This window comes from Astatotilapia calliptera, chromosome 9 (genome assembly GCF_964374335.1).
Source record: "Astatotilapia calliptera chromosome 9, fAstCal68.1, whole genome shotgun sequence".
NCBI classification, from domain to species: Eukaryota; Metazoa; Chordata; class Actinopteri; order Cichliformes; family Cichlidae; genus Astatotilapia; species Astatotilapia calliptera.
This window is the reverse complement of record NC_137430.1, coordinates 17,102,858-17,174,946: the sequence shown is the minus strand read 5'-3', so window position 1 is coordinate 17,174,946 and position 72,089 is coordinate 17,102,858. Positions and strand designations below refer to the sequence as shown.

General features: G+C 40.7%; 2 protein-coding genes across 5 annotated transcripts; one reads left to right on the top strand and one right to left on the bottom strand.

Annotated features, from left to right (window-relative positions):
* Positions 1-48,432: 48,432 nt before the first annotated feature.
* cbln2b (cerebellin 2b precursor) lies at positions 48,433-51,579 on the bottom strand. The gene is made up of 4 exons (XM_026180792.2): positions 51,240-51,579; positions 50,323-50,865; positions 49,588-49,707; positions 48,433-49,499 (listed from the first exon to the last, which is right to left on the bottom strand). The coding sequence occupies exons 2-4, from the start codon at positions 50,608-50,610 to the stop codon at positions 49,302-49,304; spliced, it is 606 nt and encodes a 201-aa protein (XP_026036577.1). The 5' UTR covers positions 50,611-50,865; positions 51,240-51,579; the 3' UTR covers positions 48,433-49,301.
* A 5,698-nt stretch (positions 51,580-57,277) lies between these two features.
* fbxo15 (F-box protein 15) lies at positions 57,278-68,838 on the top strand. Of its 4 annotated transcripts, XM_026180789.2 has the most exons (10): positions 57,278-57,430; positions 57,518-57,636; positions 59,282-59,386; positions 60,648-60,875; positions 62,280-62,477; positions 62,563-62,692; positions 62,815-62,897; positions 65,656-65,801; positions 66,743-66,867; positions 66,956-68,838. In XM_026180789.2, the coding sequence occupies exons 2-10, from the start codon at positions 57,539-57,541 to the stop codon at positions 67,220-67,222; spliced, it is 1,380 nt and encodes a 459-aa protein (XP_026036574.1). In that variant the 5' UTR covers positions 57,278-57,430; positions 57,518-57,538; the 3' UTR covers positions 67,223-68,838. The 4 variants fall into 4 exon arrangements, with proteins under 4 accessions (XP_026036574.1, XP_026036575.1, XP_026036576.1 ...); XM_026180790.2 differs by having other exon boundaries at positions 57,278-57,636; positions 60,648-60,863; XM_026180791.2 differs by having other exon boundaries at positions 57,278-57,636; positions 67,032-68,838.
* Positions 68,839-72,089: the final 3,251 nt, after the last annotated feature.

Genomic DNA, 72,089 nt, shown 5'->3' with positions numbered 1-72,089 from the left:
AAAACAGTTATTGATGAGTCCACAGAAAAGATCAGTGTGCAAGAGGCCCTGTGTTATTGAAGTTTTAACAAGGATAAATGGCATAGACTCCGGGTCACCCTACTGGGAATCTTCCTGTTCTGCAACAATGGGGCTACAGTGATGTCTTCGTAAATGAACTGGGCTGCAAACTGAGTGCACTTTTACATTTAATAATTCCCCAAATCTTTGCCTGTGCTTAATAGTTACAAAGAGTGGACAATAAAAAAAAAGCCAAACAGTGATGTGGCTTTAGTCACGCACAGCTGGTCTGGTAATGTCACTTGTCAGTGCGTAGAAGTGCTCTGTCTTAGTTAGAAGCTTTGTCACCTCCGGCCTGAGGATATCTCACTAAATTGTTGCTATGTTGCCCTTGAGGTTTCTTGTTTTGTTTTTTTCTCCTCCTTTCAACACTTTGTGGGTTTGTCTCCAGATCCCATGAGATAAAACAATCATGAGAAAACAGTGCAAGCACACATCTGTCTAAAGAGCAGACAGGTAGTACTGAAACCACAAAGAAAAAGCTGATGTCACATGTTAATACCTGCACAACAAAAGCAAACAAAGAGCAGTATTTCTCAAGCTTAGGTACTACTTTTCTTCGCCTCCTCGTTTAATGTCACTTATTGGTACGAGGGCCAAACCCGATTTTTGATGCCGAGTGTGCAATACCGCCACAAATTCCCAAACTTTGCAGCTCTCCTGGTAAATTATCAGCTCCTCTTTCATAAATACGAATGAACAAAAACACATTTGCGGTGTATAATAAGATGCAGTAATTAATGTCATCGATTCACATCTGTAAGGATACTGACTGGGAGAAATGTGATTACTTTTATCACATTTCAAAACTTGGAGTTAGTTTCGGAGCCCTGTAACTCAGTTAGCGTGTGACTGTGGAGAGAGCGAGAGGGCTGCTCCTGCTCTGTGATTGATGAGCGCACACCGGGGTAGGCTATTAAAAAAAGCTGCAGCGTATTCCATAGACAATAGCAATAAACATATTCAGGGTGCTGAATTCAAAATGACTTATTTAGGGAAAGAAAATGCAATTTTTGCACCAACCATAACCATAAACCTTGGATTAATGGGAACGCCATGTGTGCATTTAAATGCACAACCACATAGACACACAAACACACAGAGGTGAATGCCTTTGTATTTACTCTATGAGAGATTATTATTGCTATTAAAATCAGCAAGACCACAAAATAATAATAATTTTTTGCATTAGGCACATTTTACTGAGGAACACTGTTAAAGGTTTGAGTCCTTGGTAATTATATTCCTTTTCAAGACAAAAAAATAAATAAAAAAGGAACAAAAAATAGAGAATTTGAAGGCCATACAGTTGCCCTCACTTAGCTTAGCATTAAGAAGTGGCAACCTTCTGGTCTGAAAAATTTGTTCAAAGCAGAAGTGCCAAAAACTGGAGTTGCATGAAGGGCCACTTAAAGCTGGCTAAAAAAATGAACTAAAATATCCAGCTTTAGAGATAATAACAAGCTTAGGCCTTTTTTATTTTCATTATTGATTTTAACTCCATTTAAAGTATATTCAGGGTTGAAATTATACATTATAATACCAGTAGGCACTGTTTTCCTGTTTAGCTAACAGTTGTATCTCTAAGGCTGACATGAATTCCCACTCTGCACTTCCACAGAGTCCACAGTGAATGGGTCTTATGTAGCTGAAGTGCTGCAAAAATAACTCATCAGAATTAATCCAGTGAATTTTCATGATGTTTTGAATTAATCGTTACATTTTGATGGGGTTTCTAGTGGATTACATTGGTTTCTTGTGACTGTGAGGTATTTCGGTAGGCTACAACCATGTGAATCATATTGATTTAACTCATCTAATGAGTAGAGAACAGTTTTTTTCAGCTACAGCTATAAAATATAGGCATTTGTGTTCACAATACTCAATGTAGCCCTGTGAAAAAGCTACAGGCTTACTGCTTCCATAGGTATTAAGACGGTATGCCATGTGCCGACGATTAAATTCAGTTGATTAACTAGTCATCTTCTCTATAAAAGAAGATGTTTTGGCAGCTTCCTGGGCTGGAGAGTTCAGGTGTGTCTTAACACAATATCACAATCCTCGTCTCAGCAAATTAACACCAAGGTCAGATTGTGCAATGATCAGAGAAATTGCAAAAAGACTCCATCCCTCCGCGTGCCTGTCGAGTTAGCCCGTCAAATGTTAAAGTTCATGACAACAAAATTAAAAAAGGCTGAATAAGTGTGACTTGTTTTGAAAGGTTCCCAGGAGAGAGCCATGTCTCTGAAAAGGACATGGCACAGCTCAGGTTTGAAAAGCTGCATGTGAACTAACTAAAAGGCTTCTGGAACAAAGTACTTTGGACAGATGAGACCAAAGTGGAAATGTTAGGCTTTAATGCTGTGATTGGTGAAAACTAAGCACAGCATATCAGCAAGTGATGATCTGGGAGCCACTGAGTCCATCACGAACTCTGTATACCAAAGTATTCAAGACTCAAATGTGAGGTCATCTGTTTAACAGGTAAAGTTTGGCCAATATTGGGCCATGCAACAGGACAATGATCTCAAGCACCGCAGATACAGTATTCACTGTACAACCGAATGCTGAAAACCAAAGAGTTGCAGTGACCCAGACAACGTCTAGACCTCAACCTGATTGAAATGGTGTGGTGGAACTTTAAAAGAGCTGTGCATAAATGAAGGCCCACAAACCTCAATGAACTGAAGCAACACTGTATAGAAGAGTAGGCCAAAATTCCTCCATGACAATATGGGATGATCTGATATCCTCGTGTTGGTGTTGTTCCCAGACCATCATGAAAATGTTGTTCCAGGTTCAACATTGCAAGTGACCAATCACATTGTTGTGACGTTATTCTTTTGCGCGCCAAGCCATTCGTGCATTTATGAAATTCCAATGTTGCAAGGACAATATCAATTCTGCTTACTGTTTATTAAAGGGTTAGGGTTAGGGTCAGGGTCTGTTGATCGGCAGACAGAGGCGGTTTCACGCAGCTTTAGTACAGTTTTTTGTTTTACGCCGGTTTTTCCCGAAGTCGCAAAAGTATGACGTCACAACATTCTGATTGGTCACTTGCAATGTTGATCCTGGAACAACATTTAGTATGATGATCTGGGAACAACACCAACACGAGGATATCAGATCAACCGACAATATGACAGATTGATAAAGTCGTAGAGAAAATGACAACTTAATATTCTAGCTGCTAATAGCGGTTCAAAAAGGTTTTGAAACATGGGGTGCACCTTTTCATATGCATGTAACTCTGCTCATAATGATTGTTCATTTCTTTTTTAGACATTTACCCCACCCTCCCAAAAAAGTAGGATATAGGCTTTTTTTTCTGGAAGAAAAAAGTTTCATTTACTGATATTGTTCAGGACAATCTTGCAAATACCTTCTAGATGAATTGCAGCTATTTTTGGCACAATGAGAATAGTAGAAACTGAAAAGAATCAGAGATCAACTCTGGTGTTACTGAAAGATACGTTATCGGCTCTTTACTTTCACCAATAGGTATATTTTTTCAAACCTGTTTTTCATTGGCCAATGTTAGAATCATATTTTATATTATATTAATAATGTAATTTGCTAACCATGCTCAATAGCTAGCGCTAATGTTAGCTGACTCCAAAGGACTATTAAAATTAATTAACTAAATAATTAATAAAATCAAATATATTGAAGGAATGATGAATGATAGCACAATAACATCACTTAAAAGCAAATGTTTTTTGGCTGTTGGTGATGTTAGTTTTTGTTGATGTCTGTGCTACGCTAAGCTAATCTTCCCAGCTAGCTATAACTTGTGAACTTTATATCTAGGCTACGTTCAGACACAGAAGAAAGGGAATATAGCTTTTTCACATTAGTAAAGAAAAAAAATCACTTTGCAGTCCTTGCTGTATATTTAAAAAAATGGCTACATTTAAAAAACACAAAATTACAGTCATCCAAAATCTCGCTGCCATTCAGACTGCAGGCTTCGATTCAGTGTTGAACAGAGGAAGATTTAATAGCCTCTTACTGAAAAAGAAATATCTTTGGGTCGACATAGCAGAGCAGGTGATTAGCAATAATGTAGAAGCTATCCAAAATGAGGCCGCTGCTGGGTGGGGAAGGAAAGAGACAGAGAGAAATCAACACTGTTAGAAATGGATAATTCATAAATGCACTGTTCATGGTGATATCTCCAGAGATGACAGAGTACATACATCTGCAAATTGTAGTAGATGAGAATTTAATAGCAAAGTAATGAGTCTTTTGGATCTACATATAATATGCAGCTCAAACACAGTCAGAAACCTTCAATAAACATCTCATTTTATAAAATTATTTGTGCTTTTGGTCTTTTCCCGAGGTCATATTACTTAACCAAACACACAAGTGCACTTACTGTACACATGCCCATGTATGATGGGAAGTGTGCTTGCACATGCACAGATAGTGGGTACAGGTGCTGCAGTATTCAAAGTATCTCCTTGGGCTTTAAAGCTCTGACAGGGAACCAGACAAGGCTTCTTTCTTCACACTCCCCCTCCCTGCAACACCCCTCCCAGCCGCAAAAATATTACCAGAGCTTCCCCAGGGAGAAGCAGAGGGGAAACGTGATCTGGAAGAGAGGGGCGAATCCACCACAACAACAGCTGTTTCCAAATCACAACAACCTGGGGAAGGGTTGTGGGTTATATTTTATGGGTGGAGAGGGACCACGGATGTTCATTTATTTATCTCCACAGTCAGCATTGAGGTGTGTGTGTTCTTGTGTGTGTTTGTGACAAGTTATCTCATAGCTCACTTTCTACTTTCACAGGAACACGCCTAAGGTCATTGGTTACTCCGCAGAGTTCTGAGACCTCTGCCACAGCGGGTCACGTTTGCAGATGATGAGTATGTAAAAATAATCAATTTCATGCGTCAAAATATTATAATGAATGTATGAAACATAGAAAATCTTATTGAGTTGGTCTGATGCCATTTACTTTCCTCTTCACTCGCTTTCATAGATGCCACTTCTCCACGGGTACAATTATGTTGAGAGCAATTTCATATTTCAAGTATGTAAATATCAACGCTGGGCAGCCACAAACAGTCCATGTACAGAAAATATGTAGGCTGTCGCACGATAACCCTTGCCTGTGCCATGCTAACTCACTATTTAAAATCTAAATTAGCTTGCATGTGCATTCCAACACATTCCTGCTCGAACACACGTACGCTCAAGGAGTGAGATTAGTCTGATGGTTCTCAGTAGACCCAACTCCAAACACACATGCCTCTGCTGGGGTAAATGAGAGGGCATGTACTGGAGCTGAATACAAACATAACCATTAGAAGGTTGAACAGGCCAGTCTGTTGCGATGACCTTGGACATGTGCTGGTGTCGACTCTCCTTTGCTACATGCTGTTATTATTTAGGTTATCTTCTATTCTACAAGCAGAACAATAACACATCTGGTATCATTCACACTCGGTGGACCAAACTAGTCCATATGGAAACAGTATAGACATTTTATATCTGAAACTTGAAAATGTATGGTTTATTGCTAACAACATCCTCTGTAGCACATGCTGAGCTTCAGTGTAGGTCCGTCTGTCTGCTGCTCCAAACTGGGGTATGCCAATTGCCATTTACAGTACTGCAGGTAATATAGTGACCATAAATAATTCCTTCATAACAGAAAAACGCTAATACTTCCTCCTGTACAAGTGCAGCTAACAGCAGAACAGGTGCTGAGGTAATGTAGAGTGAGCCTCATGAGAAAGCTACTTAAAAAAAAAAATTACATAACTAAAGCAGTAAGGTGCATGTTTTTAATTTAAGCACATGTTACTTATCCAGTTTCGATGTACAGCAGATAAAATTCTTACTGGCTAGTCAAGCTAGGAGGCCATGTTGTTATGGGTGAGTGCAAGAGAAATGAAAGTAGACACTTTGCTTTCACAGCTTCAATTTTATATCTCTAAGTTTACAAAAGGCACAAAACCCTGAAGTTTGTCAACTTTCAGGAACTGTCCTAACTCTTTTAAAATAATTGTCCTTGAAATTAAATAGGAGTATGGTCCCTGTGTTAGACACTGAGTTCTAGTGATACCTCTGGTAAAAGGTGAAAATCTGTGTTAAAAGTATCGGAGGCATTTAAAAAGGATTGACAACGGCAAGAACACAAAATTTAATTGTTTAACGCAGGGGTGTCAAACTCAAATACACAGTGGGCCAAAATTCAAAACTGGAACAAAGTCGCGGGCTAACATTAATATTTATTGAAAAAAAAAATCTTCCTCCAGATATAACAAGGAACCTTTTTTTTACAGACTCAAATAAGTTTTGCTGGAAAACTGAATATGGAACAAGCAAAGCTTAATACTAAACAATATATATATTAGCTGTATAATACCAGTAGGCCAGCTCTAATAGTAATTTGGTATGGCTTCGCGGGCCAAATGTAATTAGGCTGCGGGCCAAATTTGGCCCGTGGGCCAGAGTTTGACACCTATGGTTTAACGTCTAATTTGTTACACTTACACATTTCAAGCTTCATATCAGTTTTGCTCCATGCAAGCTTCTGATGAACTCCACACTTTTACAGCAATGGCTCTGTATATAGTGGCTCGCTGTTCTTTTATCACTACTACTCAAGAAGATTCAATTCAATTTTATTTATATAGCAGCAAATCACAACAGCAGCCTCAAGGCAGTCTATAATGGAAGGTAAAGACCCTACAATAATACAGAGAAAACCCTAACAATCAAGTGACCCCCTAGGAGCAACCACTGGGAAGGAAAAATTCCTTTTTACCAGGAAGAAACCTCCAGCAGAACCAGGCTCACGGAGGAGCAGCCATCTGCTGTAACTGGTTGGGGCGGGAATGGGAGGAAGACAGGCCAAAGACACACTGTGGAAGAAAGCCAGACATTAATAGTAAATAATGATTAATTGGTGTTGAAGTATATACTGTATTTGTATACTGTATACTGTACAGATTATAAGGCGCGCTGTCGGTGAACGGGTCTGTTTTCATACATAAGGCGCTAGGGATGGGTACCGGTATCCAGTGCCATGATGGCACCGGTTCTGACATAAACGGTAGTAACCAGACCGAAAAGCGGCGCACATTTCGGTGCTTTATTTCAGTGCTTTTTTTTCCTGGGATGTCATACACTTTGAATTCTAACCAATCATTGTACGTTTCCGAGGATAGTAGGCAGGTCCAGGTATGTACGTTCTTTTAGAGCAGAGCTACAGATTAAAAATGCCCAAGGCGAAGCGGTCAAAGGTCTGGCTGTACTTCACAGCAAAATATGCAAACTCAGCAGCCTGCAACAAGTGCTTTAAGCTGATACTGTGATACTGTCAAAGGAGGTAACACCTCAAGTCCGATGAAACACCTGGCGAGGCATAGCGTTTTTTTTAAAAGCCGAAAAATACGCCGTATTTGATAGCTTGCTGCGAGACCTCACACCGAGCGCATCTACTGCGGGTGTGGTGCCTGTTATCGGACCCGGAGTTAGCAACATCCCCCAAAAACCCGAAGAGGAGAGTCCTGGCCCCTAGCCCTGCCAGTGTAGCAGAAATGATGATGGATGATGATGGCACCAGCAGCCGTTCTTCTCTGCGTGAGTAGCTTAATGTTGTTCGTGTGTAATTTATGTTGAGTAGGCTAACCACGTTATTAAATTAATGCATATAAGGTGAACTAGCAAACAGCGTCGTAGTTACATGCTGCTGTCTTCTTGTTTGATGGCAGATACTCCCTTCACCCTGGCCAAAAAGGCTAAAATGACCAAAGAAAAAGTGGAAAACAGTTAAACATGAGAGGATTTTGGACAAAGTTTGTGTTTTTTCCATTGTTTAAGCACTGCTTCCAGCCAAGAGTGATACCATATATGCCCCATAGCTGCAGAAAAGGCTAACATTGTTATCTTTTTACAAAAAAACAGCTGAACATGAGAGGTTTTTGTTCTCCATTCTTTAAGCACCGGTTTGAGGACTGTTTAAGCACCGGCACCGTTTCAAAAGTACCGGTTTGGCACCGGTATCGGATAAAACCTAAACGATACCCATCCCTATAAGGCGCACTGGATTATAAGGCACATTAAGCGAAACAAAACAGTCAGATAAGTCAAACTTTACTCAACTCATTCTTCTTTCTTCCTCCACTTCCTTACCATTGATTTATTAATGCTGAATTCTCTCGCAGCTGCTCTATTCCCATGTTGTTGCAGTATATTAATGACTAACTATTAACCAACTATTGTAGATGGATTATCTCAGTTGTTCTCCTGACTGAAGTTTGATCCATGTACAGGATCCTGCCATGCGATTGCATTTGTCCCTAACCATCGGGAACCCTCACGTTAACTTTCATAGAGTGGAAAAAGTTAGCATTTACCCTCCAGCTTCACTGTGTTTATGTTATGCTAACATAGCTGTGTCGCTAGCGATCACGGAGCAGCACATTATTATATACCAGCTAGTCCAACTTCAGTAACCCTATAAATGTCACTGCTGTTTAGATTTCTGTCTTCATTTATGTTGGAAGTGATAGCAGAGCTGTACGTTTTAATTTTTTCAGAAATCTCTCAGTCAGGACATGCTATATGTATTTAGGTGGAAACTAGCGAGCTAACTTCCTGCTAACTTCTAATTCCGTTAAATTTAATAAATTCTGTTTTCATGGATGCCTGGATGTTAAACTTAATTGTTACACCTGGTAAACGACCAACGGTGATCATTTTATTAATTAAGAATTTAGACAGTTTTTAACTCTCAGTGCCACAGTGTTCGTTTGACTTTGGGAGCTGAAGAGAACTGAGTTTTGGACCCAGATTACTCCGCGAGGCTCCTGACTACGGTAGCCATAATGCTCTGACAATCTATCAAGCGGTGCGGCTGCATAGCTTACCAAAGTCGTACTAAAACATTTTGGGGATATTTTTCAGCGCCGTGTACCACATAAAATTGGTTGGAGGTCAGTAAGCACAACCAGAATTCATATATAAGGCGCACCGGATTATAAGGTGCACTGTCAATTTTTGAGAAAATTAAAGGATTTTATGTGCGCCTTATAGTCCGAAAAATACGGTATATAGCATACATTGTGGCACCTCTGTAGACGTAACTTAAATTCATCCTTCCCCTTAACTTTTGTAGCTTGTAAAGTCCCAGGGTTGCTACAACATGCTATTAAATGCATTAATAAACTTTGCTTTCTAATCATTAGGACTATTTTTCCTTTATCCTGTTATGCATAACTTTTTAACCTCAACCAGGGGCTTGGACTCTGACTTGAGCCAAATGATAAAGTGGCAGCTCTGCATAATGACGGTTTGCAACATTAGGAGACTACCGTTTATTCCTATTCCTGCTATAATTGAAGATGTTTTCTGGATGAGAGATCTAAAAACACTGGTGCACAACAACTTTTCACCAGGGGGATTCTCTGCCATCCCCTCTTTCTCTTTGTGGCCCTTCTCAAGCCCATTACCTTTTTGTTGTCTTTTTCCCCCTGCGTTTTTACTTCGCCACACCATCTGTCTGTCCAGCATTTTCTAAATCAGTTTGCCCATTCGTGGCGCCCTCTGCCTCAACTTCACCCCTGGCACTTTCAATTTAGTCTCCAAAACCTCTGAATGATATGCAAGTCTGAGTCAATTTACCCCGAGTTCTTGGATGTTTGTCAAACAATACTAGAACAACAGCATGATTTGTTCTGTGCACAAATCTCAACAGTCTATACCCTCTTGGCATTGTTAAGGGAAGCCAGAAAAGGCAGAGACAGACATGGAGAAAATATCCTATCAATCTACAGGATATTAGCTGCGAGGCACCAGTTCGTACTGCCAATGATGTAACCCTCTGTGCCAGTATGAGCAAGTGCCACAATAAATTACTTCACATCATCCAATGCTTTTATCTGATGATGATAGCGCTCTGTGTGGGTTGTATGATTTCAAGCTTAAGATTTTGTTGTTGTGGCAGTGGTAGCATGGTGATTAAGAGTGCGTGAGGGGGAGAGTGAATCAGAAAACAAAACTGTGTACAAGGCTGTAATTGTACAGGGTTTATAATTCCTGCAAAGGAGGGTATTTGAACACTTAAAACCTGGAGACCCCAGCCAGCACTCCCCCAACCCCAGTCACATCCTATTGTTAAATGATACACGTATTCATCTGACATCCTTTTTAAACCCGAATGTCTGTGCTAAACCCATTTTGTACTTGGGTAAACCATGTTGCACATTTCTAAGGGGTCAGTTGTGCTCTCAACAAGCAGAGAATGGTTCTGCCATTTAAAGACTGTAACTGTGGTTCCCAAAATCCTGTGCATGCATCAAACAACACTGTATTTTGCAACTTCTAAGCATGATTTCCATTTCCATTTCAAGCTTGTTCTTGCCTCATTACAGAAAGCAGCTTTGTACCTATTTTTTTTTTTTTTTACCTTCCCACCAATACCTCCAGGCCTGTATTAGTGAAATAACAGCAGCTACATTTCATCCAAGCTGAGTTGGCGATGGATAAGAGAAATGTGTGGGTGGTGGGTACCTTGGCGTACCTGTGCAACCCTGAACTAGTTGGGCCAGTGGGTGATGGTGCCAGATTGCAGACCGACTGGCAAAGACATTATCACACTCAGGTTTGTAAGCTAATGCATGACTCTTCAGAAAACAAAAAAAGACAGAGAAAAGAAATGTGGAAATAATAATTCCAACTGAACAGAGGAGCGAGTGAGACAGAGAGACTGAAGGGTTCCGGGGTTACAGCATCTAGTTGCAGTATCACTTATTGCCTGACTGTCAACATCCAGAAACAAGCATTTCCCAAAGACTTGTGAATACCAGACAGAAAAACAGTCTTTGACCTCTAACATAAATCTGCAGTGCAATCCTCCATCCACATTTAAGCATAACTGCTTCTAGACTATCCATTCATTGGCTGCTAAATCTCTGTCATCATCCCCTATTAACCTTAAATGTATCACTAATCTAACATTACAGACCGAAAGTAAACTACAAGTATGCACACATATGCTATGCTAAATAACTTGATGGTTTTCTAGTAATTACTAATTTGCTTACTTCTCATGTAGCAGAAATGAGACAGTGAGGAGTATATGCTTGTGCTAAAGAGGGGATAAAGCATGATTCTGAATCCCTGCTGAAAAAAGACAGAATTTATTATTTGGCATCATCTTATTAAAATAACAGGCCTTATTAAAAGGTCAGTAATTACTTATTTACACGCACAGAGGCTGCAGATGCTTATGGAAAAAATAATTCTCTAACTAGACCTCTCTGACATGCTGCTGTATCAGGAAAGTTACACAAAACCAAAAAATGATAACAACCCTAAATTAAAGAATGGTTCAGTCTAATAAGAACCATCATCATCAGGCATCAGCAGTAATACAAACATGCTAATGAGCGAATAGACTAACAAGCCCTGAATCTACTGCTCAGCCCTGACTTGTATCAAAGCCAGGAAAAATAGCAGTAGAAAACAATTTTCTTTATTTCTTTTGTTTGTTTGTTTGTTTTTTTGGGGGTTTTTTTAGCCAGCACTGATTGAAAAATTATCACCTTTTGAGCTGATGAAACTTGTTCGAGAACAGTTTGTTTTCATCCCACTATTAGGTTATAAAACATATAAATATCATTCATTTCTAAATGAATTCTCATTCTATTTAACTATAACTCGCTATTTAACTGCCAAATTAGCCATCGTGTGCACCAGCCGGTCGCTAACTGCTTCTGTCTGTAATAGCTGAGAGCTTAGAAGCTAAAAATGAGCTATAGTTTGCTATAAAACTCTTAATTAAAATTCATAATTCTCTTTTCTTCTGTTTATAAGCCAATCTCAACTGTGCTGAAACAAATTATTTGACTAAATGAACAAATGTGTTGTCAGAAGAAAATAAATGCTATATATGTAGCTAATCTTAGCTCAACAGATTTCTGTAGTGGTTTAGCTAGGTGTTAGTAGCTAATACCAGAGGTTTGAACAATGTGTTCGGGGTTATTGCTCAGTCACACTACAATAAAACATAGGATGGAAAGCTCAGTGCTTTCCCAATAACCGCAGTGTTTTGGGGTTTGGTTTGTTTGTTTGTTTGTTTTTTGCAATTGCAAGTAGTTGCAGTGACCAAATGGTTGCTCAGAGGCAATACTATAAGTTGCCTGGTGGAAGGCAACTTATAGTATTGCGGCACAACTCAGACTGACTGGAATCACTCTCTGACAGATTTGCAAAGTTTTGCAAATAGTTGCACGAGCATTCATGTTTAAGACATGTATGAAATCATCATTAACTCACAAATCAGATATCCAGAAAATTATTTTTCATATCGTAGAATATCCCTCAGATCTTGGTTTGCAGATAGTAAGAGGGTCTACAGTTTTTTCAGCACTTCTAAACTCTGACATTTGGCTATTTTAAATTTGCAAGCAAGTTGAGCCTATGTCCAAATCATTTATTCTTTACATGCCCTCAGACCACCAGGATACAGCTTTAAAAATTTGGCTGAAATTCTCTCACACACATCTTTCTATCTTTTTAATTTTAATTTAAAATTTTCTTTCTTTGTAATTCTTTTACGCCATTATAATTCAGTTCTCCCATGTTTAATGAAAGAGCTCTAATACTTCTACGTCTTTCCTTTCTGGTTTCAAACATGTTAGACTTTATTAATATACTTTTGCCTTTCCAGTCTACTGACTGGAGTGCTTAAAGCAGACGACACTTTAAATACTATACGTTTCCTCTCATACACACTCTGCTTCTTTGTCTGGTGCCACCGTGCTGCTTTCAGCCTATATTATGTATTTAGCCTCTTCATATTTTTCAAACATTACAGTTTATCTTCCATTGTAAGCCAGCAGTCCTGCTTTCAGCACATAATCCATCTTTCTGACTGGTCATATACTGCCAGTGCCACCTTCTTCATGTGAACACGTTCATAGATAACTGGGAAACCTTGGATTGGCTTATCGAGTTGACCCCTTTTCCTGATTGCTGTCAGATAAAGAAAATATATCAGCTATATATTGAGCTTGGCCTCAGAGCTTGTCATTAAAAACTTTAAATAATGCTGGTGTTGAATTCAAATGCTTGCCTAAAGACTCATCATTTACATACAAGGATAGCACATTAGTTCAGGTAGCTGAAGTTAATGCACTGCTTACATCTTTGCATAAATAAATAGAGAATATATTAAATAAATAAAAATATAAAATGCTTAATTATTATGTCAATTCCTAACTCTGTTTTTTAATACAAAAAACAACATAATTTTGCTTCATTATGTAAAAATATTCTACAAATCTGAAGTGGAGAGTGTGTTGACATGTCTGACATGCTTTCACAGGGTTAAAAACTGATTAATTATACTGGTATTTTAATTTGAGAGCAGGTGCATGAATAAAAAGCCATGAGCCAGGAATCCAAGCTATTAGCAACAAAACATTTACTAAAATTATAAAATAAAAGCATTTGTCACCATGAGTTTTCCATACATACTGTATATATGTAATAATCAGCATGCCAATCGGCAACCAGACCTCATGCAATCTTTCCACCAAAACACCAAAAGAAATCAAAGTGTACATCAAATCGCCAGTGTGTTTTCTACTCGCTGCTGTTGCCAGCAACACCATGTTTACTGACCTGGCAACATGTCATGTTGTGTCAAGTCCTCAGTCCTAAGAAGAGTTGCTGAACAGAAAGGTCAGAATAGCATGCTCGTAAAGGGATGTGGACAGCTTTTAGCCTATGGCATTGCTTTAATCAAAGCCAAATGCAGTTGCAGTCAGAAAACACTTCTGATTTACTCAAGCAACAGTGAACACTGGCTCTGAGTAAGACCTGTAGGATTTGTGGCAGTGAGGGCATTGACTAAGAAATCCTAACATTTCCTCAGAGGTATGAGGTGTGCACTTCTGCATGCGTGTCCGCGAATGTGTGCGGGTGCACGGACTGTCCTTGTGGCGAATCCGTGCCTTGGGCTGTTTTTTCCAGACTTTGTCGGAAACATGTTGCATGAAGCAATACACCTGCAAGTCATGGTGTGAAGTCATTGGTGCTGTGCACTTCACAATCCTCAGGCCAGTCCATGGTTAACCAGATTTATTCCTTATCTTGCAGAGAACAGCTTCATAACAAAAAAATGAGAAAAAAACCTCCAGTAAATTCTAAGGAGCTTTGCAGAAATTTCATTCGATTCAAAATTACTAGAAAAACAACTCAACACGACTCAACTATTCTTCTGGTTAATTACACAGATGAATGCATTTATTTTTTCTGAATTTAAAAAAAAAAACGGATCAGTGATTCTTCAGCAACAAATACATCTTTGTATGTTTTGAAGAACAGCATTGTGGCGCGCGAGCAGCAAGCGGCCCATTTGTGAAAGCTCCTCCATCATGATGAGAGACAGCCCACACAGCTCCAAATTGCTGATGAGCATATTTTTAGTCAAGGGGCTGCCCCAGTGTCTGGCTTACATGTGGGACTGACAGAAAATGTAGAGCAGGTTTTCCAGTTAATACTGGTACAGCAAGCCTTCCTGCTCCGTAATTAACCAATTAACAAGCAACGTGTCCCACCAACACCATACCTGATTCAGTTTGCAATCAGGAATGCTCGTCTGCAAAGTTTTAATTGTGCCCGAGGCAATAACTTACTGTTTGTAATCACATTCTCCCTCTCCCTATATTGCACCATGGTGCGTTAGGGAGGAAGAAATTTACTGGCGCAAGCTAATTCGGCAAACCTCCATGTTGGAGGTGAGCACAGTGCACACTACCAGCAGCGCTTAAGGTTTTGCTGAACAACAGAATGAGAGTTAATATGTTTCCCAAATTATTTACACATTGTGCATTTACAGCCTCAGATGAGATGTGAGAGGCAGACAGGGGAGCTTTCATTCAGCACCACTCGCAGCAAGGTTGTGTTGAGACCACAGAATGCAAACACAAGCAAAGAAGAAACCTCCCTTTCTCCATAATTCAAAATGAGATATTTCATTAACAGTAGTTAATGAAAAAAAACATATTAAAGGAGACAACATTGCAGGTTTTGACTCACGAACCTGCACGCCTGGGTTGTATAGTGGAGTCAAGCCCTGTGCCAGAGCCAATCATCGTTCAGGCGGCAGACATGGTGCGTGGACTAGATGAATCACTAAGCTGTCATGTGTCTGTTTCACATTCTGACTGTCTGAAAGCAAATTATAGGTGACTTAATGTTCCTTTTTTCTCTGTATTCTGGTGTGCTGCCAGGCCATACACTGAGCTAAAAGGCAGAAATATGGTCTGTCAGATGGGAGCTGCCACTAATTGTTCAGCTCAAATCCCTCCATTTTCTTTAGGAGACCACATCCACCCACCACTTTTAAAAATATAAGGGTAACGCTATTGGCTATAATAGACATCAAGCAATTACAAGAGTCATACATTCTAATATGATAGACGCAGGAGAGACTGGGATTAGCTTTGTGCTCTTTATGGAACATGCACACACCCTAACTGCAAAACACAAACAATCTAGGGCACCGATTCCAAATTCAATTGTTGTGAACATGAAGCCAGCTAGTTTCAGGCAGTGGGGTGAGTTTGGCCCACACATACCAATTAGGCCCGTTTCCAAAGCAATACTGCACAATGCTGCCCAGAGGACTGCAGCAGAACAAGACTTTGATTTCCCTCAATGTGATAGTAATTTCATATTCCTCTGAAAAGCAGCATGGCTACTGAGGCTCGAGTCTCGAGATGAGCCATGAAGAGCAATTCACAAGAAGATGCTTGTCTGGTCATTTGCATATCATTTCGGAAACAAATACGCAAATATGTTGCGACCGGTTTGGTGAGGAGGCATTGGAAGACCTGTGCACCTGTGTGAACGGCACGGCCTCTGATGCATCCGAAAACCCTAGAAGTGGGCTTCTTTTATTAGATTCATAGCATCCCTGGGGTAGCTTTGTTAACTGTTGCGTTTGATCAGGTATTGTTTCTTGCTCCCTCCCTCACCCTCCCCACACACACTTCTGAGAGCAATGCTTGCATCTGGGATACAATAAAAAATAAAAAATCAAGGCCATAACTGAGAATCCAGCCTGTGGTCTTCACGCCGACTAAACGCAGTTGAGCTGGAATCCCACCACAGCACATCAGACAGATTGAGGAATAGTGAGGGAGGAGGCATGTAATGAGAGCCGGGAGAATTACTACACTCTATTTATAGGGATCGCGGGATTGTTTACCTTCTTTCTTAGCTACTTGTCTGGATGTGTGGTGAACTGCTAATGAGAGGATGCATCCCTGCCTCGCCACGTTGTTGTGTCACCTTCATGTTTTCGCCATATGTTGAGATTTACCTGTGAGAACCAAATGACTCATCTTTAAGGTCTGCACGCCGTCCTCATTCACATACTTTCATTCTTCTTTTCGTTATAAAATTCTATCATTTATGGGGTGGTGGTGGTGGAGTAGCGGCAGCAGCAGTGAGATAATACTTATTTCTATGTAAGACGGTGTAGGAGAGCCTATTGTTGGAATAAATCTTCAGCCTCTCATTTGACTCGCTGGGAATGCTTGATCATTCGTCACATGGGAGGAGAGAAACCAAAGTACTCCAAAGAGAGCAGAGGTGTGACTGTATGGAGGCGGCCATATTAGCAGAGATATTCTTCAGGATTATGTGCCCCTTCAACCCAGGCCAAGAATTTGTCAGCAGAAGTGCAGATATGGCTCTATCAATAATCCATGGCATTGTGTATTTCCCAACTGATGCCATTATACGGCTGGGGGATGACAGCACTCACCAACTCCATCATCTTATCCACGGGGACCAGGATCTCATAAAGCGCTCTCAACGTAGACATCTCATATAACAGGTAATAACTCCAGCCAGTTAATACAGGGGAATTATCAGGGAGAGGAGCAATGAACCCAGCAGAAACCAGGGCGGCCACCTCTATGTTACTGCTCGAGAGGAAGGTGTAAAAAGAGTGGGAGGGACAAAAATGAGAGATAGGAAACAGAGGTAACGAGACAGCGAGCAAGATAAGAGAGGGAGGGCAGGATAAAAGATAGAGGAGGAAAGAAAAATGCGCAGAAGGAAGCAAGGCAGTTGTGTTAAACAGATGAGCAACGTTAGGAGGCAGAGGGATGAGTAAAGGCTAAAGAAGAAGTAATCAAACAAAATGCGGTGTAAACATAAAGCTTCAGTAGAGTATTTGTCTTTTTTCTTTTAAACTTTATTAACACATTACAAGAACATAGTCACCTTGAGGTCTGCCTTTAACGTTGAATCATGCATGAGAGAAATAGTGGTATATGAGGTACAGAGCACATCACGTCGACCTTCAGTGCTTGTACATCTAAGTTCATAACTGAGGTAGACAGTAATGAATGTGAAAACGTGTGCATTTCAGTTGTAGCTGAACATTCATCTGTTCCATAATGCAAAAGTGGACGGCATTTTTCACCTACTGAAAAACTGTGGTAGGTGATCCAGTTTACAGTAATCCCATGTTTTCTGCATCTATCAGCAAAGCAAGAAATGTCACAGATTAGTAGGTAGAGGACTCACTCGCAGGACTCTGAAGTTTAGAGAGAGGGTGAGGGTTTATTTGAAATGTGACACCAAGTGAGAATATATACATATATACAGTGGAACAGATAACACGGGGCTCCAGGGAGTAGGGCGGGGTCCGAAGGGAAGGTCCAAGACGGGGTACACACACGCTCTTCTTCCACTCGATCCGTAACTCAAAAATGTCCACACTAAGAAGCTCACGCTCACTCACACACATCCACAGAAATCCAGACGGCAGGGAAGACGGGCAGGGAGTCTAGAAGGCCTGTACACAGAGGAAAAAACAAAGTCAGGAGGAAACTCTAGGGGATCAAAGGAACATTTTCATAGGTTACACTACACTGGCACTTGGTAATGTGACAATCCAGCGAGGAAGTAGCCTCTCTTGCCATCTTAAGTAGTCTGCCAGGATCAGTGTGAATGAGCCACAGGTGTGTGTTCAGAGGCGGGGAACCATGGTCCAGTTCCGCCCTGGTGGGAGAGGTTAAGACAAACAATACACACACACACACACACACACACACACACACACACACACACACACACACAACGACCTCTCCAGATCTTGAGAACCATGACAAGAAAGCAGCGATCGATGGTAAAGGTTTAAATAAGGACAGGAGTGTGTCTAAAGTGAAGTTGTTGTCACGAATGCCGTGCGGCAGGCAGGAGTAGGACCCAAAACGCAGGACTCACAGGCACGAGGGAATGAACTCAAAACTCAGCTTTATTCGCTGGCAGAACAAATATACAAACTAAACTAAACTGGGAAACCACAAACTAGAGAGACACAGGGAGATCCACACACGGCATGAGGGACGACGTCACGCTGAACAGAGGGAGACGCAGACAGAAATACACAGGGTTAACGAGGGGAGTGGGAACACACGGGGAACACAGGTGACACTGATAATCATAACGAGACAGGGCGGGGTGAACTGAACACTGACGGGAGAGGTGAAACAGGAAGTACAGGAGGAGAGAGAGCACGAGTAGAACACCAACGTAACAGGCAGGGGAGACATGGAATAAACACGAAAGGGGACGAGGGCTCATAAATACATAGAGGGCACACAGGGGGAAGAGAGAGCACGGGGAGAACTTAGACATAATGGGCAGGGGAAGCATGGAATAAAATACAAACATACAAGGAAACTAAGAACACTGGGCCAACATGGCCCAGGACCATGACAGTACCCCCCCCTCAAGGGCTGGCCCCAGACAGCCCAAACACAGAAAAACAAAACCAAACAGAAAACAACCCAGGGCGGGCGGCGGGGGCCCAGGACGGAGGGCCCGGAACAGAAAACAAAAGAGCACAGCAAACACCGGAGCCCAAGAAAATAACCCAAACACAGAGCAGTTCAGGGGGCCGACCGTGCGCAAGGCAACGGCGGCGACGCGGAAACAGTTCAGGAGGCCGGCCGTGCGCAAGGCAACGGCGGCGGTGAAGGAGACGACGGAGCAGTTCAGGAGGCCGACCGCGCGGGAGGCGGCGGCGACGATGACAGCGCTGGTCCGGGGGCCGACCGTGCGGAAGGCGACGGCGGCCACCCAGGCGAAGACGGTGCAGTTCAGGGGGCCGGCCGCGCGGAAGGCAGCGGCGGCGGCTCTCCAGTGTCAGGCGTACTGGCCGAGGCCCGGTGGGCACAGGACCAGTCGAGACGGGACCAGGCGAAGCACAGGCTGAGGCCGCAGCGGACGAGGACGAAGACGAGGAGGCCGCAGCGGACGAGGACGAAGACGAGGACGAAGAACCAGACGAGGACGAAGACGAGGAGGCCGGACCAGACGAGGACGAAGACTCGGATGCGGCTGGACCAGGCGAGGACGAGGCGGTCGCAGATGGCGGCTGGACAGGCTCCTCGGGCCCTCCAGCCGATGCGGCGTGAGGCTGAACGGGCCCCTCGGACCCTCCAGCGGAGACGGGAGGCTGAACGGGCCCCTCGGACCCTCCAGCGGAGACGGGAGGCTGAACGGGCCCCTCGGACCCTCCAGCGGAGACGGGAGGCTGAACGGGCCCCTCGGACCCCCCAGCGGAGGCCAAAACAACGCCAACAGGCATGAAGTCCTTCGGCCGACATGAGGACAACTGGCGCTGCACTGAGCACTGACTCTGCCCAGGCAATGCGAACATGGTGCAGTTCTTAGGGGGCTGCTTAAACTTCAGGGGTCCAGAATCAGCTGGTGACCGAGACCTAGCCTCTGGGGAAGCCCTGGAGTGGCAAACTGTGCCAACGGCGGCTAAACCATGGAAAGTACCCTGAGTAGAAATCCAGTTACCTCTCTGCATGGAGTGAATGAGCAAAACTGGCGACACAGGAGACTGAGCGGAGAGTGGCTGCTGGGCAGCTAACTGAGTTACTGGAGACACGGGTGAGAGCGGGAGCTGAGCTGCTGGAGACACGGGTGAGAGCGGGAGCTGAGCTGCTGGAGACACGGGTGAGAGCGGGAGCTGAGCTGCTGGAGACACGGGTGAGAGTGGGAGCTGAGCTACTGACGGTGGTGAAGTAGATAACTGCACGGGAGACTGAACTGAGGGCGTCTGCACTGGCACAGGGGACTGAACTGATGTCTGTTGTAACGGAGGTGGTGAGAGTGGAGAAGGCAGGGGAGTTGATGACTTCACAGGAGAATGAACCAGAGGTGAGTGCACAGGAGACTGAGCTAGAGGTGGTAGTGATAGTTGAGGGGAAAGTGGAGCTGGTGATTGAGTGGATGACTGTGCTAAGGGATGCTGCACTGGGGACAGCAGGGCTGCTGGAGACTGCACTGGGGACACTGGAGACTGCACTGGGGACACTGGAGACTGCACTGGGGACACTGGAGACTGCACTGGGGACACTGGAGACTGCACTGGGGACACTGGAGACTGCACTGGGGACACTGGAGACTGCACTGGGGAAAGCAGAGCTGCAGGTGACTGCGCTAGAGACTGCAGTGATGGTTGTAGTGGAGGTGTGACGGGTGGAGGAGTGGCTGAAGTGGCTGCGGGTCGGGCGGCTAGTGGCTCAGCTACAGAGCATATTAACGGCAGGGCTATGGGTTGAATGACTGACTGAGTAGCAGCCTGAGTGGCTGGGTGTAGTGACGGTTGTGGTGGAAGAGAAACAGGTGGTAGTGTGGATGATGGAGCTAAGGGCGACTGAGTGGCAGACCGAACTGATGACTGAAGCGATGGTAGAGGTGAAAATGGAGCTTGTGGTGGAGTTAATGGCTGAGCTAGCGGGGACACAGGAGACTGAGCCGCGGGTGGCGTCGAGGGAGCTAACTGAGCCGCGGGTGGCGGCGAGGGAGCTAACTGAGCCGCGGGTGGCGGCGAGGGAGCTAACTGAGCCGCGGGTGGCGGCGAGGGAGCTAACTGAGCCGCGGGTGGCGGCGAGGGAGCTAACTGAGCCGCGGGTGGCGGCGAGGGAGCTAACTGAGCCGCGGGTGGCGGCGAGGGAGCTAACTGAGCCGCGGGTGGCGGCGAGGGAGCTAACTGAGCTGCGGGTGGCGGCGAGGGAGCCGACGGAGCTTCTGGCAGCACAGAAGGTGAATTAGAAGGCCGAATGTCCGGCTGTGGGGTGGCGCGTCGGCGGCGTGAATGCCGTTTCTTTTTTGATGATGGCTCTGACGGGCCGAGCGGCTCCACATCCGGCCCTTCAGGCAGGTGGGTAGTAGCAGCTGGGGGATGAAGGTGGAGCTCGTTGCGGATTAAATCCTGTTCGAGTGGGTGGAGCGCACTGAGTAGCCAGGGAAGACCAGAGAACAAGCGCTGTAGTTTGGTTTCCACAGCACGGCGAAATTCCTTCCCCTCATGTTCGAGCCACAGATGCAGGAGTCTTTCCACGGAGTAGATTATGTCCAGACGCAGTTCTTCTGGTGGGTTGAGTGCTGCTGGGTCCATATCTGGTGACGTCGTACTGTCACGAATCGCCGTGCGGCAGGCAGGAGTAGGACCCAAAACGCAGGACTCACAGGCACGAGGGAATGAACTCAAAACTCAGCTTTATTCGCTGGCAGAACAAATATACAAACTAAACTAAACTGGGAAACCACAAACTAGAGAGACACAGGGAGATCCACACACGGCATGAGGGACGACGTCACGCTGAACAGAGGGAGACGCAGACAGAAATACACAGAGGGTTAACGAGGGGAGTGGGAACACACGGGGAACACAGGTGACACTGATAATCATAACGAGACAGGGCGGGGTGAACTGAACACTGACGGGAGAGGTGAAACAGGAAGTACAGGAGGAGAGAGAGCACGAGTAGAACACCAACGTAACAGGCAGGGGAGACATGGAATAAACACGAAAGGGGACGAGGGCTCATAAATACATAGAGGGCACACAGGGGGAAGAGAGAGCACGGGGAGAACTTAGACATAATGGGCAGGGGAAGCATGGAATAAAATACAAACATACAAGGAAACTAAGAACACTGGGCCAACATGGCCCAGGACCATGACAGTTGTATAGATTTTCTATTGAATTTTCATATTTTGCTTGATCATTAATAAAAACAAAATACAAAAGTAATATAATGGATGGTGTTCAACCATACACAAATAAGCATGAGTAGTTGTTGTAAACATTTTTGTGTGTAAATCGTGGGTATTTGTAAAGGTTCCTCTTGGATTTAATCACTTTATTGTTTATTGTGTTACTTTTCTCAGCCCATAATTAACAACTGTTATCACAAATGGTTGTGAAGACGGTGTGTTTTGCAGCCCCAAAGCTGGGAAGCAGTTTAAAATGTGTATAAAATCAATAAAATGTGATCAACATTATCAAATTTTGAAACTTTTTTTAAATTTTTTTCTTGGGGTGGGGGGGGGGGAACATCTCAGAACTAATTAGAATAATTGCTAAAATGTTTATGTTAATGTTGTCCAAAAGGCTGAGTCTTTCAGAAGTAATGACTGGTAATGGATAAAAAGCCCCCTAGTCCTCTACACTAACTGAGCACACACATTGATACAGCGCAGTGCTTTATTGTGTACTTTTAAGAGTTTTCTGGCTATCACACGCACACTCACAATGCAATGGATGCACTGGGGTTGTCTCCAACATCATGACCAAGGGCACACTGATGTAAGGACTGGAGGAAGCACCGATCTTTTTCTCTCATTGGAGAAAAGTTCACATTGTGAAATACTGAATGCAAGAATATACAGATTGGAAATATCAGTGTAACTTTGCAATATTGTGGGAATTATGCAACTGATCGTACATAATATCTTTAAAAAAACAGAGAATACGGAGAAAAAGACCAAAAAAAGTATAGATTCACTGTGATCTCCAGTCCTTGAGATGGCAAAGCAGTGAAAAAAAAGGCTGGAAAAAAAAAGTAGTAGTCGAAATTTCTGTAGTGGAAATTTAAAAAAAAAAAGAAAATCGGTTTTGGTAAACAAAAAAATCTAGATTTGGTGTCATCTTCTGTGGGAAATAGCTCCTTTAAAAATGAAATGAAAAGTTATTTTAAATTAAAATTTGAGAATTTGAAATACATTTGGCAAATCACACAACCCATATCTGGCTGAGGAGAATAAAGATCACCTTATTATCACTGCACAGCTCAAAAGCCAGTAATAATTATTTGATCCCTTGCTGAGTTTGTAAATTTGCTCACCTCCAAAAAACCCCCGAACTGTCTCTAATTTTATGGTAGTTTCACTTTTATGAAGAGAGAGAGAGCTTATGAACCAAAAATCCATAAAATAAACCCCACATTACATAAAAGTTTGAAACTGTACTTGGTGGAGGAATCCTTGTTGCACCGCTGTAAGACATTTCTTGTAGTCGGCCGCCAGGTTTGGTGGAGGTTTTGTGGAGAGGTTGGAATGGAAGAAATTGATTTTGTGGATGGGTGCGCTCTATGGACATAACAAGTTGAGATGCGGAGCATCTGTAATTGATTGATTCATTGATTGTAATCTTTGTACTGCATGGGTATAGATGATCAAATAGTTACTTCATTATTTCGTGCAAATCAATATGTAATTTGTGTGTTTTTTTTAAATGATTTTTATTTATTTATTGTATTTTTTTTCCTCTTCTGTCTCTCTAATAAACTAAAAATTAGGGAGTGTTCATTTCTTTATAAGTGAGCAAACAATTTCAGCAGGGGCTCAGATTTTCCTCCACTGTATAAAACATTCTACTTCCAATACTACAGCAACTATTTTCCTCAGTTACAGAGTTTAAAAGAAGAAGAGATGATACAACACCGTGGTAAACTTTTCCCAACATAAAATCAAAGACGAGCATATAGTTTTCAACAAATGTGAAAACTATATGCAACTATATTGCATTGAGATTGAAATGAATTAAACATTGGCTTTAAATAATTTACAAATCACTGGAAACGTGGGTGTATGTTGTATTTTTAACATAACACGACTGAAAAGATCCTCACACTCTGGATTCCCCTTTTGGATTACTGCAGTAAAATGAAGTTATCTTTGCTAAGGACTCTGTAATGAAGAGCTTAAACTTGTAATCCCCATAATCCAAATCAAAGCTGTCTTTAATTGTTTCCATATTACAGTATCATTTAGACTGAGCTGACTTTACTTAAACGCAGGATTACGACACTGTTTACTCTGAGACCTGCCCATGACTGAAAAACAAAATACGTCTTTGTGTTAAGTCTCTGACTTTTTGAAAATATTTGACTATTATAACCTGTTTTTAACCTTTATCAAGCTATTTCCAAACATTTGTCATCGTGTTTTATGATGTCTATAGGGTGTCAGTAAGGAATAGTTATTCTAAATGTCCAACAGAAAACCTGAGGGACGGGCACTCCATTTAACAGTGTAAAAAATGAATTTTCACTGAGACTTTTAACTGTCCTGGAAGAATAATAAAAAGGAAAAAGGCTGGCTCACACCATCCAACCTGAAACTACACTACAAGGGCTCCAGTGTCCTCCAAGCAGACTCAACAGGGACTTGAAAATACTATAAGAACAACTGTTCCTTTATGGTGTCCACAGTTGTGTGTGTGTGTGTGTCTGCATGGGAGTATTATCCTGCCCATCCTCTGGGCTTAGTAAGCTAGTTTGCTTTTTTTTATTAGCAATATGTTTAGCAAGGACAAGAAAGTGTCCCTCATTTTCACCATGAAAGATAATGTTTTTCGCTAACTGCAATGACTGATTTTTTTTAAACCGGGTGCTAAAAAAAGACAACAGACTAAAACCACAACTAGTGTAGTCTTAACTTTGTTAGATATGTCATTCAGCAGATTCGTGTGTTGCAGATTACTATCCAGTCGTTTAGTGATGACGTGACGAATCCTACTTCCGGGCCTAAAGTAGTCTGCGTTTAATATGGCTTTTGTGTTGTTAACATGTTTAATGTTTTGTATTTTCTTCTATTTAATCTCAAAAAGCTCCTAAAACAGTCAGTGATCACCGTTGACCTCCCTCGGCTTTTATTACCGCTAATCATTTATTTAAGCTCAGTTTTTAAAACCTTAGGATGTAACTACAGCCCAGCCCATGCAGCAGTATATGAATGACTAACCTCGTATTGTGGATGGATTATCTCAGTTGTTCTCCTGGCTGAAGTTTGGTCCTTTTACAGCATCCTGCCATGCGATTACATTTGTTCCTGACCACCGAGAACACGCACGTTAACTTTTATCGAGTGGAAAAAAAGTTAGCTTGTTTATATTATGCTAACATAGCTGTATCGCTAGCGGTCACGTAGCACATCATTATATACCAGCTAGCCAAACTTCAGTAACCCTACAAACGTCACTGCTGTTTAGTTTTCTGTCTTCATTTATGTTGGAAGTGATAGCAGAGCTGCGACGTTTTAATTTGTTTCCAAAACGCCGCAGACAGGACATGCTATATTGTATTTAGATAGACGCTAGCGAGCTAACTTCCTGCTAACTTCTAACTCCGTTAAATGTCATAAATTCCGTTTTCATGGATGCCTGGATGTTAAACTCAGTTGTTACACCTGGTAGAGCAGAACGCTGATCATTTTATTAAAAATGGAAGACTTTAGACAGTTTTTCAACTCTCAGTAATGCCATAGTGATCGTTTGATATATGGACCTGCAGCGGAGTTTAGGCCCAGACACGGCTAGTGACGTCAGACTGAACAACCGGATTGGATCCTGTAGAAACTTAGGTCCATAACATATTTCTTTAAGCACTGTAGAGGCTTCTAACAAACATTAGGTGGTGATTTAAACTCATATTTTTCAAAAGTCCAGCGTTATTTTGAAGACACCGATATTTTTGCTGTCCCTCCCTCATTCATAATCCCTACATCTCAACCACCATAATTAACTTACTCTATGGTGACGAGTACATTAAGAATTTTGACATGATGCAGTCCCCACTATTTCTCATAGAGTAAACGGTACATTGCACTAGGTAGTAAGTAGTGAGATATTTTAGACAGAGACGTAGTGTTCTGTGATGCTGTACTGTTGCGTGTTTTGCATACGAATGCCCTGTCTGTTGTGCGCACGTATCCAACTGCTTGGACATTTGTGCCACCCCTTGTCATCTTTGTTCTATGTCACTGCCCATTAAATCTCAAGCAACCAATAATAAGCATCTGGCTCCAACCCTCTATCAGGCCTTTTAGTCTTAATTGTGGGTGGGTGCCAGCCACTAGTGCTATTAGCGGCGAGAGGGACAGGAGGGAGAAAATAAATATATAATGATGCCACCCACCAAGCAAAGATATTCAGTGTTTGCATTTCAGGGGACAATAAAGAAGGCCATCTGTTCCTGTCATTCGTGCTTTATTGTTTTCCTCGGCGGGCCACTCACTTTGGAACGTGGCATCAATGCCCTCCCTACCTCACAATCTCAGTGGTCCAGACCTCCCCGCACGAACTACAGTCAAACTGTCTGTACACATGCGTGACAGGACATAAACACACAGACATATATGTAGTGTACTGCTCACCCTTACCGCTGCACAGCTGTAAGACAAGGAAGGGTCGTGAAAGGTCTATTGGTTTTTGAATCTTCAATAGAAAAATTATGACAAATCAAAAATATGCTAAAAAGATGCTGAGGGGGGCATGGCTTTGAATAAATTCCGTGTCCCTGCTCGTCATGTTGGCTCCGGAGGTAGGATGGCAAACAAAGCCAAATGTTTTCCTTTCATTCATCCTGCAGGATGGAGAAGAGAGGAGAGGAAAGAAGGAGGCAAACCACACTTTTCTCCTCCTGGCTTAGAGTTTACCGAGGGGAGAGTCTTCAATATTGGCTGAAGCAATGAATGGCTCCTTCACGAGGTACGCACTGTGTTCAAACTCGCCGCAGACGTGCCATGAGGAGAAGCTGGGAGCTCAGCAGACACGAAGACGATGCAGGTTGGAGTTTTTGGATTTCTTCAATGACAAAAGGAACGCCATTAGATCCAACATTTCACTGCCAGTTTAAGAACTTTCAGAGACACACACAGTTCAGTCAGCGAGCTCCATCGCTTTCACCCAGCTTCATCCACCCAGCTGTCTTATTTGATTTCGCACATGAGGCTCACCCACAGTCATTTAGGACAAGTCTTTGCCACAGTATCCCCCATTATTCTGAGTATAATTCACGAGTGCTTAGACAATCGAGTCATTCCTTCCTTTTTAACTATACTTTTGTACAGCCACTCCAAAAGAAATGAAAACCTGATGTCCTCAGTAACTACAGGCCCATTCCAAGTTACATTTCCTTGCCAAGATTTAAGAAAAGGTTTTCTCCTCTCGTCACGTCTCCTCTTATTTAAATATTTTTAACATATTCAACAAATGTCTGTCTAATTCTAGAAGCAGGCCCAGCACTTTTAAAGGTTTATAATGACATCCTTTTATTTGCTGATTCTGGTTCCGGTGCCACTATATCACTCCCAAGCTAAGCGCAGTGTTTGACACCATCAGCCAGGACCTTCTTTCAAAACATCACGTGCATGAAATTTGTTCCCAGGATTAAGTTTTACATTGGTTTTCCTCACAAACAGGAATCTGTTCTTCATCCCCAGCTTCTGCTAAATGTGGCGTCCCTCAAGAATCCTTTCTAGGGCCTACTGTTTTCACCGTACATGCTGCCCCTTCCCATATGGAAAAGATATATATAAATCTTATAAAGTTTGTATCTGTCTTGTCTGAAACTTGTACTAAAAGCATATAAGAGTGAAAACAGATATAAGATCCCTTGAAAAATTATATAATGAAACGTGTATCTTTTGAATACTTACTAAAACAATGTATGAAAGTAATAAGAAAGTGGCCACTTTCATGAGTAATCACATATAAGTTTTTACTATTTCTTTTCCATATGGGTTGGCTCTATCTTTCAGAAACAAAATATTAACTATTACTGTTAACCTCTGCTACACCTGGTAGTTACTATTCTGTGTAGATACTCTGGCAGTTTGGATGATTTCAGATCATAGATCAGATCTAAACAAGAGCAAAACTGAAGTTTTTTTTTATTTGCCTCCAGAGCTGTATGACTGTCCTAACAAAGGCACTCATTCTTGTATTCACATATGTTCTAACTGTACTTAAAAATCTTGGTGTTTTTATGAGCAGTTGTTTCACTTTTAACACTTTAACGTTGTGAAGGGCAGCTTTTACCAACTGAGAACCCTCACTAAAACCAAGACAGCTGCACTACTGTAACTCTCTGTATGTGAGATTGTCCCTTTCCACTCTTTCTCCACTGCGATGAGGACAAAGCTCAGCTGCTTGACTTCTGAAGAAAAATACAAATAAAACAACATTTGGTTCAATAAGACATTAAGTCATCCCTGTTTTTAGCTCAGTTGGACTGGCTATCTGTGAAACGTAGAATTAATTTTTAAATGTATTTCTTCTTATATTTTACCTTTAGATCACTAAGGTCATCCTGCCAACACTTTCACTCCGTGCCCTTGTCACGCTTGTCTAAAATCTAAAGGTGACTGTGCCTTTGCTGTTACTGCCTCCAGGCTTTGGAATAGACTGCCAGCCCAATTGACAGTTTTAACTAAAGATCTGCGTATTTTCACTTGCTTTATTCAAGCCTGTCAAGTCCGGTGTGAATGTTTGCTCACTGCGCTTTCTTTTTAAAACTGGTGTTTCTATTGTTAGCTTTATTTTAGGTATTAATTTGTATATATCGCATCATCACATCACATCCTTGTTATTTTTGCTCTGCCTTTCATTTTTTTTCATCACATTATTTGCTCAAGTGAGTTTTATGTTTTGTAATTGAGTTTTTGGAGACCTGAAATGTAAATGTGTCTGCCTGGAAAGTGCTGTGGGTCAACTCCAGTTGATTTAAATGTGCTATGTGAATACAAGTGACTTTGCTTACATGAGAAGTGGACCTTTTTTCTTGTAGTGATGAAAAATCGAGCCACAGAAATGATTTTAAGTTTAAGAAGCAATTGTATATTTTGTTTTTTTTTACTAATGAATAAACAAAGGCTTCTATAGCTCATCTGTCTTCATGTGAACTATCTACCTGGAGTCAGTGACTGCCACAGTTTAGCTTCGATAAACTGACTGGTACTTGCATAGTGCTTTTCTGTTCTAACTAAACACTCAAAGCACTTTTTACTACAAGTTTCATTCACCTAATCATACACACATTCATATAGGACTTTTTATTATGTGTCTAAGTGTCTAACACACCTGTCACACACAGGCAACATGTATCTTGACTGAGGGCACCTTGACATGCAGACTGAAGGAGCCAGGAATCGAAACCACTGATCTTCCAAGTACTGAATTACCCCGTCTGCCTGCTGAGTCTCAGTGATCTGAAATTAAAACAATGGAAGGGAATCCCTCGCCTCTGTCTGGTAAATGTTTCTTGAACAGCACCAGTTAGGTTAAGTATTGTGCTTATAACAAGACACTGATTTTTTATAAACCATGTCAATTTAACTTTTGAAGCCTCAAACTTTCTCTGTAGAGTGAATAAAGTTTCGTGATCCCAGCGCCACCGTGACCCCAACCTCCCGACACTAATTTGTCTCACAGATTCTACTGCTATTAGAAAAATATACATTAAATTAGTTGGTAGTTACTCACTAATGACCACTGCACTGTACTGTGGTTGTTCTATTGTCTTCAATTGTAGCTACCTGGGTATGTTTCTATTTATTTATTTATTTATTTAAATTACAGAATAACAGCAAAAGATGAAAAAAGTAAGAACAGAAAGATCATCCATGTCAAATCCAGCCATAGATGAGGATCCTCACACTGAACATGTATGAGAATACTAAATAATGATGTTAGCTCAATACAAATTTTTAGTGTTTTCAGTGTGCTGCATATTTTATTTTTTTCCGGACAACCGTTCCAACAACACTACACAACGGTCGTAACCTTTGGTTTTTCAAAAGTTACCAAGTGTGACCATGAGAAACAAAAATGTTAACAGCTTCCAGTTTTAATTAACATCAACACCAAAAGATTTCATACTTGAAAAAATGAATACATATCTGTCCATTTGGTCAGAACAAGGTTTGCCTGTTTGTTATGGTCAAATTTGAATTCACCATATTATACCACACAGATACAATGACAGCATGTTATAAAATAAATGTATTTTTGATTTAACAAAAATAAATGTGCATGTATCACAATTCTAAAATAGCTATGTATATACAAAGATCAGCAACTTGTTCTTTAACGCCTTTAAGGATATGGCATTACACATGTATAATAAAATATATATCATATGCTGATGAATATGTGAATGAGTGCTGAGGGTATGGATAATATCACAGAAGGAAGACAGCACACACAAGCAGCGTCTTCTCACCAGTGATCTGACTGAATGCAAGATTTGCAGGTGCTTTTCCATCACAGTCAGCAAGGTTAAACTCCAGAGAAATTAAACAAATTGCTCCTCTAATGCAGAGTAAAACAAATGGAGAACTTTAGTGCACATGTGGAACCCTCTTGGGTTCTAATTATGTAAAACTATAGACATCAGAAGGCACTGAATTCTTTAATGAGCACTTGAGAGAACAAAGGGAATTTAAGTGCATGTTAATAAGAGAGGCGAGACAACAGGAGGAGGCAAAATGCCACCGAAAGAATCACTACACATTAAACGGGGGCATTTCTTGCCAAAACCACCCAGCAGCTTCCGACAAATACGCAGGGTGCCGTGAAATAGTTGAGAACGGGACTGATTTCTTTCTGTGATTCGTGATGGTTAGAACCGGCACACAGCTAATGTGCTAATAGTTTCTCCATGGAAACAGTACAATAAATTGAGATGAATTGAGTGTCAAGGAATTGAGATCTGGCTATTAGTGCAGGAGAGGATGTTCTGGTTGATGATTTCTCTCTACAACCTGCAATCAGCATTCTGACGACTACCCCCTGACCAGTGTGCCGCAAGTAGGTGCAAAATCACAGGTTAAACTGCCCTGTCGGGTCTGTCAGGGCTGCCAGTGGCTTTTCCAGTGTCTGAGGAACAGTAACATTTGGATTTATTCAGTAGCAAACAAGGCGCAATGTGTTCGGGAAGCTGTGTTCCACTTCGCTGGTCGGTATGCCGGCCAATTAACATTGACAAAGACTCCCATGTGTATAAGCAAGCAGAGAACCACCCAGAGAACACGTTTGCGTTCAGAAGCCAAAATAGATCACACTGCTGGTGGTCCTTTAATCCCCACTGTTCCACTGAATAATGTTTTAAATCAAGATTCAGTGGTGTAGTCAGTCACCCTCGTAGTGTAGCTCCTCACTGGTTAGCTACTATCTGTGCAGAGGCTTCAGTGTGCAGTTGTTAGGTGTGATTTGGGATTTTCTGAGACTATGCATGGATAAACAAACATATGCTACCAAGAAAAATAATGGCCATATTAGGAACAAACTACTAATTAAGAAGTATGTTGAAGAAGAGTGTTGATGATGATAATGAGTAATATATGAGAGGTTTTAAAGTAGATAATAAAGCTTCGGCATTTTTCATCCGTGAATCTGGAAACTGAAGATTTTCTTAAAGCTGAAATTCCACTGAAAATATTTTAGGTAGCATTGTTTGATTATTTGAATTAGATAAGGGAAAGAATAGAGCAGATGATTAAAGGCACATGTGACACATGAAACTGCAGTTTGGGTCACATAAGGTTGTAAAGTAATGTAATGTTTTTGCCTTTAACCAACATTGTTTGTCTAGATGGATGTTTTGGACCTAAAAATAGAAAGAGTGATCAGATTAAGCGTCAGGTTGATTGAGTATCTTCTTAATGAATTGTTTCCATAATTTAAAATCACATTTAAATTTGACTGCAGTGGCTTCAGGGCTCCTTTATGAAGCATCGGAGCCAAGAAACTTCTCTCTTTTAAATTGTACTGTAACCTGGAGCAAGATGGCAAGCTGGGAGTTTGAGCCAAATGCTCTCGCTCAGGCACTGCAGGACCTTATAGTGGAGCTTCGCACAGACAGCCTGACCACAGGGAATGAATTCATTGTGATTGTTAAAAAAACAAAAACAAAACAGCAGACACACTCTTGATATTCCTGACCTGAGGATGATTCCTTCTTCAGGCTTGGACACTGCAGACTTGGGTCTCTGGGTCAAAGCCAGTGACACAGCTTTCACCACTAGTAATGATCTTTGACATGAATGTTGGGTCAGTTTGTTGAAGAAGTTGATGTTTGCTCTCAGCGCAAGTTTGAGGTCCATGGTAAGACTGCAGATATCAGAAAGAGACTTCCAGAGAGCGATCCATATGTGGTAAAAAACCTGGAATGCTTGAAGTGCTTCACGAGGACATCGCTTTAAAACTGGTTTGCTTTGTGTCTTTTGGCTGGTGAAACTTTTTGATCACACCTAGTAAAGTAGCGGTGGACATCAAGCCTGTGTTTCAGTCTGTCTTACCATTTGAGACAGCAAAAGAGCAAACAGCAACACAAAGAAGAGAAATCAAAAAAGCGCTATTGAGAACCATGGGACAGGAAATGAATTTGTCAATACATCAGTGTAAAATAAAAAAGAACCCAATAGTGAACAAAAAATAAATCTGCAAAACTCCATGATGACAAATCCTGTGCAACATCAAAATATAACGGTCAAAATATCACCACACATCACTAAAGTTAAAGAATTTAAAGGATACAACGGAAAAGCACCAAGAATCAGGACTAGTTTGGAATTTGAAAGAAGAGACAACAACACAAAAAAAGTTTAATATGGAGATTTACTTTACTTGACATTTTGAATATGTTCATTTAGTTTTTTCTTTTTAAACATACTTTAAGGCATTTGTTATTTGCCCCATTGAAACCCATTTTTATATATTTGACATACTTTTGAGTACAATGATTTTCATCTATGTCGATTATACAGCATGCGTAGCATTCATTTAAATGTTTAATCGCTCAGTAATACATATTGAGTGAGAGATTTTTGATTACACATCTATTCAGAAAAATTTGACATGTATTCAAAATGTTATTTATTTAAACAGTTATAGCCTGTTACAATAGTGTACAGAACAAAGTCACAATAAAACAGAGCGATATTTTGAATCCCCATACGTCATACCCTAAATGTCTGTATGTTGTCAATGCAAACAATGGCAGTAAGAAAGGTAGTTTTAATAAACAGCTCAATATAGCATTATTATCAATCTGACCCTCAAATCAATCTACTGACCTTGAAGGAGAGGTGAGAGGTCAAATGTGACATCATATTTTAAATCTTTATATTGTACTTTCTATATGTTGACAATGCACACTGCAGTTAGAATCAAAGTTTCTAGATTATAAGGCTTTTTGTAAAAAATGACCTTTACGCGAGATTTTAATAGACTGTTATCATGACCCCACTCTACACTTCCAAAAAATTAACCAGAATTCATTCACAGTACTGACAGTATAACACACATGCACAGGCTACCAAAAACATGACCTCCTTGTTGTAAATGTATCAGTGCAAAGGCGAATTAAAGAAGCATGGAGAATTCAGAAGATCGCAGAGAAATGTTGTCTGACGATGACGGCTGGACCTTCGCTGCTACAAAACGATGACCTCAAATATGCTATAAGTTTAAAAAATATATTTATAAAGAATCCCATCTTGTCGTCAGCCTGCAAACGCGATGTTACATTCTCCGTTTTTCTTAACGGTCACCAAAATTTGCATCGAGTCACAACTAAATACAGTGTAGTCCTGCAAATACTGCTAGAAGTTAGCAGGATCAACTGATTTTAGATTTTGTTGTTTCAGTAGAACATAACCTGCCTCGTCTTCCAGCATCACATAACTAAGTTTATTAAACTTAAGTAATACATTATAGCTCGTATTATGACCATCATATCATATTATATTATAAAACTGCAAAGTACCCTGTGAGCTGTAACTGTAAATCCACCATTAGGCCACGTATGACACAGACCAGAGTCAGTAGAAAAACCTTCCCAATGATTTTTAATACCCCAGATCCTTATCTCATGTATTTGCATATGTATTAGTCTCTCTAGTAAGTGCTTTGACTCATTGGAGTGAAAGGAGCAATACAATAGTAAAGTGATTCAAGGTCTGTGATCTGTACTTGCCTTCTGTGTTACTGCTGTTCAGTCAGAATAAGTGTCTTTGTTTGGCATGAATACTAGCAGATCACTACTGTATTGCACAGAAGCTTGATCAAAACTATGACACAATCAGACCAAAGATGCTGAAAGATCCTCAATGGCAGACTCAAACAAAAGGCAAATTCAAAAGATTTGTTCATCTCCAGAAAAGACGTGTCCCGCTGTGACATCATAAAAGCATTTTAAGAGGGTTTATGCGTGGCGTTAAAGGTCCTGCATGTGCATTATCAATAGATTTACTTCTTCATTTACGCCTGAATTACTGCTGACGACACTATTTCCCCATTTACGCTAATTTCCCAAAATTCACACTCACATCAAACGCACACTTTAAGAAGTGGCCCGGCCATCACTCAATGATTAATCATTACCACTTCAAAATGGTCAGGGCTTTTTCCACCTCTCCTCCAACAGTAGAATTAAGTAGGGGGAGTATTTCATCCTATTCTATTCAAATTTCACGGCACCATCTTTGATTTCTGTTGTCCAAAGTAAGGTAAGCCCCACGGCAGTGACGGACTGTCATCCCTCCCCTGGGGGCAGGAACCGCACTCACCAGCTCCCTAATGATGTGCCTGTCTTTTGAACGAAGAAGCCCATGCCACGGCCTATCACTTAGCGAGCTTAACTAAGCAGGGGGTGGTGGGTTAGGCAGAGCGAGAGAGACAAAGACAAAAACAGAGGGAGACAGAGGTGGGAAGGTGTAGGTTTGGCTTCTGGCAGATGAAAGCTGCCCCTTTTGGAATTTCAAGCAGAAATGAGGCAGGTTTAAAGCTGGATTTCAGTGACAAATACTGTATTAAGCCATGACTTGCTGTAGCAATGTGGCATACAGGTCAATTAGTTTGTCATTCAGAGAAAATAAGTCAAACCAAACCGAATACTATAGATGACAACAGTTTTCCTGGAAAAGCTCACAATCTATCAGTTTCAGCAGCGACAGTTTACTGTATTCTGCTCCTTATAAGAATAAGGTAATTGGAGACGCGCTGCAGAGAAATACATATTGCATAAATGACAGGCAGTAATACAGCTGTTGTTGTCCTAGTGTCAGACTGTAAATATGAACATTCTCAATCTGGAGGGCTCGGCATAATCACTGTTTATCCATTATATCCCCCTCTATCCTGCTGAATGGCAGCACACACAGTCGGATTGCCCTCAATCATTCAGTAATTGATACAGTGGCATTTCACACTGTTATTACCCAAAACAGCCTTGGTTAACTCTCGTCCCCCACCCACCTTCCCACCCTCCCCCAGTGTCTAGATCTGCGTTCTTTCTGCAAATATCCCGAGGCTTCTCTCTCTGCAGTTTTAACTTTAGATTGATTTAAGCTCTCCTGGAAGCCAGTTTGGTCCGTTTGAACGTTCTTATAATCTGCTGATTTGATTCAGTGGGGGACTGTTGTTAGCTGAACACAAGCAGCCCATACAGCAGAGAAGTAAAGAATAGCATCACACACGCTGGAGCAAAGGAAGAACAATCTGTGATAAAAGAAGAGCAGCCTGAGGGTGCAGGGAGTGGCCACAAGGACTCGCTTTCTTACTCTGGCCCCCCCTTTTTTTTGAATTATTGAATCACATGAATGCAGGAACACCTGAGACAGCTGATGAAGGAAGATACAGAGGAGAGGTGGGAGTGGCTGGGGCGCCACTTTAAAAGCCATGCTATTTTAAATAAGATGTGAATCTAACAGGATTCTTGTTTAGTCTGTAGGAAGGATTAAATGCAGCCCACACTGTCGAACGTGGATCAAACACTCTTTTTATTCCTTTTCTGCCCATGCTAACTGAACTGTTTTACTGTGCTCTAAGAATCCAAACGGTTCCACGCAGGAAAGAACAGGCAAACCTTTTGATGTAGAATATGTTTTAAGGTGCTATATGGTGTATCATCAACCCCCGTGACTCTCCTCCCTAGCACGAGACAAAGGGAAGCCTGCCAGCGCCAGAATATGCCAGAAATATACCCATAGAGAGGTGTTTGATTGTCTTTGCATCCATGCATATATGTCTTGTAGGTCTGAGTCATGTTTGACAGCTGTACATTGCAAGGCTTTTTCAGTGTACTTAAGCTCTCTGAGTGTCTTTTTCCTGCACGTACACATTAAAGACAGGAAAAGCAGAATGGGCTGCCTTAAAACCTCTTTGAAGTAAAGTCAGAACCAAAAAATTCATGTGCCAAGACGGGAAGCAGAAAGACAAAAGGAGCGTTGCAGCAGTGGTATCATCTGGTGAACCTGTGGGAGATAGGAAAATCAAGAAGTGTAGGGTGAAAGAGGAGGAGGAAGAGGAGTGGGGGGAGGGGGCACCGATACAGAAAGTGTTTTGGGATGGGAATGCACTTGGGGAGTAGAAAAAGCACAGTACCTCCAAAAACTTTGCAATATAAAAGGGAGGAGTAGGGAGGCAGGACACAAAAGAATATTCACAATGCTTCTGCAGAGAGGGAGAAAAAAAAAGGCGCTGTTTCTTCTGCTTCCTCGCCTCTCTGCCTGGGAAGAGTCTCTCTACGTTGATCACGGTTTACCGTCTGAAGATGCATTGGCAGTTGTTGACAGAGACAGAGTTTGTGATGGTAGTCACAGTTATTCCACAGAGACAGTCAAGGGAGGGGCGATGAGGGGGAGTCGACTCCCCTCTCTTGTTTTCTTGCTGACTCTCTTAACTGTGTTTACTCTTTCAACGCTGACATCCAAAGGTATGCAGAGCTGATAAAACTTTCCAGCCAGATAAAATTTAACACAGTTTTTAGTGCATTAACTCACCCCGCATTCAGCAGTGAATTCAGACAAAAGGAAACGGGTAAAACGAACACTGGCGTGGACGGTTCGTTAATTTTATTTGCTGATTTAAATTCAAGGTTCAGTTTACCAAATGCAAAAATGTTAACTAACTGTTCCCCTTTGAAGGAAACTGCAATCAAAGAGGACAGTATGATATATCTGGATAAAATGGAATAAAACTGAGCACATGATTCAGCTCCTGTAAAGATCTTCAAGGCCATTAGCCTGACTAACAAAGAGGAATAACATGAAACAGCCTAAAAAGAAAAAGATTTTTAAAAATCTGATGGTTAAAAAAAAATCTTTTTTCGTTTTAAAATGGCACAAAAACCCAAAACTTCAATTTCCATCTCCATATTCTCCAAGTCCTATTTTACTGAAATATAAGAGATCCTGTTGTACAAGACCCAAGTCCCCCGGGGCCAGCGAGCAGTGTGAGGCACTGGTGGCGGTTCTGGAGAGGCTGTGATCATGCCCAAGTTTTATCTGAAGCGTCTGAGCCACGATCGCAGGGAAGCTTCAAGTAAAAATCGCAAGAGCAGAGAGTGGAGATGAGAGAAGAGAAAAAACAACTGATTTCCATCAAAACAGATTGTCAAACCAGATGGGGACTGTTCGAGAACTGGGGCAGAGTGGATGGGGAGGGACTGTGATTGGGCAAATCTCAACACAAACCAGGCAGTCGCATCAGAACAAAATGGATCTTCTAAGCACTCTGCTGCTAGGCTGTCATGTAATTCTAAATGGCTTTAAATAATTCTGAATTAAGTTAATATTCAATATACACGAATATCAAAGAGTTCAAAACGACGAAATCTTTCATGGAACTGTACGCTTTGTTGAGTACATCCTTGTTTTTGTGCTTTGTAGGGGGGATTTAGCTCTCTGGAGAAGCAATCTCGGGGTCAGCTGTGATGGCTGCCTTTAATTTCCTGCACAAAGAAAGTGTCTCTGACCTCTCACCTTTGAGTATGATGTCTCTGCGTCACACATGATGAGCCTGAGCATCATGACAATTTGTGCAGTTTGGTGTGTGTTTCATTAACTCCTCCTGAATTATCAGCGCTCAGAATGATTTTGCATGCTCTGACCATTATCACGGTGCCTCTGGCAACACCTGAGCAAAGCTCATCAGCATGCCAGTGTTAATCCCACACAAGGTTTTCCCCAAAGTGGATTGGCTCAAACACATCCTTTAAACATGTTATCTCAGCCAACGCACGCTTGGGCCTCCAACAAGAGGCTCTTTCTGCGAGCCATACACCACACGCAGTTAACACACAAGCTCATTATCAGACAGAAGGATGAATGTATTACAAGTTGTGGGATAAGATAACCTGAATGTGATATTTAATCAGCTGCATGAAGAAATGCAGAACTGGAACCAGGCGAGCATCAGAAAACAAGGAAATTCTACACCTGAACTATAAGCCCTGTTAGTTAAGCAATCAATGGAAATGTTACTTTCTTTTAGAGACTCGGGTAATAGGTTTGATGCCCTTCTCAAGTATTTATAGCAAATAACAAACATTAAGGGGGAGCCATTATGCTCATTTCCCTTTAAATATTTTTAGTACGGTAAATGGTAATCCTAAAATGGACTGGTATTTATGTAGCACTTTTCTTCTCTTACAGAGCACTCTGAGTGCATCTCTGTGACTTTACTGGTGCAGCTTTACGTGACTTTCAATTCAAAGAACTCTTTTTTTAAAAGTCTTAAAACATCTCTTTCTGTGGCACCTTAGTTCTTCCCCTCTTTGGCACAAGCAATTTTAGCTCCTGTCCCAGAAAGTCCACTTTCTTCTGATTGGCTGCCCCTCACTTGCCTTCTGCAAACATGTCCCCATGCTTGTAAGCACTTCCCCCGTTTGCCTGTCAAAAGCTCCAGAAACATTTACACCTGAATGAATAGCCAGAAGGACTGTTTAGTCAGCTAATGCAGCCTTGTTAGCTTATTGTTAGCTTCTCGATACAGAGTGGCTAGAAAACTGTGCTTTCTTCTTTAGAAAAAGTAAACACACTTTCAAACAAAAAGAGTGGGCCACCCCTAAGTATAACTTTTAAGATGCAAAGACCATATAGGGAAATCTCTATCATTTGATGTCAGCCAACCCCAGGAGTAGAACTAACTTTGACACAGAGCAAACAGTAAATAGGTGAACTTTGGCCCATAAAATACACCACTGTAAAATATATATATAAAAAAGATTAAGGGCCACTTTCATTTGCTTAATCTAGTCACCATTTTGAGGTGTGCTATGTACCAGACTATTATTAGCTGGCAGAAATAACTACCTGAAGTCTCTGCCAGGTTGCCTGACTCCCTGAGAAAAATAGTTCAGTGAATAGGCTGCAGTAGAGGGGATAATAGTTTTTACACCCATTTTTAATGTAAATGTGCCACATAATTCAGTATTGTTGAATACTAAGCTTCTGAGTTGCTGATGGCCAGATTTTGTGTGCTTTGGAAACAGCCAGGCTAGCTCTACCTTCACCGTTACAGTCTTTATGTTAAGCTATGCTAGTTGGCTGCTGGCAAAGCGGCAACCTTCGGGGCTAAGAGAACGAAGCCAACGCAGCAGTGCCAAAAAACAGCGCTTCTTGGAGTGGCCACTTAAAACTGGTTCCAAAACGTGAGTCAGTCCACATAGATTTTCATGTTAAAACCCCCAACTTAACAGTAATAAAACACATTTTTACAGCCTGCTACAAAAAACAGCTTTGGTCTCCGTGGATAGTTTTCCTCCTCACACAGCAGGTGAAATTTCCTCATAACTTCTTCATAACAATTTAGGTTTAAAGTATTTCAATACGTCACTTTACTCATTTGCTTAGCACTGATTAGCGAGTATGTGTTCGTGCCTTGAACGGGGAGCGATGGTATAACTTGGTCACTAGCATACATTCCAGGCTCCGGTTACATAGCTGACCCTCTAACTTATCTAATTTACAACCACATCATCTTTAATTATTAGTTGCTGCAGTTGCTCAGTAGTTCTACAGTTTATAGATGTGGCTTGCTAATTAGCAGCTTGCTAGTGTAAGCTTATAACTTGGGGTGTCCTCTCTCTCCAAAAAACCTACCTTTGTGGCAGCCAAACATGTCAGTAGCTACACCCTTTCTTTTCTTCTTCTATGTTTAGCTTTACGTTTGTAATACTGGCCTGGTAGCAGTAGTAATCTGCTCAGCTCACTTAGCAAAAAGGCTAGCACATGCGCCAAAATGCCAAGCTATTCCTTTAAATTCAGTGCTTCATTTACAGTAAGTGGGTATGGCACATGGATTTGGAGACATTCGGTTTGAATGTTTCCCACGAACAACACACTTTTAAACAGGTGTTCTATTATGAAAATAGCCTTCCCTTCCCTGCACACTCCTGTCTTGAATTTATCATGTCAGGTGGGGAAAATGAAGGTGATTATTGACCGTGAGATGAATTTTCCATTTCCTCTACACCGGACTGATCTTATTTCAACCTCCAAATTTTTTTAGTCTACTGATTTCTCCCTCTCTCTCGCTCTCTTTTCACCCTTCAACACGCCTGTAGCATTCCTCAAGGTCCCCTGTGATGCCCGAGGCTGTAGAGAAACTCCAGTGAACACAGGCTCCCTCCAATCCCTCCACCAAGCCTCTCCAGCCATATGTTTATGATAAGATGAGCTTGACATGATCAGGCTTTTATTTCCTTTTCCATGGAGACATTGATCTCACCTGCAGCAACATGCAATTTGTCAATACTGGAATTTTTAAAAGGTGTATAGGCATAAAATAATGACATGAGTTTCAAGTTAATTGAAAAAAATATGACACTCACCCCCTTGAAATACATATTATTTTTCCTATAAAGCTGTTTAATGAGAAATAGAGGAACTCTTTAAATCCATCCTATTTCTCCTGTCTCTTACAATTCCTCTGAGTATAGTGTAGTGTACTGTGAAGCCTGAACTATGGGTCAGGACCTAACATCTGCCAATAAATGGGTTTCTGCAAAAGGATGGAAAAAAAAACACTAATTCCACAACTTGGTTCGATTTCTAGCACATCTGTGAAGTTCTTTGTTCTTTTGTAAATCTGTTACATTTCATAAACTGTCTGAATGACTGTCTGAAATACTGCATGTAGACGTGACTTTGATTGTGTCCAAGCCAATTCTCCAACAGCAGGTAGAGGCAGTGTATAGTTAAAATTGTGAGCTGCTGTCGTTATTAAAAGGTAGCAGCATCCAGGACTCCAGGACAACAGCTTATCAGGGAAAGAAATAATGATGCCTGAGGCTGTTCACATATATGAGGGCAACTACTTTTAGCTCCATTCCTGGTAACAGTGCAGACGTGTTACCATGAACCTCCAGTTCACTGTTACCGTTATTTTCTTGGCAGCCTGTTTAGTATCGTCACCTTTACAGTATTTAAAGATAGTTTGGTTAGCACAGTTCACCTAGCTGGCCCATCTTTTCACAAAAGAAGTCTGTTTGGTTTGCTGTAAGTATTTGCCGCTCTCGGAGGTCTCGTATTTATTCTTATGATGGCAGCGCAATGCTAAATTCCTCTAAACCTCCCTGAAAATTTAGATTTTTAAAAATGAATGAAGATATTTAAATATTTATGCGGTCTTTGCTCGTAAGCCTTTGATTCATCCTAAATGGTCGTCAAAATTTTAGTTTACTGTAAGATATTAAACGACATTGCTTTCCTTTAATAAACAAACAAGGCAACATTTTCAGAAAATATTTGAAAGTCTGTACGAGTGAATTTGAAACCCTCTGTTTTAAAATATCTGCTTTAATGCCGAGTATGGAAAGGAAAGATGAGAACGTAATGTGCATGTAGAGTTTAACTAAGTGGCGTTAGCTGGAGTTGTAATTAAACTCATTACGGTATAATGAGCATCAGTCGCTTTAAGGTGAGAAAGCTCCTGATAGACTGATCTAAACTGGGCTCCTCCTTCCTCTGTCGTGACAGTAAAAGGTTACTTTTGATTCTTTAATTATGCATTGAAAAGTTCTCACTTAACCTAATTAAAAATGTAGAAATGAGTCGCCTTAATAATATCAAAGAGAAAAAGAGAAGCAGCCAGGTCTGGTCAAAGGGAAGAAATCTTTTTATACTGTTATCACATCGTTTGTGTTTTATTTAGAGGGATGACTTAGATGATATCTGCCTGGTCTGTCTATAAAGCACTACAGCACTATGCTCAGATCTCTGTCAGTGTAGAACAACAAGTCTTGGGTAGTTGTCGGCACTCCACAGAGCTGGGTAACTGCAATAATTTACAGGGAAGGGTGCTATTATCATTTGGACGTTGACGTGACTCACCTGACAGGCTTTACGGGATTGTCTGACACGTTTCTGAGAGTCTGACTCTTCAGATGTGTTTATGATTGTGCTTTTATTTGTCCCATATTTTCTCCTTCCTTACTGCATTTTATAAAGCGCATTTACTATTTTTATAAAGCTGTATGCATAAAAATAAAGTGGACAGAAATGTGTTTGACATCTCATTGGTGGTCTTTCTAGTCCTATCTGCTTAGAAATCAAACTGACATGCCAAAAACTCAGGCATGTCAAACTCAGCAGTATAACATACAGTGCTCAGGTGTCTTTACTGTGGTTTGTGATTTGAATTTACTGAGGGTACAAATGGAACCCTATTAAGCCCACGGCTATATTTCCACATGATCTATAAAATTACCATAACCAGAATCCACACCTACACCTGTAAAAATAGTCTTACTTCCTCTGCTGTGCTGTTACGTTTGTCACTTTGCACACGCACATCGCACATCTGTATGCATTTGTGTGTGTGTGTGTGTGTGTGTGTGTGTATGTGTGTGTGTGTGTGTGTGTGTGTGTGTGTGCCCCTGATCATCCACAGGATCAACAACTCACAGTGTGTATGTGTGTGTGTGTTTTGTCCTCCACTGCAGCTGGTTGTGCTGAGGCAGTTTTTCCTATTCTAATGAATGTAGTTTAGCTGGTTAGGTGCTGGGTCCAGGATGCTTTCTTGGGCTTGCTGTGCCTGAATGCAGTGCATAGACAGATGATGTATTGGAACCATCACATCAAGGAGTCGCTCATATGAGCTGGGGATGCCGAGCTCGGCGTTGCCTACTGTCTCTTGTGATGGTGGGGGTTGGCAGGGGGGAGTGCTGAAGGGGTGGGCTTGGACGAGGCTGTATTTTCTTTGGGGAATTGCGTGTTTCAGCAGTATGGATATTGCAGGCAGTGGCAGAAGGAATAAACAGACTCTCTCTTCCACCCCCCCCCCCCCCCACCCCCCCACCCCCTCAACCCCCATTTTCTTCAGGGATGGGCCTGTTCACAGAAGCGGTTCTGTGACTGATGTTTGCCTGTGTTATGCGTCTATTTATTTGTTTGGCAAACAAATGCATTATTAACAAGCCACTGCCACATGTTATCCTCTCAGTGTATTCTCCGTTTGCATCAGTGTTGCTCTATTCAAGTGCAAATTAGCTAGGTCACTGCACGATTGTAATACCAAAGCCTAAGTGAAACGTCTGACTCAACAGGATGTGCGACTTATATACATACATAGATTTGATGTCGTTTTGCGGTTTAAAGTTAAATATTTGAGGGGGGGGACGACATAATGCAATAGGTGAAAGTGCTCCTCTGTTGCAGAGCACACAGGTGGTCTTATGTTTCATGGTGGTTTATGTCTCCATGCTTGGAATGACAAAATGTGTCCGTTACTGTGGCCCATGAAATTAGAAGGGCTCATTTGAAGGGGGGAACCTATGAAAAGAGCATTTTAATATGATCTAAAGAGGTATGGACCATTAAAACTGGTGATAAATCCTGACATTCAGTATGCATTTCCTTTTAACTCGCAGTCACATTAGATATTAGATTGAGTGGGCCCCTAAGCGTCATTTCAGACCCAAAAGGAACTGCCTGTAGGTTTGCCTGGGAACAGCTTGAATAAAAATAATGCTGTGAAAGGCTTATTCGCACTCACAATCACACTTAAGGCAATTTCACCCATAACAGGGACTAGGACTGGGAGAAAATGAGTCTAAGGCAAAAGACACCTTTTCTGAAGGTTTTTTTCCCCTCTCATGCATACCAATGTATTTAACTCATCTGCAATCAAAAGGAAAGGTTAAAAATCTTGTTAGGGTCTCTCTCCTTTGGAATTGGGAGTCTAGAGGAAGGTACAAAGCACGTCCACGCACAGGCGGCCATTGGAGGAGAATAGAAGAATGAGATATAGAAATTCAGGAAACGCCCAAAACACAAACACTTGGCTTCATTGGTAAAAAAATACTGACTTCTTGGCTGATATCTGTTTTGTTGTGCTGCTCTCTTTGGCTTTCTCATAACAGAAGTGAATCAAAGTGGTGAACTCCAGTGCTGCTTAACCATAGGTTGGAATTCAAGATGGGTCAGGAAGACATTTCTTAAAGGTCTCACTGTGGGCCAACAGCATCAAAATGTTTTCTTGACTTTGGTTCTCAGAAAAGGAAAAGGAGATGTTGGATCTGAAAAAGAAAGCTTTGCTCAGCAGTGGAAAAGAAGACGCTTCAGTTGAGGTTAAACTTAGTTTCCAATATGTGCTTTTATCAGATTGTGAATGCACAAGTGAAAATACTTATGGAGGTAAAAGCATACATGTATGTGTAACAGTTTAGTTAATTTAGTATGAAAACTGCTGTATTATATGCTGTTGTTGATGCACAAGGAAACATATCAGTATCATGATATCAATAAATAAAGAGCCGACATCAGCTTGTGCTACACGCAAGGTTAGGGCAGGATTTTTTTTTCCATCAAGCAAGAGCAAGGTCTAATATTTACAAAATTTTCAGTGAAACACTTCAAGAGTTTTAATCGGTGGAGCTTTCGTGCAACGAGAAAAGGAAGAGGTTGGCCTTCGTTTTGTTTGCTCAAATGACGCGTAATTATTTTCTTGTTACCTCGGTAAAAATAAATAAATAAATACAAAATAGAGAGAAGATGACATTTTACCTGCCAACTATCATCCTTGTTAAGACTGAACAAATCACCCACTGAAGATATGCAAAGGCAGTGTAATTAAATGTTTAGAGACTACAAGAGGAGCTGAAATGAAAGCCGTCTTGATCTTCAGAGGACAGCTTTCAAATCAGCCCCCAAACAACTTTAATTCTTATTTCTAAAACGATTTTAATGTTGTTTTCCCTACAGTGGATTGAAGATTTGTTTAGATGTTTCCAAATAGGAAGCCACTTTGTTCAAGGCTGAATGAGCAGTGACACGCGTGCATGTGTGTGCGTGTGTCGGTGTGGATGCATGTTCAGAATGGTTATAAGTGTAAATGTGTGATTTGTAAGTGGGAGTTCTCTAAAACAACCTCATTAAGGAATAACTGACATGAGTCTATTACATAATTTAAATTCAAATGCATGTACGGCTGCACCTCCCTCACGTCGATGGGCCCGCGGTGCAGCCCGCCTATGATCTTACTGCAGATGCATGTATCTCAGAGTCATACAAATGAGAGGACCAGCCCTCATGAGGAGGATTTTTTTAGGAGACTATAGATGAAAAAGTTAAAAAAAAAAGTTCCTATGAGTTCTTGGCTTTTGCATTTATCTATAATTTTTATTTATTTATCCGTGTATAGCTGCTAAGCACAGTAAAATGCCATCTGTGCCTCAATAAAAACATTCTCAAGTCTGTTTTACAATTAGAGTGGACGAATTGTGAGCTTTGACAGTGTGGGTGACTCTGTATTTACTGCTACAAACAAACAAACACAAAAAAAATCCTGTTAGGATGACTAATATTTAGCAATAACGGCAGCATTATGGTATCATTTACACTCTGTTGTGCCTAATAAGTTGCAAACAGCTTTACTCACCAAGGAGTTCAACAAATATATCCACGCTTTAATAATCCCATCTATGGAAGTTGTGTTATTTACATGAAAGAAGTGATTTAGTCTAACTTATTTGATTGCGCGCAATAATCTTGAAAAGGTTTTATTTTTCATGTCTTGTTTGCTACGTGCTCAATGGCTATCTTAATTATCTAAGGGGATCATTTGGATGCAGATTTCTCATTCCAGTATGGGCACAATTAGTACTTTATAGGCCAGTTTAATACACTCTCCAAAATCACAATGATTTGCTGGCACTTTCTGCCGTTTGTGCAGTCCTATTGCTGGCATCAGCTGCTCATCAGCAGGTCTTTATCTTTGTTCTCAGCTGTTGTGTTCTGTTATAAACACAATGAAGGTATATTAAAAAAAATAAGACCAAAGCAGATATCCGTGCGGTAGAAGCAACCAAGTGAACAAAAAAAGGTTCCCAGCTGCTCACGTGTACGATATTGTCAATTATACATGCAAATGTTTTCCAGCAGCTGTTGGTGTTCATTTTTAACCCTCAGCTGCACAAACAGTTAGTTTTATGTTTTCTTCTCTGTGTGTTTGACAGAGAACAATGGTGTTGTGTTAATATGTTTCTACGAGCCCAGGATGGTCTTAAACTGCTACAAATTGGCTCACAACTCTTCTGGCAGGTTTTGTACAGTACTCGTAACTGTTTTTTCTGCCAATGTCATGCTGGCTTTGTGCTAAATTGACATTTTCTCAGCACAATGACTTTCACCGTAAGGGTGAGGATCAGATTTATGATGCTCAACCAATCAGACAGTCTTCACCGAGGCTCGTAAGAACTTTGTTTATTCTAAAGTCTAGAAAAAATAGCGGCGAATGAGAGATTTATTAAGCTTTGCAACCTAAATTGAGAGCACTTTAAGCTTGACTGGAAAAAAGCAATGCAGATTTGTCCTACAAATATCGGAATTTTTGCTAGAGTAGTTTCTAGCATAACCAACTTTACCGACCTTTACCTAGGACAAGAAATAAAAGACTTCTTTAGATGTCAACAGGTGTGACATTTAGTTAGGTTAAGTAACTATGCTGTGATTGTCCTTTGTGTTTTTCTTTACAAATCTCCTCCAACACTCCTTCTCTACAGACATACTGTATCCAAGCACACCAAGTCACAGCTTCCATAATCAAAGGTGTGTATTTACTCTGTGCTGGGCTGCATCCACAGAGTTAACACTCCAAAGTCTATAATGCAAAAAAGGCCCTCAGAACTTAAAAAGAGGGCCACATTTGCCAAATTAGCCATTAGGTTTAGAGACTTTTATGTTAAAGACTTTAGAGGAAAAACATTGCTGGACTTTGAATATTAAAGACTCAAGAAAACTTGCAGATTCCCACATTGTTAAAACAGGGATGAGTTTCTCTGTAGCGCTTTTGCTTTTGCTCAATTCACATCTGTATTGTCCCCAAAGTGTTATCTCTAAGTGGCACAGACTTAACAAGGAAACATCAGGCTTTCACCTTGGTCCACCTCATTTACTGTAAACCACAGAAACAGCAAGTTTCCTCTCGTGTTTTTGTGCATTTGCCATATGTTTTCCCACAGGATGTTTTTTTAGTCTTTTTCAGACTATATGCATGGTAAAATATTTCTGTGTTTGTTGAATACATTATCACTGGCCCGGGGAAAAGCGTGATATTTTTTTTTCTTAAGTGTAGTATCTGATAAGGGGATAGCTTTAAACAAAACAAAAAAATATTAATTTAAAAAATGAGCAAATATTTGCTCTTGGCACTGCTCTTTTTCTTCTTCTTTAATTTGTATGAGTCATGCAGTTCATCTTGACTCAGGTGTGGCCTTCCTAGACTGGGAAGGGAGGGGTTGTGGGGGTGGTGGGTTTGGGGGTATGTGGTATAACTTTGACTGCGTGTAAGTGGGGGGGGGGGGGGGGGGGGGGATATTTTAGTGTGTGGGCTGAAATATCCCCAAAACGTCCTTTTTCAAACAAGATGGCATCCAGTCACGTGATTTAAAAAAAGAAAGAAAGAAAGGAAAAGAAACAAACTTTGCACACAGTCTATACTACGACCTCTCTCGCTCTCTTTTTAACCCACATTTGCAAACCACCTCGCTAACGCTTCCAAATATATGTCTACTTTACGTGAGCTTCGGCTCTGCCACAAAGAAGGACGTTTCCGCGGTGTGCGGTCGTGCTGTGCTGAAACTTCACGCTCAGGAGCTGCCCTGGCTCTCCTCAGCAGTGCATTCATAAATGCGCATTTCAGATATTTCTTATTTCCCAGTTATTAAATCGCAGTTTCCAGCCGGCAACAACAAGTGTTTTCACTGAAGTGTTTGACTTAAGAAGCTGTTGCCTGACTTTTTTTCCCTTTTTTTAAAAAAAAAGCCCATAGGTTCAGCACCTCGGACAGCGACCAGAGTGAGCTGCTCACAGTTCAACCTCTGCTCCCTCTTGAGGCCTTTGAGCTTCATTTGCAAACATGTATTTTTCCTACAGTCTGTATACACAGATAGATCCCCTTTCGTTGAAAAGCTATATGCAAACAAAAACTGATAAATGCACTTAGCCTATACAATACAATACCTTTTATTAAGCGGGACATAGGGATTCTTCTATAATTTCCACAATGTACATTTGGTGAGCAACGTCACTGAACATTAAATCAGTCAAAGCTACGCAGATTCCGAAATGTAGAACACACAATAATGTGAATATGTACTTTATAAATTATATCATTGTTACTATTTTTTTTTTAAATAAAAGGGCTCTAAGTCGTCTTCGGTGGCTGAAATATGTCGCCTTTTTTTCTCTTTTAAATAAACTCGTCGGCGGCCTACATTTGGCGTATTTTCAATATGTTCAGCATCCAAACGCAACACCATTGACAGCACAAAACATAAGGATAAAACTTCCATTCGTGCAAAAAAAATGCCTTGGGCGTGAAAGCACTTCTTCTGTTGTTTGTCCATATAATTCCATATACTTCACTTGGACGGAAACCATAAATTGTTTAAGGCTATACAAACATAAAATAGAGCATAACACACTCGGCCTGTCCAAGGTGTCAGTTCCTCCACTCCCCCCATCTTCTCCTTTGTCCATTTCCTCTCAGGTACACCCGTTTGTCTGTCGGCAAAGTTTGTTTTCCAAGCAAGGGGGGGGAAAAAATCCACGTACCCGACAAGTACGGGCCACGTTGAATCATCCAGATTGCGTTAGAGTTGGCTGATGGATTTGAATATATGAAACTCCAAGGAAACGTTCAGATTTGACTAGATAGTGGACGAGTGTAGGTATACAGATATTCGTCGGCTTCCTTGGCTGACAGTTATTTTAGTTAAAAATAAATGGCATGTTTTTTTCGTTTTTTTCTATTTTTTCTTTTTTGGTTCCTCAACCTAAGCAGAGTCCCATGCGACGTGAGTCATCGCAGATTAGATTATAGAGGAAAGACTAGAAAGCCTGAGAAGGTGGAGTATTTCCATCCGCCCATTAGGGTGCCCCGTTCCAGCTTCAGATAGACACGGTCCTCCCGTTCAACCATCAGCAGTACTCCGTTGCTGGCCGCCTCTCTCGTAACGTCCTGGTCACCGGCGAATGCTGATATAACCGGATAATCATTCTGCATCAGGTTCACCTGCAATTAAGAGCAACGAGAAACTTGGAGCTGAGTCTTGTACCCAGGAAATGCAAAAATGCGCCCCACGTTTTTCGTAATTTCTCACCTGTATAGTTTGTCTGTTGTAGACCTTCACCACGTGAAAGCTGAAACTATAGATTCCCCTTCTTGGAGCCTGGAAAACACTCGTTTTGAGATCGAAATGGTTGCCGATGTTCACTAAAACCTGTGATAAGAAAGGGAGCACAATAAGACAGTGCTTTATTAGTATGATTATTTTTTATGTGCATGCTTAATTCAACACAACAGCTGGTTTTGTGGAAACGTATTGTTTGTGTCTGCTGTGCGCAGTGACTAAAAAAGAGGCGTATAAGCCAGTAAGCCTGGTGCTGCTTTGCCAAATGTTTCAGGCAGCACTTCAGTCGCACTTTGGGAAGGATCCCAATTTGAGGCGTATAACAGGCCGCTGTCCAAAGACCTCAGCCGTGAAAACTTATTGGAATATCTAATCAAAAGCAACACATTGCATATCTAAATGCGACCGAGGCCTAAGACGCATGCGGTAAATGATCGTGCATGGGTGATCGTCTGGCGGCGCATCTCCAGATCACGCCAATTACGCACACGAATCCTTCTGAAACATAAAATAACGCCGAAGTCTTTAGAAAACCTCCTGGCTCGGATCGCACAGAGCGTTAGAAGTAATAGAAAATCAATATCGAGCAAGATCATAAGTTTTACCCACCCAACAGATTGTACGAAGAGAAAATTATATTTTAGAATAAAATCGGACTTGTATTGGATATGGGTGTGTTGACGCTAAATTCAGTGGACATCTGACCTGGTCAAAATAGATGGTCATGGACGTGTTGCTCATCTCTGACGGCTCATGGTTGGTTCCACGCACGGCTGAAAAAGCCACCTTTGCCCCAGCGGAGCGGACTGAAATGCCAAGTGAGGAGGTGACTGCGCCGTCCGAAGAAGGGTTCGAGTCGCACACCACTAGACACTTCCCTTCGAGAACTATGGGTTCCGTGTCGTTCTGGCCAAGGCAGAAAGCCACGCCGCATCCCAAGAGGAGGGTCAGTGCCAGTATGGCACAGCGTCCCGGGCAGCGCGCTGGCACCATGGTTGGATCGCTGATCCCGTGCACACTGATACAGCCCGGTAGCCCCTTGGAGGTTTGTTAGCTCTCGATCACCTGGTCCAGAGTCGGTCCCTTCTATCTTCCCCTCTCTCTTCCTCAATATGTGATGCTCCCTCACTCTCTCAAACACCTTCTGACACACAGACGCACTCAGACTCTCTCCGACTGAGACTCCCCTCCCTCCTGCACGTCTTAGTTGATTTTGGGAGAGTATTCAGACATCTGCGGTTGCAATTCCTGATATAAGAGAAAAATAGTTCTCTTGTAAGACAATAACATCAATGAGATCGTATATAGTTTACTTAATAAACTTGTAACCAGCGTGCGTAAAAGGACTTGTGCGTAAAGGGAAAAGAGACTGAACGTTAAATACCACAATCCTAATAAGCATGGTGTAGAAATTGATCATCCTTTATAATTATCCTATCAAAGCAATTATTTGTGCTTCAGCTGCGTGTTTGCTGATGGGAATGCGCGCTGCAGCACTTTGTACCAAATTAAAATGTCCAAAAAAAGATGTTCCCTTCCTCTATCCTCGTTCTGGCTGATAATTGTGATGAAACAAGCACTTTTCTGGCATTTCTATAAAGGAACGATAAACCACGACCTACCTGCGTTATCCATCCCGCTGGTGTGCTTTCTGTCCCACCCTCCAAGACTGTAAATTGAGCGCTCAGATCGCTGCTGCTGCTGCTACTGCTGCAGAAAAAAGCATGAGTCTCTGGGCTGCCTTTCGAGGGAGTACTCACGCCCAATCTTTGTGTGTGGCCACTGCAACGAGACTTCTCAGAAGTGCCCCACAATTAAGACACATTGCGTGGACTAATAGGTTTGTTTGCACAGTCATACGTGCTATGCTGGGAGCTTGGGGGCCCCTGAGGTTGGCAAAGATCACTCGCTCTTAGGGACTATCATTTATATGGTCTGGTTTTGTCATATCTCTGTCTGATTAATCCAAAATGAAGGGGGAATGCAGCGGGTAACCTTGCAGTTACATGGTACATTCAGCATGCATGTATATGTTACTAATTTGGGACTTAAAGCAATTTTTTTATGAATCAAATACAGATACTCGTGCGCCATCCAGTGGCGGATCTAAATTGTGCATAAGGGCTGTCAGGTTATTAGAGATACACAAGGGGGGTAAAAAAAAAAAAAATCAAAGAATCTAAGAGATTAAGACAATAAACTTGTGTGGCATCTCACCTGCATGCTCCACTGACACATGGTTGTCAACAGTCTTCCATCACATCACAAATAAAACAAAGATCTCACAACCAGGTTCAAAGCAGGTAAAGCTTCAACAAAGCTCACTTCACCGAGTATGACCCGCACTTCTCTGTTCCACCCTTAGCCTTCTTCTTTTCAACTTCTGACATGCCATCATCCTTTGAAGAGCTGTAGAGGGTTCCTATCAGTGCTCCACACTTCTGAATGGTTTGAGGATGGGCTTCACAAGTATCGAACCTCACGCTGGACCTTTAATGAGCTGTCGTTTTCACACTTCCTACCAAGTGCTAAGTGGCTGCATTATACATGTACACAGCAGATACTGTAGGCCAGCTGTTTTATCCACTCAAGTAAAGGAACAGACTGTGTTACTTTTGATTTATCAGAGCTGGAATTTGTTTTAGGGTTTCACGCAAGTAAGCGATTGGATAAGATGAGCAGGTAGAGAATATATCACTGTTAATAAGTGTTGAAAGCTCAGACACAGCTGAAGAATATGTGACTTGTGCAGTGTGTTTCACATGCCTTTGTACATGCTAAGTCCTCTACTAAAAATACATTATTTTAGGCTTAATCATGGTTAATCCTTTGCTCCCTTCATTCCCATTTGACAAACACTGCACTGTCACAGCCGACTGACAAACCATGCGGAAGAGTGACATCAGGTATCCAAGAGCCACAGCTGTCCTCGGGCCTTTAGAAGGACACATAGCTACAGAAATCATCAAATGTCAAGTACGGGGGACAAGCAAGCAAAAAGGATGTGGCCTACATGCCATTACTATACCAGGGGCTGCTGTTGCCCTGAAAGGGACTTCACTTTCATCAGGCAAGCTGATCAGCTAGAGTGACAACAGGGTTATGGTGATTTTCCCTGACAGCTAGCAGAGCCTACTGGCTTCTAGGAAAAGGGGGAGGTCAATTATGGGATGGGTCTTAAAGTGAGCCATCTGTTTTTGCAAAGAAAATGACTTATCATCTTTCTGCATGTTTTCTCTGTACATAACACACATGCATGTATACTTTTAGTGTCCCTTTTTGTGCACAACTACATATCAATACCTCTGTCACAAATATTATAAATATTAGGCATATAACGAATTAAATTAAACAAGATCCACTCCATGTGCTCATGCCACTATATGCTTCATCAGATCTAAAATACCCACTATATCTGCCAGTCCATCCTTCTGCCAGTCCATCTGTCTATGTGCAGCTATAAATGACTCTGTATCTTCATCTTTGAAATGAGGTCAGGCTCTCAAACTGCTTCATTTTTGAGTCCTCTCTCTCACTGCTGGAGAATGAATGAATGTGGAGAAAGAGACTGTGTTTTGTCTCTCTTGTCTTAGTTCAGTAAGATGTGACCTCTATCTTAGCATGTGTGAGGAGACAAATAGCATCAATCTTGCCTTTTCCTCCCCTGCTAGTGCTGAGCTAACACCCTGATGAGGAGTTATATTGGTAATCCAGGGAAAGGTTACAGCAGGCGGTACTGTGCCTGCTAAAGCTTACAGTGACAGCTATTAATTTGTGTGTGTGGTGTGTGTGTGTCCACAGTTGTATTAATCACACTGTAGAGACTGGAATCTCAATAGCAGGATAAAGGTAGCTTTCTCTCAGGTAAACTAAGAAATTTTAGGAGTGCAGTTTGAATCGTGGTTTAGGGGTAAAGGTCAAATGTGTTCAGCCCCCCAGGAAATGAAAGTAAATCTGTGCAGTATGTGTAAATATGTACTCTGTACATCTACATGCGTCAACAGTTTACTTTACGGCCCTGTGGGAACTACAAGGTAAAATCTTACAAGTTGGCTTTACTTAAGTGTGCAAACTCATTGCTTCAGAAAATTTAGATGCAGCATCACTATCATAAAGGAGAAGTCAACTTAATTTCTGTAATATGCAATATACCTTAATTTAAATTACCTCATAAATGAGAGAAACAGTTACTGGAAAGTTGGAAAATGTGTTTTGGGGTAGATTAGTTGGGTGAGCTGTGTTATAAGACAAAAATGCACATTTATTGTAATTCTTGTTTTCCAAACTTCGCATAAATCCTAAACTGCTTTCAAACAACCTGAACATGGACTCTGGCTTAGAAGCCATTAACTGTTACAGAAGACTCAGATCACAGTGGCACATTGTTAGACCTTAACACTATTCTTGACCACACAAACACTGAACTATGTCTCATACCTGCGGTGTGGAAGGGTTCCTTCCAGCTATTTATTGAAAAATGAAAATATACATTGGAATATAGCATATAAATCAAAAACAGAGTTCGTACAATTCTAATCAGCTTGCTATTCAATATTTGTTATGACCATCTTTATTCTATAACACAGCCTGAACCCAGGCAGCTTTCTTGTCATTTCTTTAAGTAGTCTTCAGGAATAGTTCTCCAGGCTTCTTGAAGGACACTCAAAGCTCTTCTTTGGACGTTGGCTGCCTTTTGTTGTGTTCTGTGTCAAGGTGATTCCACACCGCTTCAATAATGTTGAGGTCCCGAATCTGGGGAGGCCAATCCATGACTCATAAGGTTCCCCTGTGTGTTTTTCTACCCAGGTATGCTTTTACTGCATTACCAGTGTGTTTAGGATGAAAGTTGAAGCTGCTGACAATCAGGCTCTTTCCAGATGGCATTGGATGATGGATTAATATTTGAAAGTACTTTTCTGCATTCATAATTGCAAAAAACACCAACATCAATGGTTGAAATGCAGCCCTAAACCATGACAGAGCCTCCACTGTGTTTAACAGATGACCACAGACACTCGCTGTCAAACACAGAGCTGTCAAACTAAACAAAAAAAAAAGGTTTTCCCAAAGATGAGTAGTTCTCATCATGCTGATTTGGGTTCAAGGGTGGTCACTTTTCTCATGATTATGCTTCAAATTACTCACCCAAAGCTGTAAAATTAGGGTGTGATATCACGGTGATGTCTTTGATTGACAGCTCCTGTCAGGAGAAACTCTCATATCTCTGTTGTGAATTGCAGATGAAGACTGAGAGAAGATCCAACCTTTACTTCCCATAACCACGACTCTCTGTTTAAAGCTAACAGCATGCTGTATTCTGCAGTAAACTGAACTAACCAACATAAGTGATCAGAGGCACTGTTGTACCTTTTCTATGAGTAAAATGTGTGATTTTAAGCTAACTAGTAAATTAGCATCCTTAGCTATAACTAGCTACGACGAGGAGTAAGCTAAGCCGGTGTTCGGTGGCTAATCTGTGCACATGAATGAATTCACCCCGACTAAAGAAATCACTCTGTTGAGCTTGAATGTTAATTAAAAGTCAGCGCTGTAGTTCAGACATTAGTTCTGCTGCTCTGACTTACCGAACAGAAGGATGTTAATTCATGCAGCAGGCTGCCAAAGATGAGGCACTGAAACGGTTTATATGAGAAACAGAGAAAAGTCATTCATTATATACTGTAAGAGTAACAGGCTGGACTCTTCTTCAGCTCCTGTTTAGAGCTGATTATTAACTATCTGCAAACAGCAGCATGTTTCTGTTTCTTTCCACATCTGAATGGACAGTAACAGTACAATAAATTAAGTAATCAATAACACTGCTCCCTCTAAAAAAAGAGCACTTCGATAACATTAAGACAGCATTAAGCAAAGATGGATTACTAAGAAGATTGGAAATTTTCACATTCACAAATTGCCTGTAATTCTAGTTTCTACCTGATATCTCAGTTTGTTGATGGTGATTCACAGAAATGTGTTCTAAATACTGAAAACACAGATTTTTAACACACAATTAAAGTGAACAGGGTTTAACCACAGCTGTCTGGCTGAGGTGTTTTCCCCCATTTGTAGCAAACATTAAAACTAATTTAAGTTTCATAAACTCAGTCTGAGAGGGAGGGTCCATCCTTTCTTTGCATGTAAATACAACTTCACCTTCAGTCAGTATTCAGATATTAAAATATCATTAGTTGTATTTTAGATACTTTCCAGTGAGCTCTTATTGCATTTATGAAGTGACTACAGCTGCTTTTACTCAGCGAAATATGTCAAAAGAAAATGGCAAAGCTTAATACATATGAGCTGAAACTAAAATTTATGTCTACATTTCTGACTTTCACCAGCTCTTTATAGGTCTAGATTTGGAAGTGAGAGTTTTTATTTCAAATATTCAGGTTAAAAAGCATTCTGAATTATTATTAGAGTTATATGAAAGACTAAATGACTGTATGCTCTGTAGCCTACATCCTTTGAGAAACATAAAATGAAGCATTAATAGAAGACGCCCAGGGCAGCTGATCAAAACACTGTTAACAATAAATCCATATATTTTGCACAGTTGGCTGAAGATTGCTGGTGAAGATTAAATGTCCTCCTTTATTACTGAGTTAAGCTTCAGTCCTCCTGATGTTTCTAAAAAGACATCTACCTCAGTGGATCAACAGCACATCTGGGACAGGACAGCTGTGATGAAAGAAGAGGAGGAGATTTCTAAAAACCACTGGATCCAGAAATCCAGATCCAGCTTGGCCCCGATGGTCTCCTCCTCACCCATTTTTGCCCACTGTAAATGTAGTCATTGATAATAATGTAGATTTTGCGTCATGCTTTAAATGAGAAGAACAAATTACATTTACATGAAACCTTCTCCCAATGTTTTACGTATAACATCTTAAAGTTTTCTATTATATTTCAATGTTTACAGTCTGCAGAGTTCTTTGTACATGTGTAATGGTTGTAAAACTGTTTAAATGTTCATCTACAATAACTCTGGGCCTCTGTGGAGTGTGTACAGCTGATAGCATTTCTTGGTCTGTGAGGCTAACAAAAACTAAAGGGTGACTAATTATCGATTCAAACATGTTGAAAATGAGAGCCAAACTTGTGTAAAACTGTAAACTCGCTAACAACTCTCTAACACATTGTGGGTGCTAACTGTTAATCTAGCTAACACATTAACAGTGAGAGTTACATAATATTATTTGATGTTGTACTATAGTATGTTAAGATGTGTGCCTATTTGAATATGTCAACATGGTTGTATTTACCTTAAATTAATAAGCTGATAGTATCAGCTAAAAGGATGAAGATGGTGAAAATGTCATTGGCCTCCATCTGTTAAACTAATCCTGTTTTGTTTTGTTGTCTCATTGTTGCCTCTCTAGTGGATCTGCTGTTAATGTAATCAATGCAAAGCAGTTAAAACTGATTATAAAACCCCTCTGCTACTTAAATGACCAGATCAAGTTTAATTGACTATCTATCTATCTATCTATCTATCTATCTATCTATCTATCTATCTATCTATCTATCTATCTATCTATCTATCTATCTATCTATCTATCTATCTATCTATCTATCTATCTATCTATCTATCTATCTACCTATCTAAATTCTGCTTTTATTTTGAAGGCATTTGTGCTTCTTCCCACCGGAAGACGTTGGACCCGATGTCACCAAGGTGACCGGATGCTTTCACGGAATTTCGTTAGCACACAAGGAGAATTAAGTCATTTAATGTAGCCTACTCATGGATTTAACACAGTACCAGCTGTTCATTTTGGATCCCGGATGTTATCTTCACGGTCTTTAAGTAAAAAAGCTGTCAAATAAACGCTCTTTTAAAGTTTCACGACCTTAAAACCTTGCAAATATAAATTATCTTGTAACTGTCACAAAGTTGTCAAGACCAGCGGAACAAATGGCAGCTTCGAAAGCAGTCGTTCCCGGGCGAGCATTAAGGACGTCCAAAAGAACTGACAAATCATCCCCAGCGTCCACTCAGAGCTTTATGGAAAGGTAATCTGTCAGTGCATGCAGAGACTATACACGGTACATGCCATTTCTTCTTCTTAATCTTTGTGGCATTCAGCGCTCAAACAGTGGATCTGCTGTTTATAGACTTCAAAGTAAAAGGATTTGTAGCAACAAATACAATAACAGCACAGCGTAAATCAATTCAAGTGGAAAACACTTTACTACATGAATTAAGCAGTTGGATTCTTTCCCATTAAATGTAGGCAGTTACAACACAGAAAAACAGGTCAGTTAGTAGACGGTTGCTGCCTCTACTACCAAAATGATTCTGTTAAAACAGCTAATCGTTCATATTTAGCAACAGCGTTGTTTTTAATATTTGTTTTAGTCTGAACGCCTCAACGAGCAGAAATAATTGTTTCACTCAACAATGGTTAGAGTCTTAGAGGTTTGGAGTGCAGCCCGGATTTATTTTCATAATCTTTTCACTGATTCAAATATACAGAAAAATAAAATAAAATAAAATAAAAATACCAATCACGGTTGTGACCAAATTCAGTTGGTCTAAAGACATTCTATTTTTCAGATCCCTTTGTTTATTTATTTATTTTAACTATATGCACATCTTAAATCTGATTGTAACATTTTAAGAAAAAAATATCAAACAATTGAATTATTTCAATCATTTGTGTTAAACTATTTGTATCGGATATTGGAGACTGGCCTTGAAAGCACCACATCACTGAAAATCATCATCACACTTTCAAGTTAAAACTCTACCATGCAAAGAAGAAAAGGGAGGTGCAGAAATGCTCATGTCTCCTTTTCTGCTCCTTCTAATTTCTAACTAAATAACTGAAAAATAAATTTTCATTCCCTTTAGCCTCAGTGTATTTGTATTTAGCATGAATCAGTCAATACAGAAATACTAACATATGACAAAATCTGAGCATGTTAGCACTGTGAGATGATGCAAGCCCATTGTAAAGTAAGCATGTAGGTAACAGTCGTATGCAGCTCAAAGCACTGCTCTGTACTGCCATGGTTGCAGACTTAAGCTGAACTTTTGAGCTCTAATATCACATGTTACATCTATTTTTGCTAACTATTATTACAGCTGCAAGAATTTAGTCAGTGAGAGGATGGCTGTTTGGATAATCTGAACTTTAAAGCTGTCGTATGAAATCATTCGCCTTGTTAAAACAACGCCCAATCTGGTTTCTTAATTAATTTATTCTTGAAGTAATTTAATCTGGTTGTTGATATGTAGTGAAATGACAGTGACTGAGCGGGCAGGTGATAGGAAGATGAATTTATTGCTCACTCAAGTGATTTAATTGGACAGCAATGGCATCATTAACCAGGACAGCTGTGAGCCAACAAACCTAGCAGTATTTGTAATTAGCAGGCATGGATGGATAGATGGATGGATGGTTGGATGGCTTTCATTAGACCTTTAGATCTAAAAATCTCAGCTGAGTTCTTTACATATTTATGTTTTTTCACCATATCTACTAAAACAGAACATAGAGATAAGTAGTTTCACTTTATTGCCAGAAGTGTATGACACGATTTCCAAGCAGTGTTTTCAGAACACATTTATCTCATAGACTGAAATCTGAACAGTAGGAGGCATGAAGGCACACTGTCACATCCTTGTAGTCATGTCTAATTACCTTTTCCATAGACTGCCATCTGAGATCCTGATTAAGATTTTGTCATACCTGGATGCTTCTACACTTTGCTGCATAAACCACATCAATAAGATCTTCTATCAGCTTGCCAACAGCAAGTAAGTACCATCTTGTCAGTGCATCTTCCACAGTTTATTAAATACATGATTATGTTAATTAATCCAATAGCAAAGGGACAGTATGCCTCCAAATCTTACAGCAGAACCTTTAAGTCCAAGGCACGGGAGCTCTGTGGTTTTTGCCCCAATTCTTCTTCTGTTTTTCTGAGAAAAAGCATTAGACCTTGAAAGAGGAAACTTTACAGCATGGTCCCAAGTTCCTCAACTACTTAAACATAAAAGCTTCGGCACCCATATGTGGTGCATTGATATTCAGGTTCATGTTTCTTTTTAGATATTTAGAAAAAATTACCTGCTATGCTCCACTGGTCTTTTACTCCAATTTTAATCCTGCCACATATCTCTGGATATCTGGCCTGAAATTCAAGCCACATATCTAGAGATCCTCACTGAGTTTATGTACTGAAGCATCTAGCTCTCCACCTTTTGGAGGCAATCCAAATGCACAAAGTTTACATTTCAAAATTGTGATTTTGTGATTGCATGATTTGGCAAGGATCATGACACTCTGTGGATGCACAAACTTGTTTTATTAAAGGTCTAGTTCATTAACACATTTCACGTTAGTGAAAAACATGTCCTACAAATCAAAATATATATTTATATATCATTTAGGACATATTCTGAAATGTAAAAAAGCCAGCCAGATTGCAGCCTATGGTCAATTCAACAGCCTTGACACATTGATTTTTTTGTTGTTGGTCAGAACCACAATCAGAACCCAAATGTCCTCCAGTAACTACCAAAGAATACCAAGAACTCAGTGATCAGTGTTGTCTGCAATGCCAAGTGTGTCATATTTAATACATGAGTATTTGAGAGCTCCAGGTCATCAGTGTGATTCTTTTTTGCAGTGTGGCAAAAATGATACAAACTGAAGCTTATACTATATGCAAATTGACATGAATTTCTTTCTTTAATTTTTTTTCAAAAGGTTCAATAAACAGTCGTGTTTTCCAAAATATCAGAACTTTCTGGAATGATTTCATGCTTCAGGCATCACAGGGTTAAATAGTTTCCTCTTAGTAGAAAAGATTATTCCTATAATGGAAGAATTCACTATTGAACTTATTCAAACGTGAAATTTCACTGCTGATGTTTTGATATTGTCATTCTGATGAATAAAACTTAAACTTCTTTTTTCTTGGCCACCCTGTAAGAAATGATCACACTAGACATACTGTACTGGTTTGTAACCTTTCTGACCGAGTCGGTCACTCTCCTGATGCTGTCATTGCAGTGCTCTGTGGAGAAAGCTTTACATTGCGGATTTCAGCAAGAATAAAAAGTGTATGGACAAATCTCTGTTGAGGATGGCCACGATGGAGGTGCAGGATCGACCCGAAGGTTACTATAAGAGGCTGTACTTCAAAACTGTAGCCGAATGTGACATGATCAAGTGGACGAGGCGGCTTGGACTCATCAGTATTCACACAGGGCTACCCAGCCAAACAGAGTGGGTCCTCAGGTGAAGTGTGAGACAGATAAAGAGAGAAAACCCAAGTTTAGTTCAAAGGAATTAGGTTTTCCATTTACTTTATGTATCACCTACTCAAACACATTTAGAAAGAAAAATATGTCATTATTCTTTCTCTAAATGCTCATGTTAACTACTTTTATAGTGAATTTTATATCCTTTTAGTTGAAAGGAGGTGTGTTGATCCGTGCTGTGTCTGTGCTCTAACGGGGATTTGGTATTTGTTTGGAAGCAGCTGTATGAAGCCTTTGTTCATTGTTTGCTGTTAGCAAATAGCAAAACTTTGGAGATCTACCCTCGCTGTTGAGAAAGTTCAAGGTTGGAGAGGTGGGGGGAGAACACAACAAGAGGATAGTTCAAGCTGCTGGTAATCAAAAACAAAAAGTATGGTTTGTTTTTGATGTCACACTTAATGACACTTTCTTATTAAAGGTGAGGAAGGAGGTCTCTTTCTGAACGTGATGTCTGCTCAGGGGGATGCCAGCACGCAGGGGAGAGCTCCCTCGCCACCTCCACCGCAGATTCTGCTGTGTTTTTATAACCTCTGATTAGAGGCTGTGCTGCACTCAATATTGAGTTCTGTGGCAGTCGCTGTGGTACAGAGGGGAAATAGAAATAATTGTGTTCCTTGCAGGGGCTGTCTGAATTGTTGAAATAAATTACTTAGCCCCCCAACCCCTCATCCACAGAAGACATATGCATGCACGCACACCTCAGCCTTCCTCCCACCGACTCAGACAACTCCCTATAGGGCTTTTTTTGTCTGTTAGAGACCATGAGGAGCATGCGATTTACCTTGGTAATAATCATTTCACAAGACGTCAAGCATACAGGCAGTGCAGAGTGAAATCCCTGGGGTCAGCTGCTGGAGCCCCCTGGGCTGCTCCAGTTTTTAACTTTGTTCCCCCACGTAATTGATATTGGATGGTGTCTCAGCGAGGCGCCGGCTGCATCACAGTAGGGGCAGCCCTGAATCACAGTTTAGACAGAACTGGATCAAGAGATTTGTCACAACAGCTGCAGTTTTAATTTCATTCGTTGCATATCATTTCATTAGCAAGAACAGCTTTAACTGGAGTCCTACTACTTCCCTCTGCTGACAAATGAGATGTAACAGCAAATAAACTTGTAATTTTTCTGATTTAAAGAGCAACGCTGCCAAACACTGCCCGGTTATTTTCACTGTAATAAATTAGAAGACAAATGGATGGATTACATTTTTGTTCAATGATTCATTTGGACTATTTATGTGGTATTTGGTATTAAAGAACCTGTTCACTTCTGCCATGCTTAGCTTCACTCTCACCTGCTCTCTTCTTCTCTCTCTCTTGCTTTTATTGCAAAACTGCAAAAAGTCCTGTTCCTACAATTCTACATTCTGTTTTCTAACTCTAGAAACTTGAACGTCACCTGGGAACTGACAGTCATGGATAAGTCAGGGCGTAAGAGCACTTTGGAGCAGAGCCGGTCCCAGTTCACTGAGACTTCAGTGACACTGTGCTGGAGCGGAGGAGACCGCTTGCCCGACTACCAGCAGATTTCCACCCTTCAGCTGTACGGTGTCAGGAGGCTAGCCTGCGTCAGCCCAAAGAGGTAAAGGCAGCTGACATCCATCTACACCCTTTGTTTCGCCTCTTGTCTCAGTAAAACCAACTGCTGTCTTTGCTTCCTCTGTCAGCCCTGTTTGTAGGTCCCTCATGGAGAAGTTAGACATGCAGACTCTAACTAAGAACATGCAAGTCATTGGCCAGGACAGATTGGTGCAGCTTAAGTTGCTACAGCCTGGCATCATCATCGGTGTCTGGAGGGTAATTACTTCAGGCATTCATCCCATGTTTTGATTATTATTCACTGGCTTAGAGTAGCAGAACAAGATACACAGTATTTATCACAGGGAGAAGTGACATCTTTAAGCATCTTTTTTTTCTAGGACCAGTGCTCAGTTGCCTTTATCATGTTCACCCTCCACTTCCACAAGCTGGTGGAAAGAAGCACTCAGGGATCTTCTGTTTGGTAGGTTGGACTATAACCACCCCCTCTTATGAACATCCATACAAGGTGTGCTGCGTCTCAAATTTAAGGGATGTATAGACTGACAGTATTGCTCCTGCAGTGATGCACTGTACAGTGGGATTTGAGTTTCTGAAATAGTTTTTCTTTGGAATTATTTGCAGTCCAATTTCAGAAAACTGTTTTTCTTTATTTGTTTGTTAAGCCATTTAACACTGACCGAATCAATCGAGCACAGAAAGGGCCCACAACTCAGGGGACGATTCAGTGTGATTTCTCCACATAACAGACAGCTTAGCAAAGAACCAATTTTAAATTGGGCTAATTGAGCTATTAGATGAAAATTCTCAACAAGGACAAAAGAAGAAGAAGTGTTAGACCTAAAATCATGACAGCAGATGAACAGTACCTCAAAGTCATGTGCTTAAGAAATAGCAAAACATTCAGCAAAGACATGGTAGAAAGAATGGTCTCAGTGGGAGGCTGGCTGTCAAGAAGCAATTCTTAACAAAGGGAAAGAGGGAGAAAATGCTGAAGTATGAGAATTACACAAGAACTGGAGTGAAACTCATTGGAAACAGGTTTTATGGGGTGATGAATTCAGATTAGAAATTTGTAGTTCAAGTCATTGTCAGTACGTCAGTAAGAGGTCAGCTGGCTTCCAAAGAAGAGCTTTGAATGTCCTTTAACCCTTAGATGCACACGTGTTTTGTTTTTCTTCAAAATCTTTAAAATGCAAAGTTGTAATATATTCATATTCCAGGTATTTCTCATAAAATATGTTTGTAACATGAGGCCATTTGCATTTTTATTTATTTTTTCATTCATTTATAAAAAATGCAGTTTTTGTATCACTACCCCACTCTTCCACAAGTGGGGTCAAGAATGACCCCAAGCAGTTCCTGTGGAATCTTCTATGAAACTTTCATTCTTAGCAACTCTGACTGTCCCACTTAAACTTCTGATGGATCAAGAATTAATTTTTACACAGTAACATACACGATTTATAGTCAGGGCTACACATAAGTGGTCCGCAGGTGTGCATTCGCTGTCAAAATAAAAGTATTCCCAGAAATTCTGAGAATACACGCTTCTTTTGCGGTGGAGGAATACCAAAGTAATTGCTTACGGAGCTTGCTTCTTCAACATCTTTAAGAGTTCTGAACAAATGTCTATCCTCCTCCAGAACATCTAATGTACGCAAACGAGCGCTCCAACTTCTTATCTGGTATGCGTCTTTTATTTTGACAGCAAATGCGCACCTGAGGACCACTTATGTACACCCCTGTTTATAGTTTCCTGTGCATTTCAAACATTGTCCTTTCTGATTTTTTAAAAATATTTAACATGGCTGCTATGAGGCCAGCTAGGATCCCTGTGGCCCTACAAATGATCCAGGACGGATGGGATGAAGAGCCCATCAGAGGCACTGACTCAGAATCTGACATCTAACATATAGAGTATCCAGACTACTGTCCCCCACACTGAACAAGGCCAGTCAGATACAGAGGAGTCCTCTGATGAGTCCTCTGAAGAGGAAATGGATATTGAGTCCAACAGTATGAGCCCCTCTTACTGCTCTAGCCACAATATTCTGAATTAGTCGGCCAGGGCTTGCACCTGGGTCTAGTACTGTCTCCCCAATAGATGTTCATGTCTGATAATATAATAGAAGAGGTGCTGACATGCACAAACATGGAGGCACAAAGAGTAGCCACAGACAGGGGAAAAGAGTGGAAAAATGTAATCAAACAAAAGCTCCTGGCCTTCATTTGATTGACCATTCTTGTAGGAAGTGAGAAGAACTGGGATGTACCAGTTGGTGTGTTTTTGGGAGTCCTCTGCATAACCCATTGTACAAGGCCACTATGTCAATTCAAAGATTTAAAGATATTCGCCATTTCTTGCACTTTGATGACAAGAGGACCAGAGCCTACCGACTGAAAACAAACCACATGGCAGTTTTCTGCTACATATGGGGCCTGTTCCTGGTCAACTGCAGGCAGAAATTCATCCTCAGTGATTGTGTTACAGTGGATGAACAACTTGTGCCTTTCAGAGGGAAGGCCCAGCTTCTGCAGTATATGCAGAGCAAGCATACAGAAGTGGTACAAGTGATACAAAAACTGCACTTTCTTAAAATTAATGAAAAAATAAATAAAAATGCAAAAGGCCTCATGTCACAAACATGTTTTATGAGGAATACCTCAAATATGAGAATGTTACAACTCTTTGTTTTAAAGATTTTGAAGAATAACAACCGAGTTTATAGCAAAATGCATTGTTTCTATTTGGGGTCATTTTTGACCCCACTCGTGGAAGAGTGTACGTATTGGTAGGTTGTGCATCGAAGGGCTAAGAAGCCTGGAGAACTAACAATTTAATTAATTTAATTAGTTTTCAGGATTAGAATTGTACAAACTCTGCTGTCTGGTGGAATTGCTCACAGCTCGCAGGTGCTCCAGAGGCTTATGAGTTATTACCCAACAGTAATTTACTTTCCATCCACGTGAAAACAAAAACATTTTCAGGACCACACAGTGTTAATGATACCGTACTTCAGCATAGTAAGGATATAGCACCCTCTCCTGGTTTCCTGTGGGAGTACAGCACTTTTATTTATTATGCTCCACAAAATTAATAGATCTTTGCCTTTTTTTAGGAAAATGCTTTTGCCATGATACCCCCCCCCCCCCCCCCCCCACTAGACAGAGTTTACACTTTCTGGTTTTATCAACTCTTTCCCTTTTTCCCCTTTCAGTTCTTATGTGGAGCCGGTGGTCCAACCCCCTTTCTGTGATATAGACCCTGAATACGGTCTCCATGGTTACCAGCTACACATTGTTCTCCACAACACTGTATGCGAGCTCATGTCCGGAAGCTTTTCCCAGCTCTTCTGCCGCAGAAGTAATCCATTCATACCCACATTTTGTACCCACATTCATTAAGTAGCACTGTGAGTTATGCCAAGGAAATATGAATAATCTTCTGTACTGTGTGGGTAATATAAAAAAACCCCCACAGTATACCTATGTTTTACATGTATAGTAACTTTAAGAGGGATACAAAACAGAGTCCTAAATATCAAGAATTCATTTGCTGTGATTTTTTCCTCCCATTTTTTTCTGCAAATTTATGACTGTATTTATTTCCTAAGACCAATCGATTTGTATTTAGGCATGTACAGCACTATTTTTATGTGCCTCCATAGTTTGTTTCACATGTGTGACAAACACTTACAGGCTTGCTTTTTCAAACTAATTAAACCTCAGCTATATGGCAGGAAACTTGGATATGTGGAATAAAAGGGAGGTTATACAGAAAGGTATTTCAGAATACTGAATACTTTTGTGAGCCTGCGATCTATACTCTTGTCATAAAAAAAGAGACTTCTGAATTGCTGTTTGGAATATTTCAGCTTAGTACTTACTTTTTATTAACAGCTAGTCATACACCAGACAATACAATCAGTTTAGAGGCTACTTCACTCTAAGGATTTCCATTATTGTTATACATTAAGAGTAATTCATTCAACGAAACAAAAATGCAGAGAAAATGTTGATCATTGTAGAAAAAAGGGACACAAAAACACTTTCTTTACTCAAGTCTTCATTCAGTATTTTAAAGCGTTAATCCACATAGTCTAACTTTCATTCTTTAGGTGTAAGAACTGCTATATATAATAATCTACTGATATGATACAGCCTCTGAATTTGTTACAATTTAGCTAAATTCAATAAAAAATTTGTGTTTATTTGTGTTTGATGGTTACAGCGCTTGTAGACTTAAACTGCTTAGCTGTCTTAAATTGGGTATAAATGTCTACACGCGGTGTTTTCTCTGTCTAGCTCAGATCTCTGATGGGCTGATCCAGCTAACAGTCATTAGCAGCACAAACCTGTCCCAGCACACATCTCTGTCTGGTGACATCACCCTGCCCTGGTGTTGTGAGGCCCTGCAGGGCACAGTGGAGGTATTACACGAGCATAAAATTCCCAGCAGTGGTGTGGCAGGCAGGAAATATACACACTGGCACTTATTTACTTTTCAACTTCTTGTAGAATTGCTGCATTATGAGTCTGACTCTGCTAGATGAATTTAGGAAGCCCTTCAAGTGTGTCACCTCGCCCGTTTCAGCGGAGCTGGAAAGGACGTCTGTGTGCTACGACTATGACGGTGAGCACTACCTGATCCACTATCAGGATTCTGACATCCAGGTGAAGATGAGGCTTGTGAAGATGAATGAACAGAAGCAGTTTATTCTCATCAGTTTAGTTGTCTATGTGAGTGTTTGCTATGTAAACAAGTATTTCAGTAGAGATTACTGATTGTTCTGGATTTCCCACAGAAAACTGGTTTCATATTTGATATTTGCTCGCTCCATAAGACCAAGATAACAGGTTGTTCATTCATTCAGTAAATGTTGTAGTGCAATGACTGCTCGTTTTACTATTATTTTGCCTTCAAGTGTTTAATGAATGAATTCAGTTTGAATGGATCTGATTTCTTAAAAAAAACTTCTTTACTCTCTACTTAATTTCTGAGTTATTTCTTTTCTTTGGATTCGTTAAGCTTAATCCTTCCCCTGTTCTTGTCACTTTGCCTTTGACAAAATAGTAAAGTCCTTGAAATGTACCATTTTCAGAGGAATGCTTCTTCTCTTTTGTTGTTAAGCACTTAACACTGACCTGTGAATCATTCGAGCATAAAAAGACAACTCGAGGTGTGAATCAGTGTTGTGTCTACACATAAAATACAACAAAAGAACAAAATATATTTTAAATTGTATCTTCAGGCAGCCTGTCACAAAAACACATCATTTGTTTTCATTTCTTTACTTGAATCTATGAAAAATACCAACAGTAACACAGTTTGATGCATGTAAAATAGTATTTTTGCACCAACAAGTTGCATTTGAATCTACATACAGCATATCCTTTAAAAACCTAAGGAAACCAGGCAAAAATCCAGCAAAGACCTGACACAGGACCCAAAACATGCATCTGGCTCCTCAGTTGATCCATTTATTATTCACTGAAACCTTATCAGAAGTGGTCTCAGTGGAAGGGTGGCTTTCAATAAGCTATTCAAACAGGGAGAAAATAGTGATCGATGCCAAATTGCACAAAAACATCACTGAAAATCAGTAGCAAGAGTTTATGGAGTGGTGAATCAAAATTTCTGATTCAAATTATCATCAGTATGTACAGAGGAGGTCAGGAGAGAGGTATGACAGTGTCGACAGTCATCTATAAAACACGGCGGAGGCTCTGTCATGGTTTGGGGTTGCATTTCCGCCAGTGGTGTTGGAGATCTTGTTAAAATTTATGGTATTATGACCACAGGATAACGCTGTCAGGTTTGGATTCATCTGATTGGCAATGGCTTCAATTTTCAACATGACCCCAAAGCCACTGTCCTCCAGAACCCTGCAGAACTATTGTTGAAGACTACTTAAAGAAACTGCCAAAGGGAGTTCAGGCTGTGTTAAAGAATAAAGATAGTCGTGCAAATATTGCCCTTCAAAAGTTCTGTTTTTGCCTTATATACTGTATTTCCATGTATACTTGGATATGTTTAAATAAATTGCTCTATGTTCGCGTTGGAGGAATAGTGATTAAGTTATAGTATATAATCTATGATATATGTCCTATAAGGAGTAAGTTCTGTCAAATGTACATCCACCAGTGATGGTTTCATAGCCTGTAGTCCTGTATTTGTCTATTCTTTGCCTTCATCAGTTTGCTGGTCCCTTATTGCTTAAAGTATCTAAATTACTAACATTGTCATTAATTATTCTTGTTCATTAATTACTGTAGTGATGTCAACATTCGAATGCACCCACTCCTTAGTTAACAGTCTGAGATTTTACTAAATGGAAGTGAAAACATTTGCTTTACATGCATGAATAAAATAAAAGTTTTCCCATTTTTTGTTTCTCAAATCAAGTTTTGCCTCCTTTTATCATCCCATTTATACCTTAACACCCAATTTTCTCAACTGCATTGTCAGACATTATGCAATCACTTTTAGATGAAAATTGAGCTTAATGTCCACACCCTGGGCAAGTCTGGCTACAGCGATAGAATTAGTGTGGGGGCAATTGTTGGAAACAGTTGCTATGCTGCTGATGGGCCAGCATTGCTGATGGCAATAAAAAAAAGGCAGGCCTTTGGATAATTGGATTTTCAGAGGCTTCCCTTCCTTTTCTCAGAGAGGGTCATCATCACCTTGAAAAGATGCTTATTTTTCCAAACACATCACCAACATCTTTGGCAGTAGATCCTAAATTATTTGGGGAAATGAGCCAGAGGGGAAAAGAGGGGCAATGGTATGTGTGATGAATTGGTTTTTGTCACAAGCTTCACAATTGAATTGAGAGAAAAGCTCGGGGAGCTAGTGCACCGTCTGAATAGCTATTTTTTTGTTGTCATATTTTTTATTATTACACATTCATTTAGATGCTTACTTGCATCCAGTACTGGACTTTATGTATAAAGACAGAACACAGGGATCAAATACATGTAGAGCCACATAGACACACGCTGGATGCTGCTGACTTGAACAGCCTGAGAACCTGAAATATCACATGATATAGCCCATTACGTTTTACTGGATGGTGTGTTCCATGCATGGTTTTCAGGTTGCAAGCGTCGTAAAACGCATTTCTATCACACTGACCTTCATACAACTGTTGCCGCTGTCACATCATCTACTGCAAAGTGCCAATCCTTCATTTCCATTTTAGTGGAAAAAACAGGAGCCAAGGATGTTATGGGTTGGGAAAGGAACTGGCATGACTATAAAGCAAGTTAATCACTGGTTTGTGTCACAGTAATGACTAAACAAGGGCCACAGATGTTTGGGACAAGAACCACAGATGAAAGGATAATATGTTTTGTCTTTTATTTTGGAGCAAGTATAACCGTGTGTGTTTGTTCTTATTTTTCTATGTGGAATCTGACAAAAAACACCAAATTAAAGCCCAAAACTATGCAATTTACATCTGTTTGAATACAGTTCATTATAGGCTATTCTCCAGTAGATGGCTCTCTTTAGTAAACAATGAAAGCCTCTATTGAGGGCACGGTTTTCATTTTACAAATACAGTTCCAGAGAAACTTTTACATAACTGACTTATAGAAATCTTTTTATCAGCACAATAAAAATCTCTTCGCTCTGAATCGTTTATGCAGAGTGCAGGAAGTTTATTATGCTTCCAACTCTTCCTCCTGATTTCTTTTTCTGCTGTGTTGCAAAGTAATTACAATGCTGTATGTTAATCACAACGTAAGACTTTAATACCAAATTAAAATTAAGATGAAATCCACCACCAAATAACTGAATGGGTAAATTTTGTGACATAAAGCTTCATTAAACTCATCTTTCTCAGTTTCCTCGCAGGCTAATCTTGCAAGAAAATTGCTTCCATTTTTAGCCTTTAATTCTCTCCCTTGTGACTGACCAGCTGGGCCCACAAACTATTTAGCCTCAGCAGCCAATGACAGTCCTTATTTAGTCCTCTCACTGGAGAATAAACTGTCAACTAATGAAAAGGACTAGGAGGGAGATTTCTTTTGTATGTTTTTTTTTTTTCATTTATAATGACACTCTGCTCTACTGACACTGCTCTCTTCGATTATTAGCACTCGTATTATGCCTTCTTAAGGTCTGGGCGGTAATCATAGTCTTCCACGAGAGCCTAGCTTCACAAAATTAGTACCTTGCTGCATGAGCATGTGAAGCCAAGACAGTTAATAATGCTTATAATCATCAGCCCAACATCAGCAACAACAGTCCAAAATGTCTGTGCCAAAGATTTCACATTAGAAGCAGCAAAAGGTATTTTATCGTGGCCGCAAAATAACAGATGGCCCTGCATTTATATTGCTGATGGATCAGTGTAATCACTCCTTTACTACTCGTTTACCGTCATTACATCTGCCGTCGTTTTTATCCTTGTTAGGACAAAGATCTGGATATCATGAAAAGATTTAAATGGTGACACATATGTCATTTTATGCTACTAGTTAAACGCAGCACAGTTTGCATCAGTGATGTTAACTGAAGTGTAATGTTGACTCCAGTGAGGTGCCCAAGCTGAGAAGGCAAATCACCCGATTTCAAAGTGCCTTAATTCTGCAGCTGTTCGTAGGTGACGGTCAAAACATGGACTGTTAGAAAGAGCAGATTCAATATTATTTATATCAGAATAACATTCGCCTCTAGGTGCTTTATATTGTAAGGTAAAGATCCTACATAATAGAGAGAAAATCCCAACAATCAGATGACCCCTTTTGAGCAAGCACTTGGCAAAAGTGGATATGAAAAACTCCCTTTTAACAGGAAGAACTCTCCAGACCAAAGACATACTGTGGAAGTAAGCCTTCATGCATAGTGGTCACTACAGTGGACAGCTATTCAAAGGCTGTTTTCTTGTATTTTTGTCAGTGTTGATGGTACTTGAACATAAACCACTACATTGGACACTCATGTGTCACTAAATACCATGCCATCCACTGGTCAGCCAGTGTTGTCCACCTAAGTGGACATGTAAAAAACTCTTTGAAAAGTAAGTTTAAAAAAATGATGTTCAAAAATCTTTTTTTATGCCTAAAGATGAAAAATACTTAAGAAAAGAATGATTGAGGTTGTCATAATTCATGCAAAAAATGGTTAATAATAGCTAATGATTAATTGCAGAGCGGTGTATAAACACATAGTGAGTAAGGAGCAGCCTATAGCCAGGGTCAATCCAGGCTCACCTGATTCAGCCCTATCTATTCACTTTATCAAAAAGGAAAGTTTTAAGCCTAATCATAAAATGAGAGAGGGTGTCTGTCTCCCAAATCCAAACTGGGAGCTCACTAACTTCCACTCTGCAATAATACCACTTGGATTATGAAGAAGATGAGACGTTTTTCAAACATCTTATTACAACACCAGAGTTAAATTCACAAGTTCTTTAGAATGATGCATTCTTTCATAAATATTTGCAAAGGCAAGCTGCGTGACTAGGTGCTTGATTTTATCCACTTGTGAGAAGTGGGGACTAAAAGCCCTTGAATTCAAAAATTAAGATACTTTTGTCCTTATAGTGCAGGTGCCAGAACACACAGTGCATCACAGTTTGCTGAGGGGCAAACTGACAACAGATACTGTAGCATCCATCACTGAAAGTGCCTACAGCGGCCA

What these genes read in the sequence shown, in the direction of transcription:
- cbln2b (XM_026180792.2), bottom strand. Translation starts at nt 50,610, where the DNA reads ATGGTGCCAGCGCGCTGCCCGGGACGCTGTGCCATACTGGCACTGACC. An exon ending in TGACCATCTATTTTGACCAG is followed by an intron (nt 49,708 to 50,322) that starts GTCAGATGTCCA and finishes TTCTTATCACAG; the next exon opens with GTTTTAGTGAACATCGGCAA. An exon ending in ACAACAGACAAACTATACAG is followed by an intron (nt 49,500 to 49,587) that starts GTGAGAAATTAC and finishes TCTTAATTGCAG; the next exon opens with GTGAACCTGATGCAGAATGA.
- fbxo15 (XM_026180789.2), top strand. Translation starts at nt 57,539, where the DNA reads ATGGCAGCTTCGAAAGCAGTCGTTCCCGGGCGAGCATTAAGGACGTCC. An exon ending in ACTCAGAGCTTTATGGAAAG is followed by an intron (nt 57,637 to 59,281) that starts GTAATCTGTCAG and finishes CCTTTTCCATAG; the next exon opens with ACTGCCATCTGAGATCCTGA. An exon ending in CCCTGCAGGGCACAGTGGAG is followed by an intron (nt 66,868 to 66,955) that starts GTATTACACGAG and finishes AACTTCTTGTAG; the next exon opens with AATTGCTGCATTATGAGTCT.